Raw genomic sequence first — 72089 nt, forward strand, 5'->3', positions numbered from 1 at the left:
ACAGTATAGGTCCAAGGACTGAACCCAGCGGGACTCCACTGGTGACGTCTCGCCAATCTGAGGCCTCACCCTTCATAGTGACTCGCTGTCTTCTGTTGCTTAGGTAGTCCCTTATCCAATGGAGTACCATCCCTTTCACTCCTGCCTACATCTCCAGCTTTTTCACTAGCCTCTTGTGTGGTACTTTGTCAAAGGATTTCTGGCAATCCAAAAATATGCAGTCTGCTCACCCCTCTCTTTCTTGCCTGATTTTTGTTGCCTGGCCATAGAATTCAATTAATCCTGTGAGGCAGGACTTGCCATCCCTGAACCCATGTTGATGCTGTGTTACAAAGTCGCTCCAGATGTTCCACTAGCTTTTTTCGCACAATCTTCTCCATCAGCTTGCATGGTATGCAAGTTAGGGACACTGGCCTGTAGTTCAGTGCATCCTGTCTATCCCTCTTCTTGTATATCGGGATTACATTAGCAGTCTTCTTAATTTTTGGCAATTCCCCTGTTGTCAGTGACTTGTTATACACTATGGAGAGTCGAAGGCACCGTGCTTCTGCTCCTTCCTTAAATATCCATGGGAAGATTCCATCTGGACCTATAGCCTTTGTCACCTCCAACTCTAGCAAGAGCTTCCTTACATCCCCACTGGTAATCCCAAACTCTTCTAGTGGTTCCTGGTTAACTATTCCCTCTCTTATCTCTGGAACTTCCCCATGCTCTAATGTGAAGACCTCCTGGAATTTCTTGTTCAGTTCCTCGCACACTTCCTTGCCGTTTGTAGTGAATCTTTCTGCCCCTATCCTCAAGTTCATTACCTCTTCCATTACTGTTGTTTTTCTCCTGATGAGGCTGTGCAGCAATTTAGGTTGAGTCTTTGCCTTGCTTGCGATGTCATTTTCGTATTGCCCTTCTTCCTCTCTTCTCAACCTGACATATTCATTTCTGGCACTCTGGTATCTTTCTGTTTTTGAGTGTCCTGTTATTTATACAGTCTCTCCACGCCCTTTTACTTTACTGCTTAGCTAGCCTACATCTGTGATTAAACCATGGGTTTCTCATCTGCATTTCATTGTTTTCCTTTTGGACTGGGACAAACTTGTCTGCTGCCTCCTTACACTTCTGCGTAATGTAGTCCATCATGTCCTGGGCCGTCATTACTCTGAGCTCTGTTTCCCAAGTTATATATGTAAGGAATTTTGTTATCTCCTCATAGTTTCCCTTTCGGAATGTCAGCCTTTTGTTTTCAGTTCCCCTCCTCGAGTTCCTTAACCCTTCTTCAACCAGATACTCAAACGTCAGTACACTGTGGTCGCTCATTCCTACCGGGGCCTTTAAACCGATATCCCTTATGTCGGAGTCGTTTAGAGTGATGACCAGGTCAAGTCTCGCTTGTTCGTCATTTCCTCTCATTCTTGTGTATTCCCTAACATGCTGGCTTTAGAAGTTTCTTGTCACTACCTCCTATAGTTTAGCTCTCCATGTATCCTCACCTCCATGCTTTTCCTTGTTCTCCCAGTCTATCGCTCCATGATTGAAGTCCCCTATGATGAGCAGATAGGATCTATTTCTACAAGCAGCAGAGGCTGCCCTCTCAATTTTTGTGTTAATTGCCATGTTGTTGTTGTTGTCATACACTTGCCTGAGTCTTCTAACATTGGGTGGAGGGTTATATATTACTGCTGCTACTATACTTGGTCCTCCCATTGTCATGATGCCTGTTATGTAGTGTCTATATCCCTAGCAGCTCGTAATAGCCATCTTTGAAACTCCCTTTCTTTATAACTAGTTGGGCCACTCTGCCTGCTCCCCAACCTTCCCTCTCGTTCCTTAAAAGTGTGTAGTCCTGAGGAAACATTGCATTCGTTATGATTTCTGAGAGTTTTGTTTCTGTGAGTCCGATTATATCTGGGTTCACTTCTTGGGCTCTTTCCCTTAGTTCACTTGCCTTGCTTGTAATCCCATCTTTGTTCGAATACATCACCCTGAAACTGAGTCTCTTCTGTCCTTCCTCAGTTTCTGTTGACTCCCCTGAAGCAGGGAAACGGGGAGGGTTCGGGATGGGAGGGCCTAAGGAGGGGGATCTTTGGAATCTGGGGTGAGAGTGGGGGCTGGGAAGATCTGATACGGGGAGGATGGTGGAGGAGAGAGGGCATTGGGGGGAGGGTGACAGGGGGAGGCTATGGGGTGTTGGTGAGAGGATTGTTGAAACTGTGTATGGAGTCAGCCTTCCTCACATCACTTCCTAATGCATTCCATTTGTCAACCACACTGATACTAAAAAAGTTCTTTCTAATATCTCTGTGGCTCATATGGGCACTCAGTTTCCACCAGTGTTCCCTAGTGCGTGTGCCGCTTGTATTAATAAGCCTGTCTTAATGTACCCTATCAATTCCTTTGACAATCTTGAATGTGGTGATCATGTCCCCTCTAATTCTTCTGTCTTCCACAGACGTGAGGTTTAATTCCCGTAGTCTCTCTTCGTAGCTCATACCTCTCAGCTTAGGAACTTGTCTGGTGGCAAACCTTGAAACCTTTATCAGTTTAGTCTTATCCTTGACTTGATATGGATTCCATTCTGGGGCTGCATACTCCAGGATTGGCCTGACATATGTGGTAGTCAAAGTTCTGAATGATTTCTTACATATGTTTCTAAATGCCGTTCTTATGTTGGCCAACCTGGCATATGCTGCTGATGTTATCCTCTTGATATGGGCTGCAGGGGACAGGTCTGGCGGGATATCAACCCCCAAGTCTTTTTCTCTCTCTGATTCTTGAAGAATTTCATTTCCAAAATGATACCTTGTATCTGGCCTCCTGCTCCCTACACCTATCTTCATTACATTACATTTGGTTGGGTTAAACTCTAACAACCATTTGTTCGACCATTCCCTCAGTTTGTCTAGATCTTCTTGAAGCCTCAAGCAGTCCTTCTCTGTCTTAATCCTTCTCATAATTTTGGCATCGTCAGCAAACATTGAGAGAAATGAGTCAATAACCTCCGGAAGATCATTTATGTATATCAGAACCAGGATAGGACTGAGTACATTTGTTCATTTGTTCACATTGACTTTTCCCTGTTCCCTTGTTACCTCTCGTTGCCATGTTTGTCCCTGTTCCTACTATGTCGTGATAGGTTGCCAGAAGGGGGGCAGGAAGAGAGAGAGAGAGAGAGAGAGTATGTGTGTGTGTGTGTGTGTGTGTGTGTGTGTGTGTGTGTGTGTGTGTGTGTGTGTGTGTGTGTGTGTGTGTGTGTGTGTGAGAGTGTGTGTGTGTTTGTGTGTGTTCGGCTGAGCGAGTGTTTATGTGTGTTTGTCTCTCTGTCTGTTTGAAAGTGTGTGTGTGAATGTGTCTGTGAGTGTCCGAGTATTTGTGTATGCGTGTGTGGTGTAAGGGGGGCACGACCTCTGAAAAAAGTGAAATCTGGCAGTTATTGCCAGTATTGTGTTTGAGTGAGAGTTAGAGACCCAGCAATAACAAGGTTTCCAGTCGAGTTTGCTCTCACAACACAGAGTGTAGAGAGAGGTGGGATAGTGGTGGAGGAAGGGGGATGGGAGAGAGAGGAAAGGAGATGGGCAGGGTAGTGATATGGAAGGGGTTGGTAGGTTAGAGGTAGGGTTAGAGGGAGGTTACAGGTAGAGAAGGTAGGCGGGGGATTGGGGGGCGGAGACGAAGAGCAAGTGGCAGTTAGGAAGAAAGTGCTTGTTAGGGAGCCGGTCGGCCGAGCGGACAGCCCACTGTACTTGTGATCCTGTGGTCCTGGGTTCGATCCCAGGCGCCGGCGAGAAACATTGGTCAGAGTTTCTTTCACCCTATGCCCCTGTTACCTAGCAGTAAAATAAATACCTGGGTGTTAGTCAGCTGTCACGGGCTGCTTCCTGGGGGTGGAGGCCTGGTCGAGGACCGGGCCGCGGGGACACTAAAAAAAGCCCCGAAATCATCTCAAGATAACCTCAAGATAGGTGCCAGATAGATGCTGCTGGACTACACTTTACCTCCTCTCTAAGCCATACACCTTTGGCTTCCTGAATAAATATGGAAAGGCACTCAACAATTTATAGATAGTGACTCGTTACTCTGGCTTGCCCGATTGAGTGCTCGAAATTGTTTAGTGCGACTTTTTTCCTGAGAACTTTGTTTAAGATTCCGGGTTAAGTCTTATTGATCCCTAGTGATGGGAGGGTTATTGATCCCTAGTGATGGGAGGGTTATTGATCCCTAGTGATGGGAGGGTCATTGATCCCTAGTAATGGGAGGGTCATTGATCCCTAGTGATGGGAGGGTTATTGATCCCTAGTGATGGGAGGGTTATTGATCCCTAGTGATGGGAGGGTCATTGATCCCTAGTGATGGGAGGGTCATTGATCCCTAGTGATGGGAGGGTTATTGATCCCTAGTGATGGGAGGGTTATTGATCCCTAGTGATGGGAGGGTCATTGATCCCTAGTGATGGGAGGGTCATTGATCCCTAGTGATGGGAGGGTCATTGATCCCTAGTGATGGGAGGGTCATTGATCCCTAGTGATGGGAGGGTGGATGCTGCTTGTCTTGCACGTCTCCACCCTATTTAGTAATGTCATCCCTGTTCAGCTGAAAATGATGTTCTTCAAACTATCATATATCCTGACCCATAACATCCACCAGCGTAATGTTGGAGCATTACATATACAAGGTAACATGTACTTACAAATAGACGGACTGGCAATTGGTTTCCCCTTAGGAGTGTTATTTGCTAATTTTTAAATGGGAACCATCAAAGATAGAGTCTTTAGTAATAGGCAAAAACCAGTGGTATACTACCATTGAGTTGATGACATATTCGTCTCAGTAAAAGAAACAGATGAACTAATTTATCTTAAAATCCATCTAGAGAAAGAGTCAGTACTCCGTTTTACCCATGAAAATAGTGAAAATATCAGTCTGCTATTCCTGGATGTACTGAATAACAAAAACTGGAGCCTCTCTAAATACCAGCGAATATGCTAAGCCTACAAACATAGAATTATATCTTAACGGTAGGAGTGAGTGCCCCCTTAGACACAAAGCCAGTGTTCTCAACCCTTATATTCGTCGAGCTCTTACCTACTACTCTGAATGGAGCTGAGTGAGTAGGGAGCCTGAAAGAATGACCCAGGCGTTGAAGAACAATGGATATAGCAACACAGAAATAAACACTACAATAAGAAAACACCTGAAGGTTTTCAATTTCTACAATTTCTTTCTTTATTATGCATCCCATACCAATCCCGTAGGAGGTGGTGTAAAGGAATACAGAGGCACGTAGTCGCTTTAGGAACTGAACCCTATAGTTCGTTTAGCTAAGCAAATAACAACCTTTTGACGCTAGTCAAAAGTCTTTATATATATATATATATATATATATATATATATATATATATATATATATATATATATATATATATATATATATATATATATATATATAGTACCTATTAGCCAGAACGTCGTACTCGGCCTGCTATGCAAGGCCCGATTTGCCTAATAAGTCAAGTTTTCATGAATTAATGTTTTTTCGACTACCTTACCTAACCTAACCTAACTTTTTCGGCTACCTAACCTAACCTAACCTATAAAGATAGGTTAGGTTAGGTTAGGTAGAGTTGGTTAGGTTCGGTCATATATCTATGTTAATTTTAACTCCAATAAAAAATAATTGACCTCATACATAATGAAATGGGTAGCTTTATCATTTCATAAGAAAAAAATTAGAGAAAATATATTAATTCAGAAAAACTTGGCTTATTAGGCAAATCGGGCCTTGCATAGTTGGCTGAGAAGTGCGTTCTGGCTACTAGGTACGACATATATTATATATATATATATATATATATATATATATATATATATATATATATATATATATATATATATATATATATATATATATATATATATATATATACAATTATCAGATCCTTTGGGAACGCATTGGACGAGGTAGTGTTGGACAGTGGGGAGGACGAGGGAACGGGCGAGGGGGGGGGAATGGTGGGGAGGACGAAGGGACGAGGGAGGGGGCAATGGTAGGAAGAAGGGGGAAAGGGAATGGTAGAGAGGATGGGGGAACTGTGTAGGGATGCTGTGGCTCATCAACGCGAATGCGTTGATGAGCCACACCATGTTTTGTGTGATTTTTTCCGAGGCTATGGGTCTTCCAACCAGAGATAGATACCTTTTAAGTATGGACTTGTAAATTATATTGTTTCAGCTATAGGCTTGAAACGCCTATCGCATCACAGCCTGGGTTGTAACCGAGAAGGATTACATTATAAAGTACCTTTAAGGTTTAGTGTATGTATGTTAGAACCTGGGAAATAAAAAATGCGGTAATAATCTAGTTTTCGTCTCATATATTCCTTGAAAAATCTATATTACGAATCAATTATCTAAGTTTAAAACAACTTGGCATTCATCATAATTTAGAGAAAAAATTAGTTGGTAAAAGTCTCGATAAATTGTAGTGACAGAGGAGAGGCCGTTACCCCTGGCACATTCCACATTGCTCCAGCTGGGGTCCGACAATGGCATCAGTGACCAGCGCCATCATTCAACCCTTCCTCCCGCCGCAGGCACCAGCAGCAGCACTGAATACCTGCTCATTATCCCGTCGAGACACCCCAGACGTCAGCACTTGGAGTCGCTGTATGAAAAGCCCTAAATTGTTGTTCCAGAGACGTTGCACGGTCGCTCGGGCGCCCATGAAGGGCTAAGAAGAATTTACGGGATTGGGCGAATCGGAGAATGGATCGTAGATCATGTTTACAATGTGATCTGATTGAGATTTTGTATTATCTTGAGGTATACGACGTACCAGAGAGTTGTTACAGAGGGGGAAAAATAACTAACTTTGATATATATATGTGAATCTTAAAAATATATATATATATGTATATATCAGTTTCCTTTGTCGATGTGGCATGGCAAAAGATTTGTAAATTAAATTAGTCGTGGATGCCCATCTCACTATATAAGAAAATGTGATAATTAAGTCGAAGCAAATAAATACTTTGGTTTTGTGTTCCGCCCAATATCGCTGTGAGAGAAAATAGTGAAGGTTTGTCTTGTCCTTATAGAGAGGTGGGTGTGTCGCCCTTATGCTTCCCACTCACATCTCACGCGTTTCATTTTCTGTGTCCTCTCCAGCGCTGACTTGTAAAACATGAATAGCAAATGTTGCAGGATTGCATATAGTTTTGGAATAGTGATACAGTGTATGTGTATTGACGACATGTGTGAGTTTGTAAATACGTGTGTGTGTGTGTGTGTGTGTGTGTGTGTGTGTGTGTGTGTGTGTGTGTGTGTGTGTGTGTGTGTGTGTGTATGTGTGTGTGTACTCACCTACTTGTGTTTGCGGGGGTTGAGCTCTGGCTCTTTGTTCCCGCCTCTCAACCGTCAATCAACAGGTGTACAGATTCCTGAGCCTATTGGGCTCTATCATATCTACACTTGAAACTGTGTATGGAGTCAGCCTCCACCACATCACTTCCTAATGCATTCCATTTGTCAACCACTCTGACACTAAAAAAGTTCTTTCTAATATCTCTGTGGCTCATTTGGGCACTCAGTTTCCACCTGTGTCCCCTTGTGCGTGTGCTCCTTGTGTTAAATGGCCTGTCTTTATCTATCCTATCAATTCCCTTCAGAATCTTGAATGTGGTGATCATGTCCCCCCTAACTCTTCTGTCTTCCAGCGAGACAGTGTGTGTGTGTTCGTTTGTGAGTACATGTGTGTGTGTTTGTGAATGCATATATATATATATATATATATATATATATATATATATATATATATATATATATATATATATATATATATATATATATATATATATATATTATTAAATATGACCGAAAAAGTAAGATTAATAATTCTAACACGAATTTTCTCAATCTTTCGTACATTTCTTTTCACTGTTGGAGGTAATTCAAAAATCAATTCTCCAAAATTCATTTTTATTTCTAGTCTGATGCGACACTTGAGCGCGTTTCGTAAAACTTATTACATTTTCAAAGACTTTAGTTAACACATACACAACTGAATAGAACTTACTGAATAGAATAGAACATCTCCGATTTTGTTTATATCTACATTTGAGTGAGGTGGATGGGGTGAGGTGGTATTTAATAAGGTATTAATTTCATCAACACAAGCCAGAACATGAAACAATGGGTATTGAATAGAAGTGATTGTAGAAAGCCTATTGGTCCATATTTCTTGATGCTTCTATATTGGAGCAGAGTCTTGAGGTGGGTAGAATATAGTTGTGCATTAATTGGCTGTTGATTGCTGGTGTTGACTTCTTGATGTGTAATGCCTCGCAAACGTCAAGCCGCCTGCTATCGCTGTATCTATCGATGATTTCTGTGTTGTTTACTAGGATTTCTCTGGCGATGGTTTGGTTGTGGGAAGAGATTATATGTTCCTTAATGGAGCCCTGTTGCTTATGCATCGTTAAACGCCTAGAAAGAGATGTTGTTGTCTTGCCTATATACTGGGTGTTTTGGAGCTTACAGTCCCCAAGAGGGCATTTGAAGGCATAGACGACGTTAGTCTCTTTTAAAGCGTTCTGTTTTGTGTCTGGAGAGTTTCTCATGAGTAGGCTGGCCGTTTTTCTGGTTTTATAGTAAATCGTCAGTTGTATCCTCTGATTTTTGTCTGTAGGGATAACGTTTCTATTAACAATATCTTTCAGGACCCTTTCCTCCGTTTTATGAGCTGTGGAAAAGAAGTTCCTGTAAAATAGTCTAATAGGGGGTATAGGTGTTGTGTTTGTTGTCTCTTCAGAGGGTTGCATGGCGTTTCACTTTCCTTCTTATGATGTCTTCGACGAAACCATTGGAGAAGCCGTTGTTGACTAGGACCTGCCTTACCCTACAGAGTTCTTCGTCGACTTGCTTCCATTCTGAGCTGTGGCTGAGAGCACGGTCGACATATGCGTTAACAACACTCCTCTTGTACCTATCTGGGCAGTCGCTTTTGGCATTTAGGCACATTCCTAAGTTCGTTTCCTTAGTGTAGACTGCAGTGTGTGGAAACCTCCGCTCTTTTCCATGACTGTTACATCTAGAAAGGGCAGCTTCCCATCCTTTTCCATCTCGTAAGTGAAACGCAGCACGGCTCAAATGCCTCCTTCAACTCCTGCAGATGTCTGACATCTGTGGGAACCGACCTGTGAGATTTATATTTATTTAATTTATATGAATTTATATTTACGTTAATTTATATACTTCGATAGCAATTTGTATAATGATAAGTGGACTGTATTTCTGCAATAATCTCATAATCTCACAAATCGATCCTCTACACATTAGGGGGGGTTTATTAGTTTATATATATGCAGCCAATCAAACTACAGAATTAACTACATACATTGAAAAGGTTCCTTATCTTATTTGTACAGCAGGTATAACCAGGATGTAGACCACATTTTCCCTCTTTGAGGTAGCTTCCACGTGCTGGTAACTGATGCACAAACATGCTTCCTCGTCTTGACCTGTTAAAAGGGCGCTAGCTGTGAAGCCAGAAACCTAGTATATGACAGGTATTTCAGAGAAACATTGTACATGGAACAATAAAGACCTGGCTTAATTACCTTTAGTATGAGGCGATTTCGCGTTCTAACCGGATAACCCCACCCAATGACATTAATGGCCACTAATGATAGATAATGGGTTTCGGAAAGAACACTTAACTTGAATTTGTAGACAGCGTGTTGATAATGGTACACTTTTAGTTTCCATAACAATACGTCCAAGTAAATTTAACAGGAGCCGAATTTGCTCCCGTGTGAGCCTCTGGTCTAGTCTCAACAATGGCTGCATCTAACACTCCATACTATTGACGCCTGGCCGACATTGTCCAGATATGATAGGAGCCAAATTTGCTCCACACGTCTCGGAGGTGACACAACAATGGCTGCCCTCCTTCCTCCCTGACGCCTGGCTTACATTGTCCAGATTTCAGAAAGTGATAGAAGGGTCACATTTACTCTACTTTAATATTGATAATTAAGTTAGTTTATATGAGATGTTTTTATGATGGTAAAGTCCAAAGACTAATGTATTTAAGAATAATTCCCACCATAATAGGTGGTGATTTATAATAGTATGTGGTGATGATATCCCGTTTTCTTTAGACGGTAATTCCACTACAAGTTACGTTTTCTATGGGTAACTTGTTTATACAATACAGCTATTATCTGTATGATTATTAAATGGTGTCGGATTCTCCGACAACATCAGGTACCTGTGTAAAAATGTCGTCAACATACCTGCAGTATATGGCCGGTTTCATGTTCATGTCGACTAAGACTTTTTGCTCGATGGTACCCATGTAGAAGTTTGCAAACAGGACACCTAGGGGAGAACCCATGGCAACCCCATCTACTTGCTTATACATGTGCCCATCCAGGCTCAAGAAGGGTGCCTCTTTAGTACAAGCTTGGAGTAGTTTCCTTAGGATATTTTCTGGTATGTCAAGAGGAGTACAGGCTGGATCACGATACACTCTGTCGGCTATCATCCCGATTGTCTCGTCCACAGGTACGTTGGTAAACAGCGATTCTACGTCCAACGAGGCTCTTATTCCTGTGGCCCGTGTGCCCCGCAGTAAGTCAACAAATTCCTTTGGTGACTTCAGGCTGAAGGCGCAAGGGACATAAGGAGTCAGCAGGCCGTTGAGTCGCTTCGCTAGTCTGTACGTGGGTGTGGGTATCTGGCTAATGATTGGCCGAAGTGGGTTTCCAGGCTTATGTGTCTTGACATTTCCATGCACATATCCAGGTTTATATTCCCCATAGGGGAATATAAACCTGGATATATAAACCTGCGTATGGAAATGACAAGACGCATATCCAGGTTTATATTCCCCATAGGGGAATATAAACCTGGATATATAAACCTGCGTATGGAAATGACAAGACGCATATCCAGGTTTATATTCTCCATAGGGGAATATAAACCTGGATATATAAACCTGCGTATGGAAATGTCAAGACACACAAGCCTCGAAACCCACTTCGGCCAATCAGTAGCCAGATACCCACACCCACGTACAGACTGGCGAAGCGACTCAACGGCCTGCTGACTCCTTATGTCCCTTGCACCTTCAGCCTGAAGTCTACAAAGGAATTTGTTGACTTACTGCGGGGCACACGGGCCACAGGAATAAGAGCCTCGTTGGACGTAGAATCGCTGTTCACTAACGTACCAGTGGACGAGACAATCGGGATGATAGCCGACAGAGTGTATCGTGATCCAGCCTGTACTCCTCTTGACATACCAGAAAATATCCTAAGTAAACTACTCCAAGCTTGTACTAAAGAGGCACCCTTCTTGAGCCCGGATGGGCACATGTATAAGCAAGTAGATGGGGTCGCCATGGGTTCTCCCCTAGGTGTCCTGTTTGCAAACTTCTACATGGGTACCATCGAGCAAAAAGTCTTAGTCGACATGAACATGAAACCGGCCATATACTGCAGGTATGTTGACGACATTTTTACACAGGTACCTGATGTCAGACATCTGCAGGTGTTGAAGGAGGCATTTGAGCGGAGTTCCGTGCTGCGTTTCACTTACGAGATGGAAAAGGATGGGAAGCTGCCCTTTCTAAATGTAACAGTCATGGAAAAGAGCGGAGGTTTCCACACTGCAGTCTACACTAAGGAAACGAACATAGGAATGTGCCTAAATGCCAAATGCGACTGCCCAGATAGGTACAAGAGGAGTGTTGTTAACGCATATGTCGACCGTGCTCTCAGCCATAGCTCAGAATGGAAGCAAGTCGACGAAGAACTCTGTAGGGTAAGGCAGGTCCTAGTCAACAACGGCTTCTCCAATGGTTTCGTCGAAGACATCATAAGAAGGAAAGTGAAACGCCATGCAACCTCTGAAGAGACAACCAACACAACACCTATACCCCCTATTAGACTATTTTACAGGAACTTCTTTTCCACAGCTCATAAAACGGAGGAAAGGGTCCTGAAAGATATTGTTAATAGAAACGTTATCCCTACAGACAAAAATCAGAGGATACAACTGACGATTTACTATAAAACCAGAAAAACGGCCAGCCTACTCATGAGAAACTCTCCAGACACAAAACAGAACGCTTTAAAAGAGACTAACGTCGTCTATGCCTTCAAATGCCCTCTTGGGGACTGTAAGCTCCAAAAAACCCAGTATATAGGCAAGACAACAACATCTCTTTCTAGGCATTTAACGATGCATAAGCAACAGGGCTCCATTAAGGAACATATAATCTCTTCCCACAACCAAACCATCGTCAGAGAAATCCTAGTAAACAACACAGAAATCATCGATAGATACAGCGATAGCAGGCGGCTTGACGTTTGCGAGGCATTACACATCAAAAAGTCAACACCAGCAATCAACAGCCAATTAATGCACAACTATATTCTACCCACCTCAAGACTCCGCTCCAATATAGAAGCATCAAGAAATATGGACCAATAGGCTTTCTACAATCACTTCTATTCAATACCCATTGTTTCATGTTCTGGCTTGTGTTGATGAAATTAATACCTTATTAAATACCACCTCACCCCATCCACCTCACTCAAATGTAGATATAAACAAAATCGGAGATGTTCTATTCTATTCAGTAAGTTCTATTCAGTTGTGTATGTGTTAACTAAAGTCTTTGAAAATGTAATAAGTTTTACGAAACGCACTCAAGTGTCGCGTCAGACTAGAAATAAAAATGAATTTTGGAGAATTGATTTTTGAATTACCTCCAACAGTGAAAAGAAATGTACGAAAGATTGAGAAAATTCGTGTTAGAATTATTAATCTTACTTTTTCGGTCATATTTGATAATATATGTCTACAGGAAAGACTGCTACCAAAATATACTAATATATATTGTGACGATAATCTCCTTCAAGAGATTGAGCCTGCTCTTCCCTCCACAATTACGTCGTAGAAATTATATAAAACTACTATGGAAGAAATGTCCAACAACGACAACAACACCAGCAAGGTTTGCCAGAGCGCAAAACGTTGCAGCCACACACCTGTTCGGACTCAAACCGCCAAACTACCTGTTGATCGCTACCGGCTCCGCTGATTGGTCGCCGGTCTGGCTGCACCTGCACTCGCCCCCCCCCCATACTACTTGATGTCTGGGGTCGACACGACCTCAGACCTCAGAATGTTCAGTGCTTTCGTGGTTACCACTCCTCCCGGCTAGACGTTAGCGTGTACTGAGAGAGGTGGTAGCTTAAAGCCAATATTCCAGCACCTTCCCATTTAATTTTGTATTGCACTTCTTGTTATTTTGCCTTAACGTAACTTTTCATTGTGTCATTTAAGTATTCTTATTATTTTGATTGATTGATTTTATTATAAGAATTTGTTTGTCCATTTTTTCATGTTTTGATTTATTTAACGTAATTAAAATTTCATTGTTAAAGTTTACTTGTGTTTTGTGTGTCTTCTCCTTACCTTACCACAGACGAAGTTCCAGTTTTTTCTTTTTTTTATAACTATGTGACGAGGCCATACCCCTAGCCTTAAACAGCCGAACACCAACGTGTTACCGTCACAAGTTATATGGGGGCCTGTCCTAGGAGCTTCACTCAGGTACTGGTGCCAAGTGGTAATTTATGGTAAGCGTATTTAACTTTGTTAACGTAGCTTTACTATTTTTCATATTCAATTTCATTTTTTATAAGGTGCGGTGTATTGTGCATTACGAGAGTAACATATAGTGAAGGTGAGACAACTTTGGATTACGTGGTGACTGTAGGCCGCAGTCATACTCTTAATTGGTCATCTCTCCCTCCTTGTTATTACTCGTGTTTACCATCTATGTCCCTTGAATATTTCTCATTTTGACAGATCATCATATTGGTACCCTGGTACTGTGGTCTGCCCCGGGTCAAGAGTACCCAATCTTCTGCAATCTGACTGTAGGAGGACAAAGAGGGCCATAGTTCCTCTAGCTCGAACTTTAGTTGCTGAATTGGGACCTCAGCAGCAGTTCTCGTCACCAGTTGACACCTCGCACCCCTACACGTCAGTCAGAGATGATGATACATACAACGGTAGGGAATTAGCTTATTTTTTCAGAGCACAAAAGTTCGCTAATTCTGTAAGTATCATATTAAATTCAGTAGGAAAAACTTGCTTTATGTCCTATAGAGACGTGGCAAGGTATGCCTACATCCTTGGACTACCAATTTTACTTTTGAAGCATTTAATTGTTTCATTTGTTTTCGAAACTCTGTTTCATTTGTTAGTAGGATTTTCTTGCCCTTATCCTCTTACATGAGTACCGGGTGCAAGATTTCCTGCGCCCTTGATTTAATTTAATCATTTAACATCTTTTACTTAACTTTAATTGTTAAAGATCTCACAGGATAGGTACCAGTTGCCACGTTGTCCTGTTTCTGACATTCACTATTGAATATTCGTGTACCTTTATTTGCTAATTTCACCATGTTTCGTCTCCAAGCTTTCCGTACAAATCCAGCAGGTGAAATAGGGACTTTAAGTCGTGCCAAGAAGACTGAATTACAAACTCTTGCACATGAGTATCAATTAGAAGTTCCCTCCCAAGCCAACAAAAATGACCTACACAACCTGTTGCTGGATTACTATTTAGAGCAAGGTAAGATAGACTCTGAAACTCATGAAACTTACTATATTGCAGATAAAACTGATTTGGCGACGATGAAACTCAAACTAGAGCTGGCAAAGATTGAAGAACGAACAGCTGCCATACGGAGTGAAGAACAAGAACGAGAAATCACCCTCAGAGAACGCGAGGCCGCTTTGAGAAGAGACGAACAAGAACGCGAGGCTGCCTTGAGAAGAGAAGAACACGAACGTGGACTCGCCCTCCAGGAACGTGAGGTTGCACTACTCCAGGAGCGGGAACGAGTACAGCTTGAAACCAAACGACGCGAGTTGGAGATGCAACGCGAACATGACAAGCAACAAGCGACTCTGGCTCTAGAGTGTCGTCAACGCGAAATCGCCTTGGAAACTTCACACTTCACTCAACGCCAGCAAGCTACTGCCAATCTTCCCGTCAGTTTTAATATATCACATGCAAGTAAGTTAATGCCATCCTTTGTAGAAGCAGAAGTTGATGTGTTCTTTACCACCTTTGAAACCCTTGCTAATCAACTCAGTTGGCCTGTCGACCAATGGGCCACACTTCTCAGAGTCCATCTTACAGGTAGAGCTGCAGTCACACTCAGTACTTTGGCGTCTGAGAATGACTACCACACTCTGAAACAAGCAGTGTTGGACGCCTACCTCCTCTCTACTGAAAGTTATAGAAGGAAATTCCGTGACCACCTGAAGGCAAGTACCACTACCTTCCTCGAGTTTGCTAACACGAAACGGAGGTATTTCATGAAATGGCTGGAAGCAGCACATGTCTCTACTTTTACAGAACTCGTCAACCTGATGCTTGTTGAAGAATTCTTGAGACGTGTGCCCCCTCCTGTCCGCCTCTACTTAGCAGATAAAGAAGAAACCGACTACCTGAAGTGTGCTAAGTCGGCTGACACTTACAGCCTCATCCACCGGCTGACACCCGAACCATCCTCCAGTAAGAAGTCGTGGTACAGTTACGAGAAGGTGAGCCCCGATCAAGCTGGTTCACAACTGTACTGCAAGTATTGTAGACTCTATGGACATACCATAGACAAGTGTGGTAAGTCTCAATACAAGGGAACCACTGACCAACAAAGACCCAAACCAACTCCTCCTAAGTCCGGTAAGCCTGTGATGAATGTTGGTGTTGATGTTAATGATCTTTCTCTTTTCAGTAACCACCTGTATACTGGAACTGTCTCTGCCAACGGTTCAAATCCGGAGGGACGTTTCAAATTGAAGATCTTGAGGGACACAGCGGCTCTACAATCGATCATCTTGAAGTCGGCTGTGCCCAACATCGTCTACACCGGAGAAACCGTCTTCATCACTGACCTCTCTGCTACCACTCCATACCCTCTCGCCAGAGTCCACCTGGATTGTCCCTACGTGAACGGGGAAGTCCAAGTCGCCGTCAGGGAAAAGCCTTTTCCCATGCCTGGAGTGCAACTTCTCCTAGGCAACGACTTGGCAGAAGACCTGCAACCGACCAACCTGATCGTCATGGACAAACCCCAGGTGTGTAACTCTGTGCCAATAAACCCTATTCTAGAGTATGTTCCAGCAGAGGTTCAAGAGAGTGATGAAGTTTCTCCTCCGGTTCTCGTGACCACCCGTGCACAAGCCGCACGTCCACAGCCAGCTGACTCTACTGCTACCGCTGTCCCTCAAGACCCTCAGAAACTCCCCCCGCATCTGACCAAGTTGGAGTTCCGTAAGTTGCAGAGGGAAGATCTTACTTTAACACCATTGTTTTTCCAGGCTGAGACTCAACCCGACAGTATTCCTGGGTTCTTCCTAGAGAACGACTTGCTCTACCGCAGATATAGACCCAGTAAACTGAAGGAGGCGGACGATTGGGCCAACATCGAACAACTTGTGATTCCCACCAGCCTGCGGCCCACTATTCTACACCTGGCCCACGGAGCATTCTCCCACTACGGCTTCAACAAGACTTACCATGGGATTCGCCAAGACTACTACTGGCCAGGTATGGTAAATAACGTCAAACAGTACGTAAAACAGTGTCATACATGTCAGATGGCAGGCAAACCGAACGTCTCCATTCCCAGAGCACCACTGATTCCCATACAGGTGCCTGCGGAACCTTTCCACAGACTCATAATAGACTGTGTTGGTCCTTTACCTCGGACCAGTTCAGGTAACGCCTACATCCTAACCATCCTGTGTCCTACCACCAGATTTCCCATAGCAGTTCCAGTGAAGAACATCACGGCTGCTACGGTTATAAAACATCTATTGAAGATCTTCACTCAATACGGATTTCCCAGGGAGATTCAAAGTGACTGTGGTACCAACTTCACCAGTGATCTCTTCAAAAGGACACTGGAGGAGTTCAACATCAAACAGGTATTGTCCAGCCCCTATCATCCTGCTTCACAGGGTTCTCTTGAACGTAGTCATCAGACCATCAAAGCACTCTTGAAAAAGTTTTGTAGTGAAACCTCGAAGGATTGGGATAAGCAGATTGACCTTATAATGTGTATTTTCAGAAGTCTCCCCTATGAGTCCCTAGGAGTATCTCCTTATGAGATGCTCTACGGCCGTAAGTGCCGTACTCCCCTTAAGGCTTTCAAAGACTCTCTCAGAGATGCCACCTTCAGTGAGCATCAGAATGTGCCCCAGTTTCTTCAAAACCTTCAACACATTCTAGAGAGAGTCCACCGTTTTGCCCATGATAATCTATTGAAAGCCCAGGTGAGAATGAAGACTCATTACGACCAGACCAGCAAAGTAAGAAAATTCAAGCCGGGACACTTCGTCCTTGCCTATTTCCCTATCCCAGGTTCACCTTTACAAAACAGGTTTTCAGGACCCTACTGCGTCAAAGAGTGCAGGAATAATAACAACTACGTAATAGAGACTCCAGATAGGCGGCGGAAGACCCAGCTGTGCCACGTCAACCTCCTGAAGCAATATAATGGTACTCCTCCCACTGTCCTGACTAACTATTCTACTTTCACAGAACCCTACATCCACAGTGAGACCTTCCCGGCTTCTCCTCCCGAAAGCACTGACCAGGAGTCAGCGCTTTCTAATTCCGAAATCCTTAATGATCTTCCCAAATACTTTCAGGATAATCATAGTGCACCTCTCGTCAAGATCTTCAGAGAACATCAAGAGTTGTTCCGAGATGATCCCCAAGAGTGTAATGTTACCCAGCACGACATCCAACTGCTCCCCGACACCCGGCCGATTCGTCAACCCTTCTACCGAATCAGCCCGAGCAAGAAGGAAGTCATGCGTGCTGAAGTGCAATACCTCTTGGATCATGGACTGGCTACACCTTGTGAGTCCCCCTGGGCCTCACCTTGTATCTTGGTGCCCAAACCCCAAGGTAAGGTGCGGTTGTGCACTGACTATCGTAAACTGAACTCTGTCACTGTCAAGGATGCTTACCCCTTGCCAAGGATAGATGACATCCTTGATGCCATTGGTAGTGCCCAGTACTTGTCCCAAGTGGACTTGCTTAAGGGGTACTATCAAGTGTGTCTAACGGAGCGCGCTAAAGAGATATCTGCCTTCATCACTCCTTTTGGACTTTTCAGATATGAACGCCTTCCTTTCGGACTATGTAATGCCCCGGCCACCTTTCAAAGAGCTGTCAACCGTGTCATCCAGGGCTTGGATAACACATACGCCTACCTGGACGATATCGTCGTAGCCTCCAACTCCTGGAGTGAACATCTGCTCCAGCTGCGACGTCTGTTCTCCAAGCTCCTGACAGCCGGCCTCACCATCAACCTGGGCAAGTCCACTTTCGCGAAAGGTAAAGTGCGTTATCTGGGTCATGTTATTGGGAGTGGCAGCATAGCTCCGTTAGACTCACACACTCAAGCCATCCAACAGTATCCACAGCCTACCACCAGGAAGCAGCTCCTGCGCTTCCTTGGTCTTGCCTCTTACTACCGTAGGTTTGTGAGAAATTTTAGTACAGTCGCCACACCATTAATCATTTTAACCAGTCCCAAGCAACGGTATAATTGGACCATGCAGCAAACCGTTGCTTTTGAACAACTCAAATTCCTCCTCTGTTCTAATCTCATTCTCACCTCGCCAGATATCACCAAGCCTTTCGTCCTTCATGTCGACGCCAGTGGTACCGGCGTTGGTGGTGTCCTGATGCAACAACGAGGCGAGGAGGTTCTACCTGTCAGCTACTACAGCTACAAACTGAAACCACACCAGAGGAACTACAGCACTATTGAAAAGGAGCTACTATCCATCGTCCTGAACCTCCAACACTTCGCTCCGTACCTACAAGGCGCCAGGTCTACCACCATCTTCTCAGACCACAACCCTCTCCGCTTCCTACATCAAGCCCAATTCACCAACCAGCGTCTTCTACGATGGGCTCTGTATTTACAAGACTTCAACCTGGAGATCCGCTATATCAAGGGTTCTGACAACACCATAGCCGATGCCCTCTCCAGAGTTTATGAAGTAGAAGCGACTCCATCCATCACTCCACCACATAACGACGTACTTCTTCCAGAACCGCAGTCTTCGGGGGAGAGTTGTGACGATAATCTCCTTCAAGAGATTGAGCCTGCTCTTCCCTCCACAATTACGTCGTAGAAATTATATAAAACTACTATGGAAGAAATGTCCAACAACGACAACAACACCAGCAAGGTTTGCCAGAGCGTAAAACGTTGCAGCCACACACCTGTTTGGACTGAAACTGCCAAACTACCTGTTGATCGCTACCGGCTCCGCTGATTGGTCGCCGGTCTGGCTGCACCTGCACTCGCCCCCCCCCCATACTACTTGATGTCTGGGGTCGACACGACCTCAGACCTCAGAATGTTCAGTGCTTTCGTGGTTACCACTCCTCCCGGCTAGACGTTAGCGTGTACTGAGAGAGGTGGTAGCTTAAAGCCAATATTCCAGCACCTTCCCATTTAATTTTGTATTGCACTTCTTGTTATTTTGCCTTAACGTAACTTTTCATTGTGTCATTTAAGTATTCTTATTATTTTGATTGATTGATTTTATTATAAGAATTTGTTTGTCCATTTTTTCATGTTTTGATTTATTTAACGTAATTAAAATTTCATTGTTAAAGTTTACTTGTGTTTTGTGTGTCTTCTCCTTACCTTACCACAGACGAAGTTCCAGTTTTTTCTTTTTTTTTATAACTATGTGACGAGGCCATACCCCTAGCCTTAAACAGCCGAACACCAACGCGTTACCGTCACAATATATATATATATATATATATATATATATATATATATATATATATATATATATATATATATATATATTTATATATATATATATATATATATATATATATATAGATATGTATATATATATATATATATATATATATATATATATATATATATATATATATATATATATATATAGATATGTATATATATGTCGTACCTAGTAGCCAGAACGCCCTTCTCGGTCTACTATGCAAGGCCCAATTTGCCTAATAAGCGGCAAATTTTCAAATGTTGCTATTCAAACCTGAATCTAAATCATTTATATATATTATAAACAACAGAGGTCCCAGGACAGAGCCGTGAGGCACCCCACTTACAACATTTTCCCACTCTGACTTGAGTCCATTTATACTAACTCTCTGTTTCCTTTGGTATAGCTATGCCCTAATCTAGGTTAATATAGCATCCCCAATACCATGAGCCTCTATCTTTTTAATCAGTCTTTCATGTGGCACTGTATCAAAAGCTTTGCTAAAGTCAAAATACACAACATCACAATCCTTACCACTATCAAATGCCTCAACTATGCTAGAATAAAAAGATAACAAATTTGTTAAACATGAACGGCCATTTATAAAACCATGTTGCGACTCAATTATTAATTTATGTTTTTCAAGATGAAGACGAATTTTATTTGCTATTATAGATTTGAGTAACTTTCCCACAATAGACGTTAGGCTAATTGGTCGATAGTTAGACGTAAGTAATCTATCTCCTTTCTTAAAAACTGGTATCACATTAGCAACTTTCCAAAACTCTTGCACTCTGCCTGACTCTATTGATTTATTAAATATGGTTGACAGTGGGTCACAAAGCTCCTCTTTGCATTCTTTAAGCACCCTGGCAAACACTTCATCCGGCCCTGGGGATTTGTTTGGTTTTAGTTTTACTATTTGTTTAATTACATCCTCCCCGGTAACTGCTAAACTCGTCAACCTGTCCTCGTCCCCACCCACATAGACTTGTTCGGCTGAAGGCAAATTGTTAAGTTCCTCTTTAGTAAATACAGATACAAAATATTTATTAAAAATACTACTCATCTCTTCATCACTATCTGTTATATGACCTGTCTCAGTTTTTAATGGACCTATCCTTTCCCTAGTCTTAGTTCGATATAACTGAAAAAAAACTTTAGGATTTGTCTTTGCTTGCCCTGCTATGCGAACTTCATAGTTTATTTTTGCTTTCCTTATCTTTTTTTTTAACATTTCTAACCAGTTGTACGAATTCCTGTTTTAAAGTGTCCTCCCCATTTTTAATCCTTTTGTACCAAGCTCTCTTTTTACCTATAAGGTTCTTCAAATTCTTTGTTATCCACTTTGGGTCATTAGTATTCGATCTATTCAATTTGTATGGTATACTACGTTCCTGTGCTTTGTTTAGAATATTCTTAAATAAGTTATATATTGAATCCACATCGAAATCCCCATTTACGTCACCTATCGCTGGGTTCATGTCTCGCTCCAAGACCGGCCCACACCCCATACCCAAGACTTTCCAATCAATTTGACCCAAAAAATTTCTTAGGCTATTAAAATCAGCTTTTCGAAAATCTGGCACTTTAACAGAATTTTCTCCTACAGGTCTATTCCATTCTATGCTAAATCTGATTTTTTTGTGATCACTGTTCCCTAGCTCACTCCCTATTTCGATGTCATTAATTTGTTTCCCTGTTAGTTAACACTAAATCTAAAATATTATTTTCCCGTGTTGGTTCCTTAATGTGTTGCGTAAGAAAGCAACCGTCAATTAATTCTAGAAAATCTTCTGCTTCACTAATCCCTGCTTTGTTCAACCAGTTTATTCCGCTAAAATTAAAGTCACCCATGACATAAATACTGTTAGATCTAGATGCTCTAGATATTTCATCCCATAGATGCTTTGCTTCCATTCTGTGTAAATTTGGTGGCCTATATATAACTCCTATTATAATATTATTTGCTTTTTCGTTTAATTCTATCCAAATAGTTTCTGTGTGTGGCTCATTTTGATTCCCTCTTTGAGACTACATTTCAAATTGTCCCTAACATATATGGCTACTCCACCTCTTCGTCTAATACATCTATCTGTGTGAAATAGTTTAAATCCATTTATTTGATATTCAGCTAATAGTTCTCTATTTTCTACATTCATCCACGTTTCGGTAAGTGCAATAATATCTATTTTTTCTGTGCAGACAAGAGCATTTAATTCGTTAATTTTACTTCTTAGACTTCTACTGTTAGTGTAATATACCCTAAGTGAATTGTTATTTTGAGGCCCTTCTCTTTCCCTGATCATTTTGCCAATTCCTTTCTCCCACAAACACATACTTTTATTACCTCCTTCCTCCAAATCAATTCCCATACCACTATCTACTAATAGTTTAAACCCAAACAAACGCCTCTAACCACTGGTTCCAACGAGTTCGCAACAGCAACAACCCCAGCCCTCGCTAGATGCACCCCATCTCATTTCTTCCATAGAAGTGTTCCCAGTTGTCTATGAAAGATATTGCATTTGATTTGCAATATCTTTCCAGCCTCGCAATTGACACCAATTGCCCTCGATATCCATTCATTTCCCACTCCCTTTCTTGGAAGAATGTCACATATGATCGGGATTTCTCCCTTGCTCCTAACTAATTCAATGGCTGTCCTGAATCTCTGTATTAGTTCCTCACTCCTAACTCGTCCAACATCATTACCCCCTGCACTAATACAAATAATGGGTTTGTTCCCATTTCCCGTCATAATATCATTCATGTTTCCAACAATATCACCAATTCCAGCTCCCGGATAGCAAACCCTTAATCTGTTCCCCCTATCTCTGGCACAAAACGTTCTGTCTAAATACCTCACCTGGGAATCTCCCACAACCAAAATTCGCTTCGATTCTCCCTTTTCCTTTCGAGCAGTTTGAGGGACCTGCGCTTCAATGCTCCTCGTTGCTTTGTCTTTGCCTCCTCGTTGAACAACAGGTTCACCACAGCACTCGTCCTCTAATACGTCAAATGCGTTAAAAGTCCTTAGGTGTAGGCTATTAGTTGACGGTTTTGCCAAGGTCTTCTTAAGACCCCTGTCTTTCACAACTTGCCAAGACGAGGTCTTCTTAATACTGGTCTCCTCCTTTGTTTCTTCCTGCTGTTGTATCAGCTGTCGTACCTCCTCCCGTAGCGAATACAACTCTGTTCTCAGAGCTCCAACCAGACTCACCAGCTCCTTCACTAATCCTTCCATTATTGCTACAACAATGTTAGTACAATCGGAGCTCCAGCCAACACACCCTCTCACTGTGACTGCACCTGACTGACCATTGTTGCGACAATAGTTCTTATTGTCGTATTGGTTATGTTAGTGGCTCTTATTGTTGTCATTGTTGTGTTAGTGGCACTTATTGTTGTCATTGTTGTGTTAGTGACTCTTATTGATGTCATTGTTGTGTTAGTGGCTCTTATTGATGTCATTGTTGTGTTAGTGGCTCTTATTGATGTCATTGTTGTGTTAGTGGCTCTTATTGATGTCATTGTTGTGTTAGTGGCTCTTATTGTTGTGTTAGTGGCACTTATTGTTGTCATTGTTGTGTTAGTGACTCTTATTGATGTCATTGTTGTGTTAGTGGCTCTTATTGTTGTGTTAGTGGCTCTTATTGTTGTCATTGTTGTGCTAGTGACTCTTATTGATGTCATTGTTGTGTTAGTGGCTCTTATTGTTGTGTTAGTGGCTCTTATTGTTGTCATTGTTGTGTTAGTGGCTCTTATTGATGTGTTAGTGGCTTTTATTGTTGTCATTGTTGTGTTAGTGACTCTTATTGATGTCATTGTTGTGTTAGTGGCTCTTATTGTTGTCATTGTTGTGTTAGTGGCTCTTATTGTTGTCATTGTTGTGTTAGTGGCTCTTATTGATGTCATTGTTGTGTTAGTGGCTCTTATTGATGTCATTGCTGTGTTAGTGGCTCTTATTGATGTCATTGTTGTGTTAGTGGCTCTTATTGTTGTGTTAGTGGCTCTTATTGTTGTCATTGTTGTGTTAGTGGCTCTTATTGTTGTGTTAGTGACTCTTATTGTTGTGTTAGTGGCTCTTATTGTTGTGTTAGTGGCTCTTATTGATGTGTTAGTGGCTCTTATTGTTGTGTTAGTGGCTCTTATTGTTGTGTTAGTGGCTCTTATTGTTGTGTTAGTGGCTCTTATTGTTGTGTTAGTGGCTCTTATTGATGTCATTGTTGTGTTAGTGGCTCTTATTGTTGTGTTAGTGGCTCTTATTGTTGTGTTAGTGGCTCTTATTGATGTCATTGTTGTGTTAGTGGCTCTTATTGATGTCATTGTTGTGTTAGTGGCTCTTATTGATGTCATTTTTGTGTTAGTGGCTCTTATTGATGTCATTGTTGTGTTAGTGGCTCTTATTGTTGTGTTAGTGGCTCTTATTGTTGTCATTGTTGTGTTAGTGGCTCTTATTGATGTGTTAGTGGCTTTTATTGTTGTCATTGTTGTGTTAGTGACTCTTATTGATGTCATTGTTGTGTTAGTGGCTCTTATTGTTGTCATTGTTGTGTTAGTGGCTCTTATTGTTGTCATTGTTGTGTTAGTGGCTCTTATTGATGTCATTGTTGTGTTAGTGGCTCTTATTGATGTCATTGTTGTGTTAGTGGCTCTTATTGATGTCATTGTTGTGTTAGTGGCTCTTATTGTTGTGTTAGTGGCTCTTATTGTTGTCATTGTTGTGTTAGTGGCTCTTATTGTTGTGTTAGTGGCTCTTATTGTTGTGTTAGTGACTCTTATTGTTGTGTTAGTGGCTCTTATTGTTGTGTTAGTGGCTCTTATTGATGTGTTAGTGGCTCTTATTGTTGTGTTAGTGGCTCTTATTGTTGTGTTAGTGGCTCTTATTGTTGTGTTAGTGGCTCTTATTGTTGTGTTAGTGGCTCTTATTGATGTCATTGTTGTGTTAGTGGCTCTTATTGTTGTGTTAGTGGCTCTTATTGATGTCATTGTTGTGTTAGTGGCTCTTATTGATGTCATTGTTGTGTTAGTGGTTCTTATTGATGTCATTGTTGTGTTAGTGGCTCTTATTGATGTCATTGTTGTGTTAGTGGCTCTTATTGTTGTGTTAGTGGCTCTTATTGTTGTGTTAGTGGCTCTTATTGATGTCATTGTTGTGTTAGTGGCTCTTATTGTTGTCATTGTTGTGTTAGTGGCTCTTATTGATGTCATTGTTGTGTTAGTGGCTCTTATTGTTGTCATTGTTGTGTTAGTGGCTCTTATTGTTGTCATTGTTGTGTTAGTGGCTCTTATTGATGTCATTGTTGTGTTAGTGGCTCTTATTGATGTCATTGTTGTGTTAGTGGCTCTTATTGATGTCATTGTTGGGTTAGTAGTTCTTGTTGTCATTGTTGTGGTAGTAGTTTTTGTTCTTGTCATTGTTGTGTTGTCGTTTTCATCATTGATGAGTTAGAGGCTGCTGCAGTTATCATTGTTTTGTTTTTATTATTGTCACCTTTGTTGTCTTTATTATTATTGTCACCTTTTCTGTAGTTGTTATTGTCACCTTCTTTGTCTTTGGTGTTATTGTCACTGTTGTCTGTGCTTTTTCTTTTTTACTGGATTTAATTTTCTTTCACTCCGTAGTTGTTATCACACAGGTTATCGAAGTGGCTGTTGTTGTTGTTGCCTTCTTGACGAAGTTGTAGTTGTTGACAGAAATTGTAGTTCATTTACTTTTTTGAGGTTTTATTGGTTGTGACCTTTAGATGCTTTTTGCTGTGGTGTTTAGCAGCTGTTTTGTAAAAATTACGTGAATAATGTAGAAGTTGTTGCAGATGTTATCGTAGTGATTGTTGTTGTCGTGGCTGCATTGAATATGATTGCTGTAGATGTAGTTGTCTTCAAAGACAACTACATCTACAGCAATCAGTTGTCGCAAACAGACAACTACATTGCTGTTTCAACAACATACAACTACATTGTATGTTTCGACAACATACAATCTGTATGTTGTCGTCGTTATGTTCGATGCGTTTATTATTGTCGTAGTTTTATTCGTTGTAATTGTCATTGCCATATTTGTATTCGTATTAATTGGTGTTGGTTTTATAGAATTAATTGTGATTAGTGTTGTTGCAGTTGTATTCATTGTTATTATTGTTGTGACTGTTGTGGTCGTAGTAGTATGCGTTGTGACTGTTGTGGTCGTAGTTGTATGCGTTGTGACTGTTGTGGTCGTAGTTGTATGCGTTGTGACTGTTGTGGTCGTAGTTGTATGCGTTGTGACTGTTGTGGTCGTAGTTGTATGCGTTGTGACTGTTGTGGTCGTAGTTGTATGCGTTGTGACTGTTGTGGTCGTAGATGTATGCGTTGTGACTGTTGTGGTCGTAGTTGTATGCGTTGTGACTGTTGTGGTCGTAGTTGTATGCGTTGTGACTGTTGTGGTTGTAGCTGTATGCGTTGTGACTGTTGTAGTCGTAGTTGTATGCGTTGTGACTGTTGTGGTTGTAGCTGTATGCGTTGTGACTGTTGTGGTCGTAGTTGTATGCGTTGTGACTGTTGTGGTCGTAGTTGTATGCGTTGTGACTGTTGTGGTCGTAGTTGTATGCGTTGTGACTGTTGTGGTCGTAGTTGTATGCGTTGTGACTGTTGTGGTCGTAGATGTATGCGTTGTGACTGTTGTGGTCGTAGTTGTATGCGTTGTGACTGTTGTGGTCGTAGTTGTATGCGTTGTGACTGTTGTGGTCGTAGATGTATGCGTTGTGACTGTTGTGGTCGTAGATGTATGCGTTGTGACTGTTGTGGTCGTAGATGTATGCGTTGTGACTGTTGTGGTCGTAGTTGTATGCGTTGTGACTGTTGTGGTCGTAGTTGTATGCGTTGTGACTGTTGTGGTCGTAGATGTATGCGTTGTGACTGTTGATGTAGATGCATTCGTAGTAACGAATAACAATTAATTGTATATATTTTACATAATTAAATGCAAATAAAATTATTTCCTTCTTGTTTTCTTAGATAATTATTCCTTTTATTTATAACTGTAATAGCAGTTTTCACTTTATTTAAAAAATAAAACCCTAGATCGACTTCGAGAATAAGGTTAATGACGCCCACGTAGCTATATTAGACTTCATTTTCCTGGTGAACCGCCGATGGTGACCTCTGACCTGGCCCGTGTCTCCCACTACCCAGGCTGGTTTTATTGTTGGTATTTCCCACTTGTACAGACATCTTCGAGGAAGACATGTCTTTCTTAGCTCCCTGTGGAGAAGATGTGGAGAGTGAATGTGATCATTGTTCGCAAAAGGATATACAGTACTGTGTGCTGAGGTCGCTTCTAAATCATTAGTTCCTACTATGTGGCTGCTATCGTGGAGGAGGATACTGCTTGACAGTATTTATGAGGGTGTCCAACTGCTGGACACCTTTTTTGACCAGAAGAGTGGCAGTGTTGAAGATTTCAGGGTAGTTACTGCATGATTTAGGAACTCTTAAAGGTCTTCTAAGGTCGTTGGTTGCTTAACATTCCAAGAGATGGGGAAGTAGTGGCTTTTCTGTGATTGTTTGGAAGAAGATGCATTCCCAATCTCTGGGTTCACCAATTTCCCAGTTGCATCTGTAACCTAGACGTAGTCTATATAACCGAACTGCTATTTGCCTGTGGATTCCATTCAGGATATTTAACCTGTCTACCTTGGTGGCCTGAAGATACCATATTACAGAGGACGAACCTTCTGATACTCTATGTTGTAGATAAGCTTTGTTGAGGTGTGCGAGTTATATGTAAGAATGCCTGTTCTATGGAAAGCAGCTCAGTTTGGGTTGATGATACTGGTCCTTCCAGTCTCCAATAGGCCTGTTCGCTGTCCGTGCAAAGAGCAGCACCAGCACTCTCATATTCTGTGTCCACCCATCCGTCCGTAAAGATGTTGGTAGCTCCTGCTAATGAAAAGGCATTTGCATTTATATAATGCGCCTTAGGATTGTTGGATCATAGGCAGCCTTTTTCATTGGAATACTTTCTATTACTATTAAGAAGGTAGGCTCCGTCCACGGTGGGGAACAAGTGTAGTTTGGGTGAGGCCTCTCACCCACCTCCTCTATCCAGAATCATGCTTTTTAATTGTAGTCGTATTAGGACTTCAGGACTGGACTTTAACCTTTGTTTATAAGTATAGGCTGAAGCTTGCCCATCCTCACATATAAAGATCCAAACTCGTTAATCCAGCCGCCAGACCCCATGTTTATGAATGAAAATTGGTTTACACACAACTGACAACTGATGACGTCCGAATACTTCTGGAACAGGTGCTTTGCTCACTTCCTCTGTTTGAATCACAATTCTATAAATGCTTCACCCACGTACATTATATAGAAATAATCGCGAAACAGAATCTAAGCAAATAACCTAACCTAACCTAACCTATGCCTAACTAAACATAAATATACATAGAATTTTTATGTAATATATAAGTTAATATAATAATATTAACTTATCTAAGAGAACAAACCAATTTTTTATATACAATATATTAAAACTTAAGAAAGCGTCTAGTGGGAGGGGAGGGTACGGTTGCCACTTTAACGAGCCTGGCCTGAGGACGAGTTGCAATACATTGCATTTGACCGATTCCCACTTTACAGGCTATTTATGCCCGTGCCACCTCTTGGGAGGTTTAATCTTCATCAAACAATAGATTCCGCTCTTATCCCTCACATGCAATATCACATACAACGGCAAACACTCTTTATCGAAACCAAATAAAATATATATAATCCTAAACCCAGCGTGGAATCAAACCAGCGTCATCTTGAACACAAGTCATTTTCTCTAAATTTCCCATGCAGGAGCTCCTCGCATTTGATGCTATATATAATATTTGAGATTCCCTCGGTGCCTTAGGGCTCGGGCGTGGGACAGTAAGAAGACAGATTACACGATCGGAATATGCAGGCAAGGGACAATAAAAACATAAAGAAATAAAGAATGAGTGACAAAATAGGAAGAGGAATGTAGGAGCATGGGAAAGAGACAGGATAGAACGAGTGGATGAAGGAAAGCGAGAATGTGTTGAAAGGGAAGAAAATAGCGGAGGAGTAGGAGAGAAGAGAGCGTATGGGGAGAGACACACACACAAAGACTTAGAGATAGAGAGGGAGGGAAAGGTTAGAAGGGCCAGGGCAGAGGGGTGGAGCCTCGGGTGATCAGCTGATAACTGGACAAGCGTGAAATTAGCGAAACCACGAGAGTGACCGCGAACATCAGGGAATTTGTGATGTATTTTGTGGCTATATGTGGACCTGTTTGCTTCCTGCTCCATGTTTGGCTCTCCTTGACCAGATGGTATAATACAATATCTATATCTTTATTATATATATATATATATATATATATATATATATATATATATATATATATATATATATATATATATATATATATATATATATAAAGATAGGTTAGGTTAGGTAGGGTTGGTTAGGTTCGGTCATATATCTACGTTAATTTTAACTCCAATAAAAAAATTGACCTCATACATAATGAAATGGGTAGCTTTATAATTTCATAAGAAAAAAATAGAGAAAATATATTAATTTAGGAAAACTTGGCTTATTAGGCAAATCGGGCCTTGCAAAGCAGGCCGAGTACAACGTTCTGGCTACTAGGTACAATATATATATATATATATATATATATATATATATATATATATATATATATATATATATATATATATATATATATATATATATATATATATATATATGTATATATATATATATATAATATAGGTGTTCCTTTGCATCCGTCATTTTCTTCTTTCCTCACAAAACAAATAATAAGAATATCAGTGTGTCTTCACACTGATCTCAGTGACAGTGACAGTGAATATCAGTGACATCTTCAAGAGAAAACTAGATTGTTTTCTTCAAGGAGTGCCGGACCAACAGGGCTGTGGTGGGTATGTGGGCCTGTGGGCCGCTCCAAGCAGCAGCCTGGTGGACCAAACTCTCACAAGTCAAGCCTGGCCTCGGGCCGGGCATGGGGAGTAAAAGAACTCCCAGAAACCCATCAAGCAGGTATCAAGCAGGTATCAAGCAGTAAGAGTCATAAAGAGGATTCGAACCTTTGCTCTGGGTACTCCCAAGCAACCGCCTTAGACCACTACACCATGACATGGTCAAAAGCAATGTAATCTGGGATTCAACTGAATCCTCTAGGGTTACTGAGGCTTTCCCCTGAAGACTAACCAGGGTTTCATATCTTGCTCCTAAAGGAGTATAGGTGTGAACCCCCCCCCCTCATGTACTCTGGCTTGTAGTCTAGGAATTCTACCTCTAACGTTTCTCTTCGAAGGCACAAGGAAATCACATTAACGAGAGGTATCAATTGCATTTTGACCAGGTCATGGTGTACAATTGTCTAAGGATATTACTTGGGAGTACCTAGAGCACAGGTTCGAATCCTCCTCTTGGATCCAACTGATTTGTTCATTGATAGACCACATTAATGCGTTTTTGTTTGTGCACAGAAAATAATATAATAGAAAACACTATTGTATTACATATATTAGCACCATAATTATATCTAGACAAGCCGAGCCTGATGTTAACATCATTTGGCTCTCTGGGCAGCCAAATGCAATTGCTGGAACGTTTCTCAACAGTGCCACATGTGCTTTCATGCAACATGTCACTGCAACCTTAAAATTAACAGTCATATGACATCATCGGATTGAAAAATTTCGAAGTACTCTACAGTCTTCCATGTACTTCGGGTCTTGTGGTTAAATACATTATAAATACCTGCTTTTCCCACAGGTAATGCAGCATCTCGTGCAAGCAGGTGTGCCTCGGGAATAGGGTTGACATGTGAAGACAGTCGTCCATAAGGAACCTTCATCACCCCTAACAGGTGAGACACACTTACAGCAGAAGAAAATTTGTAGTTAGATAACAAGACATAGCAGCAGGCAGAATGAGTATTATTAATACAACTATGTAATATGAAAACTAGCCCTACCGAAAAATTCTGCTGGCAGCCACATTTGCAAACCTTGCAGGTGTTAGGCACTGCAGGGCAATTGTAGAGCAATTGTAGAGCAGCGGGGTATCTGGGGGCCGACGGGATGGGAAAAAAGCATGGGAGGACACAACCCAGAAGGTTACAAGTGCTCGTCTGACAGTGTGTTGTTGTTTTAGATTTAGCTACACAGAATGAAATGTCCCACTAGCACGGGCTATAGTGAGCCAGTAAGATAGACGTGGGGAGATATTATATATGTAGTTAGGAGACAGGGCGTCTAGAGGCATGGTTTAGCAAGTATGAATTAAATCACGCAATCATTCAATAACTGACGTGTGGTAGCAATACCTGGTTGATACCTGGTTGATGGGGTTCTGGGAGTTCTTCTACTCCCCAAGCCCGGCCCGAGGCCAGGCTCGACTTGTGAGAGTTTGGTCCACCAGGCTGTTGCTTGGAGCGGCCCGCAGGCCCACATACCCACCACAGCCCGGTTGGTCCGGCACTCCTTGGAGGAATAAATCTAGTTTCCTCTTGAAAATGTCCACTGTTGTTCCGGCAATATTTCTTATGCTTGCTGGGAGGACGTTGAACAACCGCGGACCTCTGATGTTTATACAGTGTTCTCTGATTGTGCCTATGGCACCTCTGCTCTTCATTGGTTCTATTCTACATTTTCTTCCATGTCGTTCACTCCAGTACGTTGTTATTTTACTGTGTAGATTTGGTACTTGACCCTCCAGTATCTTCCAGGTGTATATTATTTGATATCTCTCTCGTCTTCTTTCTAGTGAGTACATTTGGAGGGCTTTGAGACGATCCCAATAATTTAGGTGCTTTATTGCGTCTATGCGTGCCGTATATGTTCTCTGTATTCCCTCTATTTCAGCAATCTCTCCTGCTTTGAAGGGGGAAGTGAGTACTGAGCAGTACTCAAGACGGGACAACACAAGTGCCTTGAAGAGTACAACCATTGTGATGGGATCCCTGGATTTGAAAGTTCTCGTAATCCATCCTATCATTTTTCTGGCTGTCGCAATATTTGCTTGGTTATGCTCCTTAAACGTTAGGTCGTCCGACATTATTATTCCCAAATCCTTTACATGCTGTTTTCCTACTATGGGTACATTTGATTGTGTTTTGTACTCTGTATTATGTTTAAGGTCCTCATTTTTACCGTACCTGAGTACCTGGAATTTATCACTGTTAAACATCATGTTATTTTCTGATGCCCAGTCGAAAACTTTATTAATATCAGCTTGAAGTTTTTCAATGTCCTCAGCCGAGGTAATTTTCATACTGATTTTTGTGTCATCTGCAAAGGATGATACGAAGCTGTGACTTGTATTTTTGTCTATATCTGATATGAGAATAAGGAAAAGCAGTGGTGCAAGGACTGTACCCTGAGGTACAGAGCTTTTCACTGCACTTGGACTAGATTTTATATGGTTGACAGTTACTCGCTGAGTCCTGTTTGACAGAAAACTGAGTATCCAGCGTCCTACTTTACCGGTTATTCCCATTGACTTCATTTTGTGTGCTATCACGCCATGGTCACATTTATCGAAGGCCTTTGCGAAGTCCGTGTATATCACATCAGCATTCTGTTTCTCTTCTAATGCCTCAGTGACTTTGTCGTAGTGCTCAAGTAGCTGTGAGAGGCACGATCTTCCCGCTCGAAATCCATGTTGGCCTGGGTTATGAAGGTCATTGGTCTCCATGAAATTGGTGACCTGACTCCTAATCACTCTCTCAAATACTTTTATGATGTGCGATGTTAGTGCAACTGGTCTATAATTTTTTGCCAATGCTTTGCTCCCTCCCTTGTGTAGAGGGGCTATGTCTGCTACTTTAAGTGCATCTGGTATCTCCCCCGTGTCCAAGCTCTTCCTCCACACTATACTGAGTGCCTGTGCTACCGGCACTTTGCATTTCTTTATAAATATTGAATTCCATGAGTCTGGACCTGGGGCCGAGTGCATGGGCATGTTTTCAATTTCTTTTTCAAAATTTAGTGCGCTCGTGTTTATATCAGTTATATTTACCGGGGTTTGAATATCCCGCATAAAGAAAATGTCTGGATCTTCCACCTTCATGTTGTTTATTGGAGTGCTAAACATGTCCTCATACTGCTTTTTTAGGATTTCACTAATTTCTTTGTCATCCTCCGTGTATGAACCTTCACTTGTACGAATAGGTCCAATACTGGCAGTGGTTTTTGCTTTTGATTTCGCATATGAGAAGAAATATTTTGGATTTTTCTTTATTTCCTGAATTGCTTTCTGTTCTAACTGCCTTTCTTCAGTTTCATATGAGTGTTTCAATTTCCGCTCGATTTCTTCAATCTCCCTATTTAAATTATTCCTTCTTTGACGGGAAATTCGTGTCTGCATAAGCAGTTCCGTTATTTTTTTCCTGCGTTTATAGTGTCGTCTGCGTTCTCTTTCTACGTTAGATCTCTTTCTGGCTTTCCTCAAAGGAACATGTTTCAGACAGACTTGATACGCTTCTGAAGTAAGTTTTTCTATTCCTTCTGTAGGACTTGTATTATTTAGAACAGTTCCCCATGGAATGTTTGTAAGTTCCCTGTTTATTATCTCCCAGTCTATCCTTTTATTATTAAAATTGAATTTACTGAATAACCCCTCTCGCTTTATCAACGTTTTAGGTCTATTCTGAGTATTGATGGTCGTTTGCACTTCAATGAGTTTGTGATCTGAGTATGTGGTATCTGATATCGTAATGTCTCTGATAATGTCTTCATTGTTCGTAAAGACCAGATCTAGAATATTTTCATTTCTCGTTGGCTCCGATATCTGCTGATTGAGTGAAAATTTGTCACAGAATCTAAGTAGTTCTCTAATCTGTGGTTGGTTAGGTCCTGTTAGATTTCCTGGTATAATATTATTGTTTGCTATTTTCCACCTGAGACTAGGCAAGTTGAAGTCACCTAGGAAAATAATATCAGGTATCGGGTTCTCCAAATTATCAAGGCTATTCTCTATTTTGCTTATCTGTTCTGTGAATTCCTCAGCCGTTGCATCTGGCGGTTTGTATATTAGTATAATCACTAAATTTATTTTCTCTATTTTTAATCCTAGTACCTCTACCACCTCATTTGTAACGTTTAGGAGCTCCGAGCATACAAGGTCTTCCCTAATATACAGACCCACTCCTCCATGTGACCTAATTTTCCTATCACACCTGTATAGGTTATATCCTGGAATCCAGATCTCACTGTCCAACAATTCCCCTGCATGGGTTTCTGTGAAAGCTCCAAATACTGCATTTGACTCCGTGAGGAGGCCATTTATGAACTGTACTTTGTTGTTTGTTCTTGTTTTCAGTCCTTGTATGTTGGCAAAGATGAATGAGGTTACTCTATTAGTGATAGTTTGAATGGGAGACTTTTTCGGCACGTCCATTAATCGTGGACATAATGAGTTTGTTCTGACCAGTACTGATTGTTGTAGGGCAGTTTTCTGTCGTAGTTGTAGTTCCCTTTCGGTGGGTAATTGTATCTGTAATTCTGGAATGCCAGTGGATCTGTCATCCAGTTCCATACACTCTCCATGCTGCTCCTTTTGAATTCTCTGCCGGTCTGGTATAAAAAATTTATAGAGTTTCCTCCAAATTCATTATCCTGCTTGCCACTCTTTATGTAGCGTTATGTAGCAATATTATACTTCAAAATGTTGACGACAGAGAAACACTTCATACTTACCATCGTAAACAACGCAACACTTAAGTTACAGAACATTAACACACTCTAGCTTATACCACCCAAGAACACTAAAATTTATTACAATTTTTATTACAATTATTATTTTGCTAAAATAATGATATATAAAGTTCACTGCAATACAACCACACTAGAGGAATGAGGGAGCTGAAAAGTTCTGCATAGAAACTAAGTGCAAAATTCTTAATGAAACTGACGAAGTAGAGAGATAAACATGAATCAAAGTGACAGCAGACCGAGAGGACGAAAACAAATGGATCACATAAACGTCAGTAAGAAGTTCTAGTTTAAGAATAGTAAACAATGGAATGAATTAGATGAAGAACTTGTCAAAGACAATTTAATTTACAATGTTAAATTAACACCTGCGAGAACAAACGGGAGAACAGCGTAAGTGCCCTAAACTACTTACGTCCGACTCTGACGCTCCACTTTTTAAGAACATTATGGTGAGTAAGCGCAAAATTCTGCTGCTCCTTCCTCCTCCATCTCTCTATCACTCCCATCATCCCATCCTCTCCCAGCGGGGAAGCATCATCACTCAAATCTGTCAACGCCTCTAAATTGGAGTCAGAAATTGGTTCTGAGGTGATGAATGATAGCATGTAAGTACATGCATCTGCTCTCTTTGCTACAGAACCTCAGGAATTATACTCTACAATATTCCATTTTACTCTAGCATGTTATATTACATTGCAAGCACCACTAGAACGCACGTTTTTCTTAACCTACACCCGATCAGTACTAAACATTGTTACATTTTATAATGGTTGGTTGTATTGTGTAGTACAAGGAGAGGTATCCGGCTGTGTCCGGAATAGTCTCTCTCTTCCATCCCCACCCCTCTTTCTCCCCCTCCCCTTCCTTTCTTCATATTTCCCACTCCCCTCTCCTTCCGCTTCCATCCCCTATCTTCCCTTCCATTATTCCATATTCCCCCTTCTCACCTCTCACCTCCCAGTTCCCATCTCCCTACCCTCCGTCCTCTCTCCCCCCATCCTCCTCCTTTTTACTCCTTGCTCTCCCTCTACTTCCCTGTCTGGCCTCCAACCTTGAACAAACATTTCCATTTATATATACCTATACTATAAGAGATAATTTCAGTTTGTCTCTCAGTCTAAAGTTTGAGACCAGACGCTTAGAGCTTGCTTCACCCAACACTGCAGTGGAAATGATCTAAGTAGGGAACGGACAATGACTGCTTGGGGTTGGCCTAAGTTAAATGCTCTAAGAAATATTAGCATTTATTAAGTCCCCCATTATTGCGATTTTCTTTGAGTGAAATATTTGGAGTAATACTCATAATGTTTTTAATCATAAAATATATTTTCTGTGAGACCTATACAATTCAATTCAATTTCTTTTTTTATTATGCACCCCATACCCATTCCGTGGGCGGTGGTGGAAAGGGTTACAGAGGCACATAATGGGTTCAGGAACTGAACCCATAATTCGTTTAGTTAAGCAAGTGGCAATCTTTTGAAGCTAGTTACACAATTGTCAATGTTATATATGCATGTACATATATATACAGTCATTTACACAAATACATATACACATTGATAATCTTCACAGGTAATTCAACAAGAGGGTCACAACGGTCACTAATTACAAGTCTTGCTCCACACCCACCCAACTGGGCGGCAGCTTCACAGTAATGTGCATGCATTACCTACAGTAAACAAATTTTGGATACTTCCCTAAGATTCTTGACAGTATATCATCATGAATGAAGTACTTACACATTTCTTGGACACCATTGATTGTGTTATCTCTGAATTCCGCGATTTTTTCACATTCCATTATATAATGAAGCAAAGTCTGCGAATAGTTCTGTTGACAGAGTTTACATTTAATCAAATCTACATAAGCAGTTGTTACAAACTCAGAGGTACTTGTAACTGAGCCTAAGCCTAGCAGTAGTAACAAATAGAAGTCTGCTAACCTTATTGGATGACCCATAGACGTGTGGTACTTCCTGCATAATTGAATGATGATAGATGGAGCAACTGGTGTGAATTTCACTTTGCCTCAAGTTTACGAGATTTTGTTGATGTTCTCAGAATATTACTGCTTGCAGACTGCTCAAAGGCAGTCCAAACTGCTCAAAGGCAGTCCAAACTGCTCAAAGGCAGTTCCTTCTTTATGAGCAAACGTCTTGGCTAACTCATCAGTTCAATCATGCATTTGGAGACTAAAATGGAAAAGAATCCACAAGAGACAAACTCTGACTCCATCATTGATTATTTCACCATATATGTGTCTAGCTTCAGAGACAAGCATGTCACAGTTATGCCTTAGGGAGTTGACGGCAGTCAATGATGACAAGGAGTCGCTTACATTTAGCGTGTCAACTTTGGATTCATATGCGCGCTTGAGTGCAAGGATTATGGCAACCAATTCAATCTGAAGAGTGGAAGCCCAGTTATTTATACGTGCTCTACACTCATAGGAGAAGGAACCATCCCTCGCTGTCACAACAACTGCACTTCCAGCCGCACCATAGAACTGGTGCAAGGATCTATCAGTGTTAATAATTTGGGAAAGTGAGTGCTCTCTGATCAAAGCATCAGTTTGACTTAGGGTATTGTACTTTGCTTCTTGTCGAAGCAAGGCTTGTTCTTTTATCAGCTTCTTGAATGGGAAAGGGGGGACAGTAGTTTGGAATGGTGATCTCTCATGGGGGCAGGAAAGTATCATTGTTGTCTCTCTTAGTAAAGGTGATGAAACTTATACATTCTGAGCACAGTGGCGGTTTTAGTAATCCATTTGGAGGGATGCTGACCTTCAGGAAAGAAGGCTTGGAGAGCTTCAGTGCAGGGATTAGGGTGGGTTAGCCTAAGCGTCTTGATACCAATTAAACGATTAATATCAGTGATACGATCACTTACACATGAAATATTCAGTTCCTTCCTCATGTTTAGTAATTTAGTTGTACAGGGGCATCCGAGGATTATCCTCATGGCTTCGTTTTGCATCTTTACCGGCCCTCCAAGCGTTCTCTCAGGCCCCACAGCAAGCATGGGTGCAGCATACACGATCAGAGATCTAGTATATGAGAGATACATCATTTTGCCAATTCTGAGTGCCATACCTTGGATGGTAACCTGCAACAGCCTTGACAGCATGAAGTCTTTCTCAACACTGAAGACCCAGTCTGGCTTCAACACTGAGGTAGATTGGAACCTCACGACCAAGGAATTTGTATCTGGTTACATAATCGAGTAGAGATACATCATGCAGCTGCATCTTGTGAACAACCGCACCCCGTCTAGGTGGGCGTCGGTTCAAGACCTTTGTTTTCTCAACTGAAATGACTAAACCTAGTCATCATGACTCACCTAGGAGTCACGAGGACTCCTATGCCCTTGGAACAGTACAGATCACTTCCTGTTGGATAGATAGCCTCTTATCCGCCGTAGTAACCATCCTCCAACATTCATTTTAGCAAGTTTGCTCATAATGACAAGTCGGTTAGCAATGTTAAAGACTGACTTAAAATCTAGGAAAGTGGTATATGACCTATCATTATGCAGGGTGAGGAATGTGGTAATACAGTGATGTACACTCTTTCCATGCGTAAAGCCATATATCTGGAGAAACAACAAGTTACTAATTCTGTAAAAGAGACGGTTGAGAACCATCCTCTCAAGACACTTACAGAGACAACAAGTGAGGGAGATTGGGCGAAAAACACTCTGCTGGTTAGGTTTGGGAAAAGGAATAATAAGACTACTGGTCCATGACTTTGGAAGCTCCCCAGTTACATAGCTCATATTATACAATTCAAGCAAAGAATTTTCCCTGGAACTAGCAGACGCATTCGCAGTGTGCCTTAAGTAGCTCCATCCTCCCCGGGTGATGTAGCTGTGCCTTTATGTAGAGCAGAGTCTAGTTCGTAATCAGTAAAAAGCATGTCACAGTCATCCTTTTGATGAAGCATGAAGTCAAGGAGCCATGCTCTGTCAGCAAATCTATTACTTAATTAATTCTGTGTGGGTAGAAGAAGATTGTCAAAGCTGGAAGTTGTGGCCCAAGCATCAACAACCTCATTTGCTCTGTGCAGAGGATTAGGGTGCAAGATCTCAGCAGCAATTGTCCCTTTGATCTTGTTGACATCCTTCCATACCCGGCATAGTGGCGTGTGAGAATTGAGACCACTGACACAAGATTCCCAGTCTGGCTGCCTTAGCTCTACCATACGTTTCCTGGCCTCAGCCAGATCAGTTTGATAGAGCCTAAACATTTCAGCAGTGCGGTTCCTTCTATAAGCTAGTCCAATTATTCTGGCAGTGCGCTTTTGTGCATGTAATTTGGAATCATTATAATAGAAATAATTGTCTATTATACCAGTAATTATATCACAAGACCAGTAAAATTTGGGTTACGTGGCCTGGACGATGAATCAAGTGATTCTTTGAACTGTTCGATAGTACCTGTGAGTTCACTGTTAAAATCTTCAATGGAAGAAGGTTCAGATGAACTGTACCATTCTGACACATGAGCAACAGAATTTTCACGTTGATCGATGGCCACAGCCAGCATTTTCCGGTTGAACATTCCGCCGGGAAGGATAGAGCTGCCAATGCTTACAGTGGCTAATATGGGCAGATGATCAGGCGCCATATCTGGCCCTATTGACGAGGCACAGACGGTGTTGGAGACGTTGAAACCGAGACATAGATCAAGAATACCTCCGTAGATATGCGTCGGTTCAAGGTCACCCACAATCTGTGCATCATCGTGGCTACCTAATAGTGACACCAGTTGGTTGCCGTTACGATTACTGAACTGCGAATAACCAATATTCCTATGCCTAGCGTTATAATCACCTATAATAATGGTAGGCTCAGTCTGAATACAGACAGGAAGGTCAGTATAATTAAACTTATCACTAGGAACATACCGGTTAAAGATATGGAGGGCAGAGTTCTGAATCTCCCAGATACAGAACTGTATCTGGGAGATACAGAACAACTGTATCTCCCAGACTTGGCTGGGAGATACAGTTTTTCAATGGTTGTAAATAATAAATTTTTTGAGGGAAAGGAGAGAGGGGTTCAGCACAGGGAGAGTTGGGGGAAGCAGGGCAAAATGAATGGGGACTAAGGAATGTTAAAATGGAGATGGGGTAAGAGTGAAGAGCATCTAGAAGAGTGAGGAAGAGACCAGTGTGCCGCTAGGTATCCCTTCAATATATAAATGGAAATGTCTGTCGCTTCTGGGTTGGAGGAGAGAGTGGGGGAGCTTAGGAAGCGAGGGGGGGGGGGTGAGGGGGAGAGAGAGGGGTGAAAATCGCAGAGATCAGAGGGAAGAGGGATAGAGAGGGGGAGAGGAGAACGGGAAAAAGGATAAAGGGCATTTAATCTCCTTCTTTGGATAGACAGACAAGGCAGACAGACGTTCTCTCTTTTAAATACAGATATATTCATCAATTGTTAATTTCCACGTTGCACTTAATTGAAGCTAAATATGAGTAAGCCTCACCCAGCCGCTGCTCTGCCGTCATGACTTACTGTGTGCCACTGCATGATGCTCTCAGTGCTCAAATAATTCCCAGCATCACATCGTAACCATAAGCAAATTATAGTAACATGATATCTTGAGTCAACCATATGAGCAGGAAGAGGAACAAGGCACTGTCCTGGATCATCCCAGATGCGCGCCTTACCTGTCGTGGCTTAGGGGTAAGGCGCTTCTGGGGTCACCCAGGGCGCTAGTTTGATCCCATCCTCCTCTGATGGGATCTCTTTCCATGATGGAGTCAGATGGGATGGAATTTTTTATCTCCTCTTACAATGCAAGGCAATATCTTGTGACGCACAACTCTTCATCATTCTCCTTGATTTAAAATTTCAAGTATAAGATGACAGATGTGGTAATCGACGAGGCCCAGATCTTGCTCCCTACCCTTTTCACATTTATACGTCCCCTATCTTTTCCTCTCTCCCTCAATGTCCTCTCTTTAACTCTGTCATCTCTCACACGTTTCTTCCTATATCCCGGTCGGGGAGCCGGTCGGCCGAGCGGACAGCACGCTGGACTTCTGATCCTGTGGTCCTGGGTTCGATCCCAGGCGCCGGCAAGAAACAATGGGCAGAGTTTCTTTCTCCCTATGCCCCTGTTACCTAGCAGTAAAATAGGTACCTGGGTGTTAGTCAGCTGTCACGGGCTGCTTCCTGGGGGTGGAGGCCTGGTCGAGGACCGGGCCGCTGGGACACTAAAAAGCCCCGAAATCATCTCAAGATAACCTCAAGAAGATATCCCTCTTCTCCCCCCCCCCTGTATACTCTTCTTTTCCACCATCTCACCGACTCTCCTCCTCATTTTCCCTCTCCTTGCTTCTTCCAGCCTCTCTACTTTTCTCATGGCATCTCGCCTTCCCTCTGCTCTCAACATCTGCTCTTTAGGAAATTCCTGTTTCAATTCTTCCTTCGTGGTCTGACACTATCATCTCTCAATATATATATATATATATATATATATATATATATATATATATATATATATATATATGTATATATATATATATATATATATATATATATATATATATATATATATATATATTGGTAGCAGTCTTTCCTGTAGACATATATTATTAAATATCACCATACTGTCCCCCGAGCTCAAAGCGGCAGCTAAGAGCCTTCGTGAGAACAAGGAGATAGTCGTCAGGAGAGGTGACAAGTCGCCAATATACGTCATTATGAAAAAAGGCGAATATCTGGCGAAAATGAACCTCATTCTCTCTGACCAAACTAAATTCCAAAGGGTAACGAAGGACACTACAGCCGAATTGAAAGCAAAGGTCAACAAATTGATTGAAACTGTGAACGCCAAGAAATCCGGACTCCACCTGCCAAAGATCATTGGGGAGTATAAACCTGGATATGCGTATGGAAATGTCAAGACACACAAGCCTGGAAACCCACTTCGGCCAATCAGTAGCCAGATACCCACACCCACGTACAGACTGGCGAAGCGACTCAACAGCCTGCTGACTCCTTATGTCCCTTGCACCTTCAGCCTGAAGTCTACAAAGGAATTTGTTGACTTACTGCAGGGAACACGGGCCACAGGGATAAGAGCCTCGTTGGACGTAGAATCACTGTTCACCAACGTACCTGTGGACGAGACAATCGGGATGATAGCCGACAGAGTGTATCGTGATCCAGCCTGTACTCCTCTTGACATACCAGAAAACATTCTAAGGAAACTACTCCAAGCTTGTACTAAAGAGGCACCCTTCTTGAGCCCGGATGGCACATGTATAAGCAAGTAGATGGGGGTCGCCATGGGTTCTTCCCTAGGTGTCCTGTTTGCGAACTTCTACATGGGTACCATCGAAAAAAAGGTCTTAGTCAACCTGAACTTGAAACCGGCCATATACTGCAGGTATGTTGACGACATTTTTACACAGGTACCTAATGTCAGACATCTGCAGGAGCTAAAGGAGGCATTTGAGCGGAATTCTGTGTTGCGTTTCACTTACGAGATGGAGAAGGATGGGAAGCTGCCCTTTCTAGATGTAACAGTCACGGAAAGGAGCGGAGGTTTCCACACTGCAGTCTACACTAAGGAAACAAACATAGGAATGTGCCTCAATGCCAACAGTGACTGCCCAGACAGGTACAAGAGGAGTGTCGTTAACGCTTATGTCGACCGTGCTCTCAGCCACAGCTCAGGATGGAAGCAAGTCGATGAAGAGTAAGAAGACCTGTCTTACCTGTAGGGTAAGGCAGGTCCTAGTCAACAACAGCTTCTCCAATGGTTTCGTTGAAGACATCATAAGAAGGAAGGTGAAATGCCATGCAACCTCTGAAGAGACAACTAACACAACACCTGTACCCCCCTATTAGACTATTTTACAGGAACTTCTTTTCCACAGCTCATAAAACGAAGGAAAGGGTCCTGAAAGATATTGTTAATAGAAATGTTATCCCTTCAGACAAAAATCAGAAGATACAATTGACGATCTACTATAAAACCAAGAAAACGGCCAACCTACTCATGAGAAACTCTCCAGACACAAAGCAGAACGCTTTAAAAGACACCAATGCCGTCTATGCCTTCAAATGCCCACTTGGGGACTGTAAGCCTCAAAGAATTCAGTATATAGGCAAGACAACAACATCTCTTTCCAGGCGATTAACGATGCATAAGCAACAGTGCTCCATTAAGGAACATATAATCTCTTCCCGCAACCAGACCATCACCAGAGAAGTCTTAACAAAAAACACGAAAATCATCGATAGATACAGTGATAGCAGGCGGCTTGATATCTGCGAGGCACTACACATTAAGAAGTCGACACCAGCAATCGACAGCTAATTAATGCACAACTATATTCTACCCACTTCAAGACTCCGCACCAATATAGAAGCATTAAGAAATAGGGCCAATAGGCCCTTTGCAGTTACTTCCATTCTTCCCTTTAACTTACAAAATATTATACCCATTGTTTCGTGTTCTGTCTTGTGTTGAAAGTTTGTTTTCACCTCATCCAAAACTGTTTTAACATATCACCTCACCCAAATGCAGGTATTAAAAATCGAAGATGTTTAAGCTCTATGACCAGGGGATGGAAAGGCAGGGGATACTGGCGGTAAAAAAAAATCACCTCATTCTTTGGGGCACACGTGAGGAACACAAATGCGAACAAGCCTGAATGGTCCCCAGGACAATATGCAACTGAAAACTCACACCCCAGAAGTGACTCGAACCCATACTCCCAGGAGCAACGCAACTGGTATGTACAAGACGCCTTAATCCACTTGACCATCACGACCGGACATAATGAGGTGATAGCCGAAGCTATTTGAACCACCCCACCGCCGGCACTCGGATGGTAATCTTGGGCATAGCATTTTACCAAGTCACCTCATTCTGAGGTGATGGTCAAGTGGATTAAGGCGTCTTGTACATACCAGTTGCGTTGCTCCTGGGAGTATGGGTTCGAGTCACTTCTGGGGTGTGAGTTTTCAGTTGCATATTGTCCTGGGGACCATTCAGGCTTGTTCGCATTTGTGTTCCTCACGTGTGCCCCAAAGAATGAGGTGATTTGGTAAAATGCTATGCCCAAGATTACCATCCGAGTGCCGGCGGTGGGGTGGTTCAAATAGCTTCGGCTATCACCTCATTATGTCCGGTCGTGATGGTGAAGTGGATTAAGGCGTCTTGTACATACCAGTTGCGTTGCTCCTGGGAGTATGGGTTCGAGTCACTTCTGGGGTGTGAGTTTTCAGTTATATATATATATATATATATATATATATATATATATATATATATATATATATATATATATATATATATATATATATATGTCGTACCTAATAGCCAGAACGCACTTCTCAGCCTACTATTCAAGGCCCGATTTGCCTAATAAGCCAAGTTTTCATGAATTAATGTTTTTTCGTCTACCTAACCTACCTAACCTAACCTAACCTAGCTTTTTTTGGCTACCTAACCTAACCTTACCTATAAATATAGGTTAGGTTAGGTTAGGTAGGGTTGGTTAGGTTCGGTCATATATCTACGTTAATTTTAACTCCAATAAAAAAAAATCGACCTCATACATAGAGAAAAGGGTAGCTTTATCATTTCATAAGAAAAAAATTATAGTAAATATATTAATTCAGGAAAACTTGGCTTATTAGGCAAATTGGGCCTTGAATAGTAGGCTGAGAAGTGAGTTCTGGCTACTAGGTACGACATATATATATATATATATATATATATATATATATATATATATATATATATATATATATATATATATATATATATATATATATATATATATCTTTGCAGGTACTCCAGCCTACAGTTGTAACTCTATACTTCAGAATAAATATTCCTTGGCACAAAAATGGTAATCAATCACCCACCTTTCACTGCGCCTTGCACGCCAATGATACTCAAACACTCCGACAACTCTCTACAAGCAGTCAATAAAGACCTCCTTTACATCCAGAGGCTCTCTGCCCAGAACGTCTTCAGGTTCTTCCAGGATTATCTACCAGGGTCCTCCACAGCTCTTCCAGGCTGCTACACCATGAAGTCTTCCTTGAGCAACAATGGTGATTCACCTCTGGTATCACAGAAGAATGTGAAACTTCACTTCAGTGCTCCTATCTCACAGTATGAGGTCCAATTCCTCACTATGAGGTTTGCTCTTCCACAGAGTATAACATCTACTCCTACAGGATTGAAGTTCCAATCATCAACTTTTTCTCTGGCCTCAGAGTACTCCCCATCGACTTCTTCCTCAGGACAAACCTGCAACCCATCGATATGCCAATAAAAATGTTCCTCTATAACACATAACTGAAATGAATCACACACAATAAATGTTTCACTTGACATCTCCCTACTTCCCGAATGTCGTGAATGTGGACTCCCCCGTTTGGGCTGGTCCATGCTCCGCCTCCCGCTGAGCGATTCCTCCCCCTGCCGCTGGAGGGCAGGCCCTCCGCCAGGAGCCAGGCTCCTCAGTCACCCACAAGCGTTCGGAGAGGATGGATGTCGTTCTGCCCTCCAGGACGTTCCTTCATCTTCACTCTCTTATTTAGGCCTTCTGCCTTATCAAACATGCGTAACACATCAACAGACACTTCCTACGATCGTTGGGCACACGATCAACTATAGGCAATCACTATTAACTAGTTAAATTTGGGCTTACCACAATAAGGTCTCCTGCAGGGCACTCTCCCTGATGATGCCAGACCAGGGCGCGCACACTGCTGCCCCCGAAAATGTGTCTGGGCGGCTTCACAACTCTTCCTGCCGTCCAGGACTTGAGACCACAACGTTCCCAACTTGATTCCACAGCTGAAACGTCTGTACACTTCCTTCCACTTGAAGGTATATCAACTAGGGGGTTCCTCTCTAACAGGAGCTCACACGGAGCATGGCTTCCCCTCACGATGTCTGGTGCTCAAGTGAGCTCAACGTCCTCAGATGCGAGTCTCACGCCCTCAGCAAACTTTCCACATCTTATGACCAGTCATTTATCGATATCCTGATTCACTGCCCATATTCTTAAACTATTTATCAAATTTAATCATGTGTTTACTATCTTATATCCAGGTCTATATCTTTTTGACCTCATAGTTAGGTCAGGCCTAATAGAATAACTCTCAATGGGGTAAACTCGTTTCTCCTGGAGGCTAAGATCATAACAGTTATACTGGCCAATCTGGAAAAACGGTTCTATATCTCGTTCAGCCCCTTCCATTACTATCTCCTTTAGTATCCCTGAAACTGCAGCTTTGTCCTTAGTCCTCCATTCTTTCTAATTGGAACCCTCTTGTTTCTTAATACCTACCACTATTACAGCTCTTTTCCTTTCCATTAGCTGGCTCGTGCATTTAGCATCCTTCATCCTCTCTCTCTCTCTCTCTCTCTCTCTCTCTCTCTCTCTCTCTCTCTCTCATCCATACTCCCTTTTTCCCTCCTAACTTCACTTCTTTCTTCCTACCTTCTCCTTATTCATTCGTCTCTCTCGCCATCTCTGTCTCCCTCTCTCGCATCTTCTCTTTCTCCTGCTCTCCCTCATTCTCTCTTAATCCCTCTCTCCTTCCCTCCCTCCATAAGTCCATTCCACAATCCCTCCCACTTTATCTTCCTCTCAAATTATTTCATTCCCTCTCTTTTTCTTCAATACCTCTGTCCTCTCTCTCTCAACCTCCTTCACTACCTCTCTGACCGTTATCTTTCTCTACTTTCTTCTCATCCTCACCTACCTGTTTTCTTTCTTCCTCCCCTCCCCCACTCCTTCTCTTTTCGCTCTCTTTTGCCCTTTCTTTCTCCCTCCCACCCTCCACGCCTCCCTTCCATCTGTTTTTCCTCCTTTCTCCTTCTCTCTCACCCTACCACCCACCTCCCTCCTTCCTTCCATCCCTCCATCAATCCATCCACCCATCAGCAGCCTCCACATCTCCTTAATACAAGGCTGTAGAGAGAGAGAAAGGCAATTACCCAACACTTTACCCTGTCATTGGCGGAGAGGCGCATTAATCACACTGTCAGCGAGCGTGTGTCCCGTCCCTCAGCGCCCCTGTCTGCCTCCACGGTGGGTACGGTCAGCCTCATCTTCAGCGTAGCTGGGCTGGGCTTGGCGTAGCTTGGCGTAGCTTGGCTGGGATTAGTGTAGCTTGGTTGGGCTGGGCTTGGCGTAGCTTGGCTGGGCTGGGCTTGGCGTAGCTTGGCTGGGCTTGGCGTAGCTTGGCTGGGCTGGGCTTGGCGTAGCTTGGCTGGGCTTGGCGTAGCTTGGCTGGGCTGGGCTTGGCGTAGCTTGGATGGGCTGGGCCTGGCGTAGCTAGGCTGGGCTGGCCTTGGTGTAGCTTGGCTGGGCTGGGCTTGACGTTGCTAGGCTGGGGTTGGAGTACTTGAATGGCCTTGGCTTGGCGTATCTTGGCTGGGCTTGGCTTGGCGTAGCTTGACTATGTGGCCTGTATATATAGAGTCAGCAGGGATAGTTGGATCGTTCAGCTATTAGCATATAATCATCCCGTTAAGTTCATTGCCATATACAAGGGAATCAGGAAAATGATCAGTGTTTCTGCCGTTTATTAACTTGAACACTGAGGGCGAATATATTATGGTTTTGTTTGAAATTGTGACAAAAGTAAGCTGACTTTGTTTGTTTATATATTGTTTGTCCTGGAGTTACATATACAGCCGTCTCGCTGCAGAGACACCCTGACACTACCAGTGTACACTGAACACTAACACCCTGACACTACCAGTGTACACTGACCACTAACACCCTGACACTACCAGTGTACACTGAACACTAACACCCTGACACTACCAGTGTACACTGACCACTAACACCCTGACACTACCAGTGTACACTGACCACTAACACCCTGACACTACCAGTGTACACTGACCACTAACACCCTGACACTACCAGTGTACACTGAACACTAACAACCCTGACACTACCAGTGTACACTGAACACTAACAACCCTGACACTACCAGTGTATACTGAACACTAACACCCTGACACTACCAGTGTATACTGATCACTAACACCCTGACACTACCAGTGTACACTGATCACTAACACCCTGACACTACCAGTGTACACTGAACACTAACACCCCTGACACTACCAGTGTATACTGAACACTAACACCCTGACACTACCAGTGTACACTGACCACTAACACTCTGACACTACCAGTGTACACTGAACACTAACACCCTGACACTACCAGTGTACACTGACCACTAACCCCCTGACACTACCAGTGTACACTGAACACTAACACCCTGACACTACCAGTGTACACTGAACACTAACACCCCTGACACTACCAGTGTACACTGAACACTAACACCCCTGACACTACCAGTGTATACTGAACACTAACACCCTGACACTACCAGTGTATACTGAACACTAACACCCTGACACTACCAGTGTACACTGAACACTAACACCCTGACACTACCAGTGTATACTGAACACTAACACCCTGACACTACCAGTGTACACTGATCACTAACACCCTGACACTACCAGTGTACACTGACCACTAACCCCCTGACACTACCAGTGTACACTGAACACTAACACCCTGACACTACCAGTGTACACTGAACACTAACACCCCTGACACTACCAGTGTATACTGAACACTAACACCCTGACACTACCAGTGTATACTGAACACTAACACCCTGACACTACCAGTGTACACTGAACACTAACACCCTGACACTACCAGTGTACACTGATCACTAACACCCTGACACTACCAGTGTACACTGATCACTAACACCCTGACACTACCAGTGTACACTGAACACTAACACCCCTGACACTACCAGTGTATACTGAACACTAACACCCTGACACTACCAGTGTATACTGAACACTAACACCCTGACACTACCAGTGTATACTGAACACTAACACCCTGACACTACCAGTGTATACTGATCACTAACACCCTGACACTACCAGTGTACACTGATCACTAACACCCTGATACTACCAGTGTATACTGATCACTAACACCCTGACACTACCAGTGTACACTGACCACTAACACCCTGACACTACCAGTGTACACTGATCACTAACACCCTGACACTACCAGTGTACACTGATCACTAACACCCTGACACTACCAGTGTACACTGACCACTAACACCCTGACACTACCAGTGTATACTGAACACTAACACCCTGACACTTCCAGTGTACACTGAACACTAACACCCTGACACTACCAGTGTACACTGATTACTAACACCCTGACACTACCAGTGTACACTGAACACTAACACCCCTGACACTACCAGTGTATACTGAACACTAACACCCTGACACTACCAGTGTACACTGAACACTAACACCCTGACACTACCAGTGTACACTGACCACTAACACCCTGACACTACCAGTGTACACTGATCACTAACACTACCAGTGTACACTGAACACTAACACCCCTGACACTACCAGTGTACACTGAACACTAACACCCTGACACTACCAGTGTATACTGAACACTAACACCCTGACACTACCAGTGTACACTGAACACTAACACCCTGACACTACCAGTGTACACTGAACACTAACACCCCTGACACTACCAGTGTATACTGAACACTAACACCCCTGACACTACCAGTGTATACTGATCACTAACACCCTGACATTACCAGTGTACACTGAACACTAACACCCTGACACTACCAGTGTACACTGATCTCTAACACCCTGACACTACCAGTGTACACTATTCGTATACACTAATCTCTATAACTGATTCTAGCAAAATACATTAATCCCTAACATACTGACACTAGCAGCTTACACTGATCACTAACACCGACACAATCAGTATATGCTTGTCACTAACAAGCTGACATTAGCAATATACCACAGCACACCGACACTAACAGTATACACTAATCACTAACACACTGACACTTGCAATATAAACTAATAACTATCGCCGACACTAACAGTATACACTAATCACTAACATCGGTAAGCACAACTGGTGCTGTTGGATGAACTAAACGTCGAGTTAAGGGGCCTAAATGAATGCTCATTGTTTTCCTTTGGCGTACCTGGTACCTCTTCGATAAATAGTCTCACGACTACCAAGATTTTTGTAGACTCGTGCTGGTCTAGTAGTTAAGGTACCAGGTACCCCCAAGGTACATAGCGCTCCTGCCTATCTGGGTTCGAATCCTTCTGGGGGTAGGGAGTTTTCAGTTGCATATTGGCTTGGGGACCATTCACGCTTGTTCGCATTTGTGTTGCTCACGTGGCCCAACAAAGTGAGATGATTCGATGAAATATCCATGCCCAAGTAGACCACCGAGCGCTCTCGGATCTTGGATAATTAGTCTAACGACTACCAAGATTTTTGTAGAGTCGTGCTGGTCTAGTGGTTAATGTACCAGGTACGCCAAGGTGCATACTGCTCCTGGCTATCTGGGTCTTGGGGTGTGGAGTTTTCAGTTGCATACTGGCCTTAGGACCATTCAATCTTGTTCGCATATATATATATATATATATATATATATATATATATATATATATATATATATATATATATATATATATATATATATATATATATATATATATATATAATTTACATTCCAGTTTATGTAATCATTCTATCGACTTCACAGGGGCAAAATGTATTGTTAAAAGTAAGGATTTTGTTGAACGAAACGTGATCGAGTCTGCTCTGATCAAACATTGTAACAACAGCCTTAATGTGAGCCCCGGTATGTACAAGTTGGATCCCTATTTAAGCCTCAATATAGCACGTCAAAACAATATAGCAATCATTTAACACGTATGGCACTTGGAGATATTAATAGGAGCTGCCTTGTATGGGCCAATAGGCCTTCTGCAGTTACCTTCTTTCTTATAATTCCTTTCCTCCACTTATTTTTGGTGGTCAGGTGATCTGCCCAGGCGGATATAAAGGTCTGATCAGCAATCTTATCTTCATTCTACTTTGCTCTGATGAAGGCGAATTAGCCGAAAACGCGTTAAGCATTTTCTATTTTTCACATATGGTTATTCTGCATATATATATATGTGTATATATATATATATATATATATATATATATATATATATATATATATATATATATATATATATATATATATATATGTGTGTGTGTGTGTGTGTGTGTGTGTGTGTGTGTGTGTGTGTGTGTGTGTGTGTGTGTGTGTGTGTATTCTTAGGCGAGAAAGGTTGGTTACGTGGATTTAAGAAGAGTTTGCCGTAGAGGGTTGAAGGAATGAAGCACGTCTTGAGCCATACCTGTAATATGGTCACGTATAGTCTAAGTAAAGTGCTAATTTCGGTAGATTTTCAGTAAGCACATTGTGAACTCTACGGCCTGTTGTTATGGTGGTGGACTGGACATCCTGAGAAAGTTTGGGTGGGAAAATTTTGTAGGTTAGAACGTCCAACGGAAATATCCTTCAGTTTGATTTCATTAGTCGGAACTTCTTGGGGTTTTATGAAAGTATTAACTTAGCTTTCATTGAAGTTCATTACTGCCCAAAATTCTCAACTGTGCTAATGCCGTCATCGTGTGCTCAGGCACTGACGGAATTGCCACAAAATATTATATGTTCTATTGGATCGATATCTTATCATCAGCGAGAGAGGTCGCGTGAGGGCAACGGTAACTGGGTTGTAAATGATCTCCGAAATCTAATAAAACTAATAAGCTGAGTTGTTTACAAAACATTCAAGAACATTAATGAGTTGAACATTCACAAGAAATACAGATTAGTGATGTTGACGCAGCAATTTACGGGAAACATTCGCAAATTATATATCATTAGGAGAGAAACTAGTTTAAAAGCAATATTATTCAGCATAATTATATGACAATTAGCAAACTCATTTCTATAAATAATTTGAAATTTAAACGGTACATGGAACTTTAATATTGAATAATATTAACTTATACATGTGAAGAAGTCTATTTTTAGTGAATAATGAGTCTTGGAGGAGAGTTGAGGGCCGCCACTTTAACGAACTTATCCTGGAAACAGATTGCTATCCTCATGCCATGATCGTGCAAGATATACAGCTTAGGTTAGATATTTTGGCATAGCTTGAAATTATTTGTACTTGCAGTACGTGGGTCGAGTATATAGAGAGATATGACATTCAAACATAGGAACAAAGTGAAGCACTGTTCGATATAGAGAGATATGACATTCAAACATAGGAACAAAGTGAAGCACTGTTCGATATAGAGAGATATGACATTCAAACATAGGAACAAAGCGAAACGCTGTTGAATAAAATCCTTCACGTATTCCGTTGGCGTCCGCATTACTGAATACTGGGCTTAATAGAGCAAGATGCTGGAAGACTCGGCACGTTAAAAGTCATTATCTTTGAAAGTTTCAGTTTACAGTTTAGCAGCAAGACATCGTCTGTGGGGGTTTCCGTATAGTCACTCTGATAAGAGCGAGCGCACCAGGTCCCAGGGCCCCGGCTCAGTTAACATGGTTGTACTAACTTGTTGCCCGGTGATTTATAGATTAAAATTAGAAGGTGAGAATACCTGGAGGGCGCCGCAGCTGATACGACCGATCGAGCGGTCAGAGGGAAGGGGAAGAAAATGCTACATGACTCCTCACACCTCACATCTACAGACATGATCCTTAATCACTAGTGATATTAACCCTATTTTTTATATATACACATTGCCAAGGACATCTGTCTTCCATCTAGATTTTTGTCCACGTTTCTGAGCCTTTCTCTTTCTCTTCCTTTCCATAAATTCCAAATTTTTGGCCTCACCACCTGCTCCGATGTCCTCCTCCTCCCACCATGCTGTCCCTCTCATACATGTATCACTTTCTACAACACCACAAAACTTGTGGTACCGAGCGGGTAGGAGAGCGTCTATGGGCCCCGCGAGACCCACAAACACGCACACACAACTTGACCCAAATGGGAGTAGGGGAAGCCACAACCAGGGAGTAACAGCAGGTTTCCCAAGTGCCAATAATGCGACTATTAGTTTTATGTCTGCCGGCATTAGCTGGCCTCGCGGTGTACGGGGAGACAGAGAGTGCCATTTGTTACGTTGGACGGGCCGTACAGTGAGCAAGAAAAGCCAAACACACACAGCTAATAGATTCGAGACTCCCAACGCACAAAGGCTGAAACATGACCCTTAATCGCTCGTATTTCGCAGCCCAGTTGATTACTCAAGCAAGGAGATATCAACTTCTTATCGGATGGTTCATAAATCCTTATAATTTCGAACACCATGATGAGAATCAAAGAACCTACGGTAAAAAATTGATCACGACTCCATCATTGAGATTACTCAGAAAATGAGGAATTTGACTCATGGTCCTGGAGAACGTGAGAGAGAGAGAGAGAGAGAGAGAGAGAGAGAGAGAGAGAGAGAGAGAGAGAGAGAGAGAGAGAGAGAGAGAGAGAGAGAGAGAGAGAGAGAGAGAGAGAGAGAGAGAGAAGGTTGTATCAGGGGCCCTGAAAGCGCCAAGCAATTACGACTATATAGCACTTGGAAGGGGCGAGGATAAAGATTTGGGATGGAATGGGGGGAGGAAATGGTTCCCAACCACTTGGACGGTCGGGGATTGAACGCCGACCTGTATGAAGCGAGACCGCCGCTCTACCGTGCAGCCCAAGTGGACGGGCTGGAGAGAGAGAGAGAGAGAGAGAGAGAGAGAGAGAGAGAGAGAGAGAGAGAGAGAGAGAGAGAGAGATAAGAACAGTATCGGAGTTACCCGTCACGTGAATATTTGAAGACAAGTTATGATCACAAGAAATATGCCAACTTTAATTACACAGATTATAAAAGACTTTTTAGAGCAGTGAAGCACATTTTTTTAACTTCTTCTCGGAGTGACTGATATATAGAAGTTAGACACACATAATACGAACACAAAATTTTCAATACAAAAGTGTAAACAAATATTTCTCAGCCATTTCCTTAATAATTTATGTTTCTTTACTGTAAATTCCTAATTCATATGGCACCCAGCTCACTGAATCAGTGTTTCATCATATAAAACACTATTTTCATTCATATATAAATTAGAGTAATATATGTTGGCTTTATGCATAGTAAGGTCCGGTTAGGTTAGGTTAGGTTAGGTGCTCTGATTATCTTGATTTTTATTTTTTTACACGGATATTCCTACGCGGGCCCTGTGCCTCTGCCTGGCTAACTAAGTGTTATTTATGTTGATTGAAAGTGTTGACGACACAGGATGGAAGTGAATGAAGCACGTCCACTGGATGGAAGTGAATGAAGCACGTGCACTGGATGGAAGTGAATGAAGCACGTGCACAGGATGGAAGTGAATGAAGCACGTCCACAGGATGAAAGTGAATGAAGCACGTCCACAGGATGGAAGTGAATGAAGCACGTCCACAGGATGGAAGTGAATGAAGCACGTCCACAGGATGGAAGTGAATGAAGCACGTCCACAGGATGGAAGTGAATGAAGCACGTCCACAGGATGGAAGTGAATGAAGCACGTGCACAGGATGGAAGTGAATGAAGCACGTCCACAGGATGAAAGTGAATGAAACACGTCCACAGGATGAAAGTGAATGAAACACGTCCACAGGATGGAAGTGAATGAAGCACGTCCACAGGATGGAAGTGAATGAAGCACGTCCACAGGATGGAAGTGAATGAAGCACGTCCACAGGATGGAAGTGAATGAAACACGTCCACAGGATGGAAGTGAATGAAGCACGTCCACAGGATGGAAGTGAATGAAGCACGTCCACAGGATGAAAGTGAATGAAGCACGTCCACAGGATGAAAGTGAATGAAGCACGTCCACAGGATGAAAGTGAATGAAGCACGTCCACAGGATGAAAGTGAATGAAGCACGTCCACAGGATGAAAGTGAATGAAGCACGTCCACAGGATGAAAGTGAATGAAGCACGTCCACAGGATGAAAGTGAATGAAGCACGTCCACAGGATGAAAGTGAATGAAGCACGTCCACAGGATGGAAGTGAATGAAGCACGTCCACAGGATGAAAGTGAATGAAGCACGTCCACAGGATGAAAGTGAATGAAGCACGTCCACAGGATGAAAGTGAATGAAGCACGTCCACAGGATGAAAGTGAATGAAGCACGTCCACAGGATGAAAGTGAATGAAGCACGTCCACAGGATGAAAGTGAATGAAGCACGTCCACAGGATGAAAGTGAATGAAGCACGTCCACAGGATGAAAGTGAATGAAGCACGTCCACAGGATGAAAGTGAATGAAACACGTCCACAGGATGGAAGTGAATGAAGCACGTCCACAGGATGGAAGTGAATGAAGCACGTCCACAGGATGGAAGTGAATGAAGCACGTCCACAGGATGAAAGTGAATGAAGCACGTCCACAGGATGGAAGTGAATGAAGCACGTCTACTCACAGCCAAAAAAGTTGTCAGGGAGACTAAAGCACAAAGCAAAATCAACAAAAGCAATGTGTCACTACTGGTGCAAGACGTTGTCAACACGGCAATATTTTTATTTTTATAAGAGGCAAGTACTTGTGTTGTTGGGGGAAGTATGCACAGGTGCACTCCGAACACTGGAGACAGGTAAACTCTGAGCGTAGGAGACAAGTATACTCTGAACATAGGAGACAAGTATACTCTGAACATAGGAGCCAAGTATACTCTGAACATAGGAGACAAGTATACTCTGAACACAGGAGACAAGTATACTCTGAACATAGGAGACAAGTATACTCTGAACATAGGAGACAAGTATACTCTGAACACAGGAGACAAGTATACTCTGAACATAGGAGACAAGTATACTCTGAACATAGGAGACAAGTATACTCTGAGCGTAGGAGACAAGTATACTCTGAACACAGGAGACAAGTATACTCTGAACATAGGAGACAAGTATACTCTGAACATAGGAGACAAGTATACTCTGAGCGTAGGAGACAAGTATACTCTGAACACAGGAGACAAGTATACTCTGAACATAGGAGACAAGTATACTCTGAACACAGGAGACAAGTATACTCTGAACATAGGAGCCAAGTATACTCTGAACACAGGAGACAAGTATACTCTGAACATAGGAGAGAAGTATACTCTGAACATAGGAGACAAGTATACTCTGAGCGTAGGAGACAAGTATACACTGAACACAGGAGATAAGTATACTCTGAACATAGGAGACAAGTATACACTGAACACAGGAGACAAGTATACTCTGAACATAGGAGACAAGTATACTCTGAACACAGGAGACAAGTATACTCTGAACATAGGAGACAAGTATACTCTGAGCGTAGGAGACAAGTATACTCTGAACATAGGAGACAAGTAAACTCTGAATATAGGTGATAGTAAACTCTGAACATATGAGACAAGTAAACATCGAACACTGAAGATGAGTAGACAAACATTAGCGTGAGCTATTAGAGTGCAATAAGTTTTAGTTATTTGCAAAGTGTGATTCATAAATTGAAAATTTTTTGCTAATATCATATATATATTAGCCAAAAATAACTTCTATACTGTGTCAAAAATATATATGAAATATGAATATATATCTTCTATATTTTATAAAAAAATATCACCAGTGATTAAAAATCCAAGATTAAAGTGATCCTTAATCACTAGTGATTAAGATTCGAATTTTTTTTTTGCCACTATTTTGAGTAGCGGGATGTAAGGGGCCCAAGTTCCTTCCATAATTTAATACAAGTTTTATGAATTAAATACACCAAGTACACGACATACAACTGACGACGTACGAGCTTGTCTTGTTACGTTCTTCAATCACTTCTTGAGGACGGGTTGTTATTTAACTGCTTGTAAGTTAATTGTATCTAAGCTCAAGTTACAAAGTACAAAAAAAAGATTTAACGCTCCTAAAGTCCCAATTTATAATGAAAAAAGAAACTCTCCACTAATAAACTAAGCTTGGGATTTCTATCTGACATCTTGAGTGAACACAGTTTCAAAAAAACACGAACCTAGTTACGTTTGAAGCTTTTACTATACGGATATTAACTGAACTCCTTCTCTGGTAGTTGATGCTTAAACTGCAGCCGTCTCGAACGTGCTTTCGTATGGTTTGCTGGTTAGGTTCAATGTTAAGTTTGAAAATTGATGAGTTGTCAATTATTTGCATTCGAAAAATAAGAAGTGAATTACAAAGATTTCGAGAAAAGTTTTAATGTAATCAGTTGTGTGTATTGTGTTATAAGCTTTTTATAAACAAAAACGCAAGAAACACGACTCGTACACTAAAAAGCTTTCAGTCAGTATCTAGAGGACGGACTGTTTAATTATTTGCCTTTCTCTGAGGAGCAGTCTTGAATAATAATAATAATAATAATAATAATAATAATTATAATAATTACGAACAAATCTACAGAGCTAGATTGCATGGAGGATAATTGTGAGAAATCCTGGTCAGGCTTCATTGGAAGTCTCGTGACCCTTGAGGGTGTAGTAGCACTTCGGGTTGTACTTCTTTTTCCATGTCGTGGTGCAGTCGACTAGAGCTCGTCTGGGAACACCCAGCGCATAAGTTCGAACCCTCATCAAGGCCCTTGTGGATTTGTTCACTGAAATATCACGTTTATGTGATTTCTCTGTAAAAATATAAATACAACTAATAATAATAATACAAAAATCAGTAGTGGCCATGAGGAGGATTCGAACCTGCTACTTGGTACAGTAGTACAGCGCCCTAGACCACCACGCCAAAACATGGTAAAAGCATGTCGTGACGTGGTGATCTAGAGCGCGTGCTTGGGAGTACCAAATGAGTGGGTTCGAATCCTTCTCATAGCTCCTATTATTTTCTCATTGATATATCAAGTTAATGGGATTTCACTGTGCACTAATGGTAATCCAAAAACATACAGAAATCCCACTAACGTGATACAAATCGATGAAAAAATAATATTAATAATACACAGAGAGTATTCACACTAATGTGACTGCATCAATGAGAAAATCCGTAGGAGCTGTGAGAAGGATTCGAACCCACTCATTTGGTACTCCCAAGCACGCGCTCTAGATCACCACGTCACGGGTTCGAACCTGTGTGGTGGGTGTTCCCACGCACACGTCCCAGACAATCACGCCGCGACATGGTCAAAAGGACTGCAACCTGGAGTTCTACTGAACACACAAATATTTCCTGAAGCTCATACTAAAGCCGGAACACAACTTTCACACAATTCCCCCCCCCCATGCACTCTTGCTCTGTCATCAACCCCCCCATGCACTCTTGCTCTGTCATCAACCCCCCCATGCACTCTTGCTCTGTCATCAATCCCCCCCCCATGCACTCTTGCTCTGTCATCAACCCCCCCCATGCACTCTGGCTCTGTCATCAACCCCCCCCATGCACTCTTGCTCTGTCATCAATCCCCCCCCCCATGCACTCTTGCTCTGTCATCAACCCCCCCCCATGCACTCTGGCTCTGTCATCAATCCCCCCCCCATGCACTCTGGCTCTGTCATCAATCCCCCCATGCACTCTTGCTCTGTCATCAATCCCCCCATGCACTCTTGCTCTGTCATCAATCCCCCCCAAGCACTCTTGCTCTGTCATCAATCCCCCCCATGCACTCTTGCTCTGTCATCAATCCCCCCATGCACTCTTGCTCTGTCATCAATCCCCCCCCATGCACTCTTGCTCTGTCATCAACCCCCCCATGCACTCTTGCTCTGTCATCAATCCCCCCCCATGCACTCTTGCTCTGTCATCAATCCCCCCATGCACTCTTGCTCTGTCATCAATCCCCCCCATGCACTCTTGCTCTGTCATCAATCCCCCCCCATGCACTCTTGCTCTGTCATCAATCCCCCCCATGCACTCTTGCTCTGTCATCAATCCCCCCCCATGCACTCTGGCTCTGTCATCAATCCCCCCATGCACTCTTGCTCTGTCATCAATCCCCCCCCATGCACTCTTGCTCTGTCATCAATCCCCCCCCATGCACTCTGGCTCTGTCATCAATCCCCCCCCATGCACTCTTGCTCTGTCATCAATCCCCCCCATGCACTCTTGCTCTGTCATCAATCCCCCCATGCACTCTTGCTCTGTCATCAACCCCCCCCCATGCACTCTTGCTCTGTCATCAATCCCCCCATGCACTCTGGCTCTGTCATCAATCCCCCCCCATGCACTCTTGCTCTGTCATCAATCCCCCCATGCACTCTTGCTCTGTCATCAATCCCCCCCATGCACTCTTGCTCTGTCATCAATCCCCCCCCATGCACTCTTGCTCTGTCATCAATCCCCCCCATGCACTCTGGTTCTGTCATCAATCCCCCCCATGCACTCTTGCTCTGTCATCAATCCCCCCATGCACTCTTGCTCTGTCATCAATCCCCCCATGCACTCTTGCTCTGTCATCAATCCCCCCCATGCACTCTTGCTCTGTCATCAATCCCCCCCCATGCACTCTTGCTCTGTCATCAATTCCCCCCCCCCATGCACTCTTGCTCTGTCATCAATTCCCCCCATGCACTCTTGCTCTGTCATCAATCCCCCCCATGCACTCTTGCTCTGTCATCAATTCCCCCCATGCACTCTTGCTCTGTCATCAATCCCCCCCATGCACTCTTGCTCTGTCATCAATCCCCCCATGCACTCTGGCTCTGTCACCAATCCCCCCCCCATGCACTCTTGCTCTGTCATCAATCCCCCCATGCACTCTTGCTCTGTCATCAACCCCCCATGCACTCTGGCTCTGTCATCAATCCCCCCATGCACTCTTGCTCTGTCATCAATCCCCCCATGCACTCTTGCTCTGTCATCAATCCCCCATGCACTCTGGTTCTGTCATCAATCCCCCATGCACTCTTGCTCTGTCATCAATCCCCCCCATGCACTCTTGCTCTGTCATCAATCCCCCCCATGCACTCTTGCTCTGTCATCAATCCCCCCCATGCACTCTTGCTCTGTCATCAATTCCCCCCCATGCACTCTTGCTCTGTCATCAATCCCCCCATGCACTCTTGCTCTGTCATCAATCCCCCCCCATGCACTCTTGCTCTGTCATCAATTCCCCCCCCCCCATGCACTCTTGCTCTGTCATCAATCCCCCCCATGCACTCTTGCTCTGTCATCAATTCCCCCCCATGCACTCTTGCTCTGTCATCAATCCCCCCCATGCACTCTTGCTCTGTCATCAATCCCCCCCCATGCACTCTTGCTCTGTCATCAATCCCCCCATGCGCTCTTGCTCTGTCATCAACCCCCCATGCACTCTGGTTCTGTCATCAATCTCCCCATGCACTCTTGCTCTGTCATCAATCCCCCCCCATGCACTCTTGCTCTGTCATCAATCCCCCCATGCACTCTTGCTCTGTCATCAACCCCCCATGCACTCTGGTTCTGTCATCAATCCCCCCCCATGCACTCTTGCTCTGTCATCAATCCCCCCCATGCACTCTTGCTCTGTCATCAATCCCCCCCATGCACTCTTGCTCTGTCATCAATTCCCCCCCATGCACTCTTGCTCTGTCATCAATCCCCCCCATGCACTCTTGCTCTGTCATCAATCCCCCCCCCATGCACTCTTGCTCTGTCATCAATCCCCCCATGCACTCTTGCTCTGTCATCAATCCCTTCCATGCACTCTTCCTCTGTCATCAATCCCCCCATGCACTCTTGCTCTGTCATCAACCCCCCATGCACTCTGGTTCTGTCATCAATCCCCCCATGTACTCTTGCTCTGTCATCAATCCCCCCATGTACTCTTGCTCTGTCATCAACCCCCCCCATGCACTCTGGTTCTGTCATCAATCCTCCCATGTACTCTTGCTCTGTCATCAACCCCCCCCCCATGCACTCTGGTTCTGTCATCAACCCCCCCCCCATGTACTCTTGCTCTGTCATCAACCCCCCCCATGCACTCTTGCTCTGTCATCAACCCCCCCATGCACTCTTGCTCTGTCATCAATCCCCCCCCCATGCACTCTTGCTCTGTCATCAATCCCCCCATGCACTCTTGCTCTGTCATCAATCCCCCCCATGCACTCTTGCTCTGTCATCAATCCCCCCCCATGCACTCTTGCTCTGTCATCAATCATCCCCATGCACTCTTGCTCTGTCATCAATCCCCCCCATGCACTCTGGCTCTGTCATCAATCCCCCCCATGCACTCTTGCTCTGTCATCAATCCCCCCCATGCACTCTTGCTCTGTCATCAATCCCCCCCCCATGCACTCTGGCTCTGTCATCAATCCCCCCCATGCACTCTTGCTCTGTCATCAATCCCCCTCATGCACTCTTGCTCTGTCATCAATCCCCCCATGCACTCTTGCTCTGTCATCAACCCCCCCCCATGCACTCTTGCTCTGTCATCAATCCCCCATGCACTCTGGCTCTGTCATCAATCCCCCCCCATGCACTCTTGCTCTGTCATCAATCCCCCCCATGCACTCTTGCTCTGTCATCAATCCCCCCCATGCACTCTTGCTCTGTCATCAATCCCCCCCATGCACTCTTGCTCTGTCATCAATCCCCCCCATGCACTCTGGTTCTGTCATCAATCCCCCCCATGCACTCTTGCTCTGTCATCAATCCCCCCATGCACTCTTGCTCTGTCATCAATCCCCCCATGCACTCTTGCTCTGTCATCAATCCCCCCCATGCACTCTTGCTCTGTCATCAATCCCCCCATGCACTCTTGCTCTGTCATCAATTCCCCCCCCATGCACTCTTGCTCTGTCATCAATTCCCCCCATGCACTCTTGCTCTGTCATCAATCCCCCCCATGCACTCTTGCTCTGTCATCAATTCCCCCTGCACTCTTGCTCTGTCATCAATCCCCCCCATGCACTCTTGCTCTGTCATCAATCCCCCCATGCACTCTGGCTCTGTCATCAATCCCCCCCCATGCACTCTTGCTCTGTCATCAATCCCCCCATGCACTCTTGCTCTGTCATCAACCCCCCATGCACTCTGGCTCTGTCATCAATCCCCCCATGCACTCTTGCTCTGTCATCAATCCCCCCATGCACTCTTGCTCTGTCATCAATCCCCCATGCACACTGGTTCTGTCATCAATCCCCCCATGCACTCTTGCTCTGTCATCAATCCCCCCCCATGCACTCTTGCTCTGTCATCAATCCCCCCCATGCACTCTTGCTCTGTCATCAATCCCCCCCCATGCACTCTTGCTCTGTCATCAATTCCCCCCATGCACTCTTGCTCTGTCATCAATCCCCCCCATGCACTCTTGCTCTGTCATCAATCCCCCCCCCATGCACTCTTGCTCTGTCATCAATTCCCCCCCCATGCACTCTTGCTCTGTCATCAATCCCCCCCATGCACTCTTGCTCTGTCATCAATCCCCCCCCCATGCACTCTTGCTCTGTCATCAATTCCCCCCCCCATGCACTCTTGCTCTGTCATCAATCCCCCCATGCACTCTTGCTCTGTCATCAATCCCCCCATGCACTCTTGCTCTGTCATCAATCCCCCATGCACACTGGTTCTGTCATCAATCCCCCCATGCACTCTTGCTCTGTCATCAATCCCCCCCATGCACTCTTGCTCTGTCATCAATCCCCCCATGCGCTCTTGCTCTGTCATCAACCCCCCATGCACTCTGGTTCTGTCATCAATCCCCCCATGCACTCTTGCTCTGTCATCAATCCCCCCCATGCACTCTTGCTCTGTCATCAATCCCCCCATGCACTCCTGCTCTGTCATCAACCCCCCATGCACTCTGGTTCTGTCATCAATCCCCCCCCCATGCACTCTTGCTCTGTCATCAATCCCCCCCATGCACTCTTGCTCTGTCATCAATCCCCCCCATGCACTCTTGCTCTGTCATCAATTCCCCCCCCATGCACTCTTGCTCTGTCATCAATCCCCCCCATGCACTCTTGCTCTGTCATCAATCCCCCCCCCCATGCACTCTTGCTCTGTCATCAATCCCCCCATGCACTCTTGCTCTGTCATCAATCCCTTCCATGCACTCTTCCTCTGTCATCAATCCCCCCATGCACTCTTGCTCTGTCATCAACCCCCCATGCACTCTGGTTCTGTCATCAATCCCCCCATGTACTCTTGCTCTGTCATCAATCCCCCCATGTACTCTTGCTCTGTCATCAACCCCCCCCATGCACTCTGGTTCTGTCATCAATCCTCCCATGTACTCTTGCTCTGTCATCAACCCCCCCCCCATGCACTCTGGTTCTGTCATCAACCCCCCCCATGTACTCTTGCTCTGTCATCAACCCCCCCCCATGCACTCTTGCTCTGTCATCAACCCCCATGCACTCTGGTTCTGTCATCAATCCCCCCATGTACTCTTGCTCTGTCATCAATCCCCCCCATGTACTCTTGCTCTGTCATCAATCCCCCCCATGTACTCTTGCTCTGTCATCAATCCCCCCATGTACTCTTGCTCTGTCATCAACCCCCCCATGTACTCTGGTTCTGTCATCAACCCCCCCATGTACTCTGGTTCTGTCATCAATCCCCCCATGCACTCTTGCTCTGTCATCAACCCCCCATGCACTCTGGTTCTGTCATCAACCCCCCATGCACTCTGGTTCTGTCATCAATCCCCCCATGTACTCTTGCTCTGTCATCAACCCCCCCATGCACTCTGGCTCTGTCATCAATCCCCCCATGTACTCTGGCTCTGTCATCAATCCCCCCCATGTACTCTGGCTCTGTCATCAATCCCCCCATGTACTCTGGCTCTGTCATCAATCCCCCCATGTACTCTGGCTCTATCATCTAGGACTTGTTCTACCTCTGATGTTCCTCTTTCAATACACAGAGAGTAATCACACTAACGTGAAGTATCACTGAGCAAATCCTTCAGTGTTCAGTGGAACTCCAGGTTGCAACCCTTACACCATGTCGTGGTCTAGTTGCTAGAGCGTGTGTGTGGGAACACCACTGGTTCGAACCTTCATCACGGATTCTACAGATTTTTTCAGAAATAATAATAATAATAATAATAATAATAATAATAATACTCATTATGACAACTCATACCCTATTGGGCACCAATCTTTACCCCCGTCCCATCCCAAATCCTTATCCTGACCCCTTCTAAGTGCTATTGAGACGTAATGACTTGGCACTTTCCCCCTGGCAATTCACTCATATCCTATCCAGAGCCTATTAGCAAAGCCAATAATCATTCGCATCCACGGCGAAGACACCCCTTGACCTGACCTGGACCCCGCGCCTGCACAGGTGCCAGAACACAATGAAAGCTTTCTATGGTTATATAGAATATAAGAGGAATAAATCAAGACCAAAGATGGAAGTAACAAAAGTTTACAAAAAAGGAAAGGTATGCTGTGCAAGCTTCTCGTATATGAGGCTAAGAGAAAATAAAGTGATATAGTGAACATCCTACATTATGATTGTAAGAAATAAGAAAAGTAAGGACTGTGTGTTTTGTTAATCATTTAAAATAATTTAGCAGTGGTTCAGTGCAATGAATAAATTCTTCTATAGCAGTTCAAGGTGTCTGAGTGTGAAATTCAAGTCTGAAAGACTTAGTCCCTCTTATTGAAAACGTGCCGCGTGATGATAGTGTTGGGTTAAACAAAGTGTCAAAGAATGAAAAGAACTGCATGGTGGGATGTTGCACGGTGGGGCGCAACATCAAGACCAATCGATGTTGCACACAATAAGTGTACTCTATGAATACCAAGTTAACGAGAGGAGCAAGCAAGCAGTAAAGGATTATGAGTAAAATATATGTGAACTGAATAGCTAAACAGGAAACAAGAGCGAATGTGGAGATGGAAAAGAAATGATTCAGAACAGCTCATATGGAAAGAAATAATCTAATATATCGAGATGACTGGTAGAGTGGCAAATAGGAATGTTAAAGACAGACAATGAATAATGTTAAATGCCAATGAGAAGATTAGAAGAAGATGGAGTGAATACTTTGAAAGTCTAATGGGCGGAGGTGATGAAAGAGGTGCTAATTTGAGCATGATTGGATTCGTTGGTGTGAGAAGACTGAAGATCGTATGCCAGCTGATATATCTACTGATGACGTGAGATACATCAATGAAGTAGCTGCAACGTTAGAAAGCTGTAGGTGTTCACCAGGTGAATGCTGAAATATGAAAAGTTCCGAATCCAAATGAATGAAGTGGTTGTGGTGAATTTATCATAAGATGCGGCATAATAATAATGCAAAAGAGTATAAGAGAAAAATATAAACGGTACCAATACATAATTTTCAGAGTTTACCGAGCAAGGTCTGTGGCAGGTTTGTAATTTGAATAAACAGGAAATTTTTGAAAAATGTATCATCGATGAAATATTTAAGTTTCGTGCTGATACGTGTGTGCAGATTAGATATTTATATTGATACTAATGATTAATTTGGCATTAGTATATTTTGAACAAATACAGGAAAAAATTAGTAAAGAAAAAATCGGGAGATTGATGAGCTTTTATAATTTTGGCTGACGGCTGTTAAAGCGAAACACATACACATACGCACACACACACACACACACACACACACACACACACACACACACACACACACACACACACACACACACACACACACACACACACACACAGGAACTGTGTATCAATATATATATATATATATATATATATATATATATATATATATATATATATATATATATATATATATATATATATATATTATTAAATATGACCGAAAAAGTAAGATTAATAATTCTAACACAAATTTTCTCAATTTTCATATATTTTTCTTCACTGTTGATGGTAACTGAAAAATCAATTCTCCAAAATTCATTTTTATTTCTAGTCTGAAGCAACATCTTCGATTTTATACCTGCATTTGGGTGAGGTGATATGTTACAACAGTTTTGGATGAGGTGAAAACAAACTTTCAACACAAGACAGAACACGAAACAATGGGTATAATATTTTGTAAGTTAAAGGGCAGAATGGAAGTAACTGCAAAGGGCCTATTGGCCCATATTTCTTGATGCTTCTATATTGGTGCGGAGTCTTGAAGTGGGTAGAATATAGTTATGCATTAATTGGCTGTTGATTGCAGGTGTCGACTTCTTAATGTGTAGTGCCTCGCAGATATCTAGCCGCCTGCTATCGCTGTATCTATCGATGATTTCCGTGTTTTTTGTTAAGACTTCTCTGGTGATGGTCTGGTTGTGGGAAGAGATTATATGTTCCTTAATGGAGCCCTGTTGCTTATGCATCGTTAATCGCCTGGAAAGAGACGTTGTTGTCTTGCCTATATACTGGGTTTTTTGGAGCTTACAGTCCCCAAGAGGGCATTTAAAGGCATAGACGACGTTGGTCTCCTTCAAAGCGTTCTGCCTGGTGTCTGGGAAGTTTTTCATGAGTAAATTGGCCGTTTTTGTATTTTATAATAAATTATCAATTGTATTTTCTGATTTTTGTCTGTAGGGATAACGTTACTATCAACAATATCTTTCAGGACCCTTTCCTCCGTTTTATGAGCTGTGGAAAAGAAGTTCCTGTAAAATAGTCTAATAGGGGGTATAGGTGTTGTGTTGGTTGTCTCTTCAGAGGTTGCATGGCGTTTCACTTTCCTTCTTATGATGTCTTAGACGAAACCGTTAGAGAAGCCGTTGTTGACTAGGAACAGTTTACAAGCATTAAAACTTCCCAATCAACTGTTGTTATGGTTATAAACAGCCTCCTGGTGTTCCGGAGCTCATTAACGGTTTAATAAATGTAAACAAAGCCGCCAAAGATTGAGAAAATATGTACATGTTCGTAAATGCTTGCGTAACGGCTTCGTGAATCCGGCCCCAGGTGTTAACCTGGGTCATAACAGTAGGGCGTGTCAGAAATCAGCATTGAACAGTCCCCGTGGTGTAATGGTTCAGACTCTCGCCTGGTGTTTCGCGAGCGATTTATCCTCGGTTCGTATCTTGACCGGGGAGGATTTACTGGGCCCCAATCCTTAACTGTAGCCTCTGTTTACCCAACAGCAAATTGGTAAATGGCTGTTAAACGATTTGGCGGGGGTCGTATTCCGGGGAACATAGGATTAAGGACTTACCGAAACGCTACGCGTGCTGGTGGCTGTACAAGAATGTAAGAACTCTTGGGTATATAAAAAATAATGTGGTATTAGGAGAGCAGAGGGAGTAAGGAACGAAAATGTTATGGAGAAATATGAAGTGAAAGTCATTAAACATTAACATCGAATGAGCGCGCTCAGCTGGATTGGTAATAATGAGCAATAGATTGATGGCAGACTGTGTAAGAGAAATTAAGGGGAGTGGAGGAAGTTTGGTGAAAAAGTGGGAGGACAGGAGAGGGAGCGTGCAATGACCCAGGTAGGGAAGGTGTGACGACCAGTGGAATGAGAGTGTGAGGAAGCAAGGAATGAGAGTGTGAGGAAGCAAGGAATGAGAGTGTGAGGAAGCAGGCAATGAGAGTGTGAGGAAGCAGGCAATGAGAGTGTGAGGAAGCAGGCAATGAGAGTGTGAGGAAGCAGAGTGTGAGAAAAGAATAATTCCACCATACAGTGCTAAATCAATCAATATAATATATATTCATGTTGCTACATTATACATTATTTTAAGACCAAGCCGACCACAACAGAATGTCAAATCAGCAAAAAGCGACATCACTTCTCTGTTTAAAAGAAGAATTAAATCATATCAAAATAGCACTTAATCATCATCAAATCACTATTAGCTTAATCCTGTAAATAAACCTTAAAATAAGGTTTATCTCTACAGGATAAACCTTAATCCTGTAAATCAGACTTGAAACCACCGTTAAACACCACACAAACATTCACAATCAGTGTATAACACATATCGCCATATGAGGAACATTATAGCGTATAGTTTCTAAGACGTTCACTCGTTAATATCCACCAGAGCGAGACTGCAGTACTCACCTAGTTGTGTTTACGGGGGTTGAGCTCTGGCTCTTTGGTCCCGCCTTTCAACTCTCAATCAACTGGTGTACAGATCCTTTCGCTTATTGGGCTCTATCATATCTATATTTGAAACTGTGTATGGAGTCAGCCTCCACCACAACACTACTTGATGCATTCCATTTGTTGACTACCCTCACACGCGGGTGTAAACACGCCCACGCCACGCCACTGCGTTATCTTAATCAAGCCAACGCCACTGCGTTATCTTAATCAAGCCAACGCCACTGCGTTATCTTAATCAAGCCAACGCCACTGCGTTATCTTAATCAAGCCAACGCCACAGCGTTATCTTAATCAAGCCAACACCACAGCGTTATCTTAATCAAGCCAACGCCACTGCGTTATCTTAATCAAACCAACGCCACTGTGTTATCTTAATCAAACCAACGCCACAGCGTTATCTTAATCAAACCAACGCCACAGTGTTATCTTAATCAAACCAACGCCATAACGTTACCTACATCGGTCCCTGCAAGGCAGACATCTCAATAAATATGCATGCAATGAGTCACAATAACGTGGCTGAAGAATGTTGACCAGACCACACACTAGAAGGTAAAGGGCCGACGACGTTTCGGTCCGTCCTGGACCATTCTGAAAGCCCCTTCTAGTGTGTGGTCTGGTAAACATCTCAATCTACCAATCAAAATACCGTGCCCGACCAAAATAAGATCACATCAAGAGTGATTGTTGACCCTTGCTATTAAGACTCAGGCAACCGGTCTTCAGTCAAGTGTTTGGGTTATGTTTACGTTCATTTTTTGCTTGATTTGACAGTGTGGTTGATCGTGTCATCAATAATTCATTTTCATATCTATTGATCGTTATACTGTGAGCGAACGCCCACTTCAACGTAAGAGGCTATTAATTAGTTGTTTATCTTAATCCATAAATATTATATATATATATATATATATATATATATATATATATATATATATATATATATATATATATGTATATATATATATATATATATATATATATATATATATATATATATATATATGTATATATATATATATATATATATATATATATATATATATATATATATATATATATATATATATATATATAAATAATATATTATCAATCCAAGATCAAATCTTATCGTCTTAATAAAGTTTAGCAATACTTATCAAGAGTATCAATTAATATCTAGCAGAGTTATCACGTAATCAAATTTAGCTTAAGAAACTAATTTAATCATTATTTGATATCATGCTAATGATGCTACCGATATATAACTAGTAACTATATAACTATTAAAAGAGCGTAGCTAGATATATCTTTAGGAAAATTAGGCAGATTTTGTGAACCAGTCAATTTTCATTATATTAAATTTTAATGCATTTATCTTTCTTATTAATTATGCACAGTGCACTGATGTTGTGAAATCTCAAAAGATACCTTGAGGTTCCTTCAGCCAGTAGCATGCAGTTGCCTAGTGCAAAGACACCTTAACCTTAAGAAACTAGAGAGACCTGACCACATAGTCCACTCCCACAGGAAGTCTTGAGGCTCCTTGGCTGGACTACATTCACAGCCAAGATTCCTTATTTTGTTTTAATTCTTTTTAGTGCATGTTAGATTTACGACAGTTTGTGGCCCTACTTGATCTATATTTTGCCACAGTAAGAAGCAGGAAGGGAAAGTGTGGGGAAGCGGTGAGTTTGAGGAAGCCTGGAGAAAGTATGAGACGAAACGAGGAGTGCGTGTAAGGAAGTTGTGAGAGAGGATGTGAGGAGGAGGAGGAGGAGGACGAGGAGGAGGAGGAAGATATGAGTCTATCCAATATCCGGATTAGGTTAAGCGACAAGGCTGGATGGAATTGTTTCGTAAAAAGGACGTGAATTTAATTTTTATATAATGTATATAACAACTCACTCTGCACCTTGTCTCCTTAAGCGGAGTTGGTTTACTGCTGTGGATGACTCCTGGAGTGAGGTAGTGTTTGTTTACCTCTGACATCATATGATACCTGTTTGATGGGGGTTATAGGTGTTCTCTATTCCCCACAAGTCAACACAAGTTGAATTGTGAAAGCTTGATCCAACAGGCTGTTGTTAGGAGCGGCCCGCAGGCCCACGTATCCACAACAGCTCGGTTAGTCTGACACTTCTGGAAGAAACCTATCTAGTTTTATCTTGAAGATGTCCATGGTTGTTCCGGCAATATTTCGTATACTTGCTGGGAATATGTTGACCAGCCGGGGACATCTGATGTTTATACAGTGTTTTCTGATTATGCCTATGGCACCCCTGCTCTTCACTGGTTCTATTTTGCATTTTCTTCCATATCGTTCTCATATTGTATAGAAAATAATATAGTGAATGGAACAGTGATATTTGCTGTTCTATGATTTATTTTCTCTAATGTGTAATATATTTTCCCCCCATTTGTTTCCTGGTTGAGGTCTCCAACCCCCCGCCTCAAGATACTGTAGACCAGGGTTATGATAATGTTTGAATACGCATATGTATGTATGTATGTATGTATGTATGTATGTATGTATGTATGTATGTATGTATGTATGTATGTCTGTGCTCGTCCACTGTCAGCAATTGCAGAAAATCAGCTGCAATGTGTGGCTGGAGACTGGGTAGTCTCACCTCGCTCAATTTGAAGCAGAGTTCCCTGAAGGCACCAAAGGTGGTTCCTAAGAGCTAAACTGACGCTTCCTAGTAAAGTTTAGGTGATTCCTCCTTCAGTAATGGTGAATGTTTGGTTGCACTGAGTCTCAAGTCGTGATTAATGTCAACGTTGAGGAACAACTCTCATACCAACATCATCAAAACCTGTTGGGCTTCTCTATTCAAGATGAGAACGACCACTTGTTTCGGCACTTGCACTTGTATATGACTTTTGTTAGCTGGGATGAAAATTAATATTGTAGTACGAATGCTCTATCAAACCTTGATTAACACGGATGCTACGGCTTCTGTTATCATTTGTCGTGGTACTCGTACAGCGGCCGCCTGGAATGGAGAATGCAATATGTCAAAATTATCCAGGTTGCTCCTGAAGACTCTAATAGATATGATTTTTTATTTCAGAAACGACCACAAAACAGATCGGCAACATTGTTTCGCATACACTGCTGTCTGTGAGCAGTAATTATAGTCCTACAGCAGAGCACTCTGACTTCCTGCAAAGTCTTGTATAACAGCCTCCTTACTATCGACCAGGTTTGCTGTCGAATCGATCCTCTGGCAAATCCTTCCTCAAAAACAAGAGAATGTCGCTGATCTAAACTTGATAGTCCCCCAGACAAGTGATGTCATAGTTCTCCTCCGAGTGACTGCACATGACTTGACAAGTGGCATCGACACTTATGACGTCAGCGTTCCCCACACTCAATCGTGTTTCTTAAAATAAATAAAAACATTAGATACATTCTACTATCAACCTCAATACACAATTGATGCAACCGGTCGTCCATAAAGTGGTGTCCTTGGTGGTGTCCGAGGGAGAGTAAGACTATCAGAGGAAGAGTAATGTTATGATGTACAGTCTTCACAACACCTCTCGCCTGCCGTGGGGAGAGATATACGACCCTCACTTAGGTGTATCCTGACGAGCCTGGCATGAGGATGGAGAGAGGAGACTTGATTCACGATGGAATATGCTTAATAAATGTTCCGTATCTGAAGCTGTGAATCTCTCGGCCGTGAGTGATATCTCCATCATTTTCATTTGTGTTATTAACAATAAAATTCCTTATATTTTCAGTTGTTTACGTGTCTCTACGCTGCTTGTGTACTAAAATCCTAAAGTACTTAAGCAAACTCATAGAACCTATTTTGACACAAACAACGCATTATTAAAATTTTAATCTTCAGAATCTGAACATTAACTTTAAAGTTTCGCAACATAAAGACAACACAAGGGGCAATAGAAAGTACTTTTTCAGTGTCAGAATAGTTAGTAAATGGAATGCATTAGGCAGCGATGTGGTGGAGGCTGACTCCATACACAGTTTCAAATGTAGATATGATAGAGCCCAGTAGGCTCAGAAATCTGTACATAAGTTGATTGACGGTTGAGAGGTTAAGATTGACGGTTGAGAGAAAGAGCCAAAGCTCAACCCCCGCAAGCACAACTAGGTAAGTACTACTAGGTGAATACAACATTTACAGGTACTGCCCCAGTTACCCTCAATATACAGTTTTGGTGTTTTTCTGCTGAGATATTCCAGCTCGGGCCCTGAGCCTCTGGCTGGCCTATTACACCGACGCCACACTCTAGACAAAAAGCTTATGATAGCATACTAACCCACGTTCAGAGTCAGTGAATGAGCAGGGGATATCCCTAATGGGAGGTTGGTAGCTAGTGAGCCCCTGGCACGAGCAGGGGAGCCCTGGGGCGGGCAGGGGGTCGAGGGAAGCAGCATACATTGTTATCTGATCAAGCCACTGCAGCCCCCTACCTGATCATCTGCAAATTTATTGGTGGGTGTGATAATGATAGTTGCTGTGGGCAGTGAGAGGGTGAA

This window comes from Procambarus clarkii, chromosome 49 (assembly GCF_040958095.1).
Source record: "Procambarus clarkii isolate CNS0578487 chromosome 49, FALCON_Pclarkii_2.0, whole genome shotgun sequence".
Lineage (NCBI taxonomy): Eukaryota > Metazoa > Arthropoda > Malacostraca > Decapoda > Cambaridae > Procambarus > Procambarus clarkii.